Genomic DNA, 72,089 nt, shown 5'->3' with positions numbered 1-72,089 from the left:
TTTCCAAATCATTTGGACTTGTGGTTTATGTTGAAACTTCGAAATTCGGTATTTTGATGTTCTCAGTTTTGCAGAATGGTTACTCTGAGAAGTGGGCGTGGTGAATCCAAAGGGTCGGGAGGTGGTGAAATACCTCGGGAGGTGGTGAAATACCTCATGGAGGTGGTGAGATACCTAATGTTTATCAGGGTACCCATGAGATACCCGGTGCCCCGAATGTTGGAAGCTTCCGTGATATTGCCAATATTATGGGCAATATGATGCAGCAGCAAGCAGCTCAGTTCAACCAGATGTTGGTGGGTTTCATGACTCTGCACAATGAGACTCGAACTGGTGCTAATGTGAATCCTCATGCCGCAGCCCCGAATGCGGGAGGTTTAGCTGGAACTCCTCATACTCGCTTTGATGGAGAGTTTTCTCAAGATGCAAGTACCCACTTTCACCGGAGTTACCAAGGATCCCTTGTTTCCTAACAAGTGGCTTCGTGAGTTGGAGAAGGCTTTCCGACATCCGCAATGCTCGGAAGCTCGAAGATTCTCGTTTGCTGAACAGAAGTTGCAACAAGAAGCTGATGCATGGTGGACCTCCACTCGGCCTGTTTTGGAAGGTTTGCATGCAGGAATTGTAACTTGGGAGTTGTTCAAAGAGGCTTTTTGTATGAATTATTTCCCAGAGGCGGTGAATAATGCGAAGGAAGCTGAGTTTATGGTTCTCACACAAGGATCTTTGTCTGTGTTGGAGTACCAACAGAAGTTTGAGGAGCTTCATTTCTTTGCTCTAGATTCTCTGAAGGTCGATCTCGCCAAAGCGAAGAAGTTCTTCAAAGGACTGCGCCCGCCATTAAAGCTTACCTCACAGTCCGGCCTATAGTGAGCTATGCTCAAGTGGTGCAGAACTCGAAGAAGTTGGAAGAAACAGAGAAGGAGAGTGCACGTGTGCAAAGGCCCTGGCAGCCAAGGAACCTTGGGTTGGTGGATCGTAATGATCGGCGTTTTATGAGTCCTACACCCTACCCCACTCCTACCTTTCGGCCTAAGAGTGTAGGTCAGAACTCGGGTTTTCAGCAGCCCGGCCAGTTTAGGACAAGATATGGCGGAAACCGACCACCAAGTGAGTGCAAGTGCTAGGTCTTTTGTCCGAAGCCCTCTCGTTGCAGCTACCCCGGTTGGACCCAAAGCAATCCTGTTTGCTTTTACCGCAAGCAAGCTGGTCATTTCACTCGTGCTCGGTCCGAAGCGGCTCGTCCAAAGAACTTGCTCCGGTGGTGAAGAGTGCTCCTACTCCTCCCTCTCGGTAGAGTGTTCAATGTTTCCAGTCTTGAGCAGGATCCAAGCCATGAAGTGATTACGGTACATTGTTAGTTGCTTCTATTTCCGCATTTGTCTTATTTGATACGGGTGCATCTCATTCGTTCATGTCATCTCGCATTCATCAAGAAGACTGACCTAATCCCCGAGAAGTTGTCTAGTTGTTTATTGATTAGTACACCTCTGGTCCTCTTGTGAAACTAGATAAGGGGTTATCTAAATGTCCTGTGTTGATTGGTGAGAAGAACTTGGAAGCCAATTTTGTACTTCTTGATATGAAGGACTTCGATGTTATTTTGGGAATTGATTGGTTAACAGCCCACAAAGCTGTGTTTCTTTGTTCCTCAAAGAAGATTCAGTTCCATATTTGTGGAAGTCCGGTCTTAGAATTTCATGGTGAGAAGAGAAGGGTTTGTAAGAAGGTGTCTTTCTCGACCGATGCAAGTCTATGCCCTAGTGGATGATGCTTCATCTGAAGGCAAGGGTAAAGTGGAGAAAAGAGTCGATGAAGTCAAGGTTGTCCGTGACTTTGTTGATGTCTTCCCTGATGATCCATCGAGAGTGCCTCCAGACAGGGATGTCGAGTTTTCTATTGATCTCGTCCCTGGTGCCGCTCCGGTATCTAAAGCTCCGTATAGGATGGCTCCTACTGAGTTGAAAGAGTTGCAAAATCAGTTGAATGAACTCATTGATAGAGGTTTCGTACAACCTAGTGTATCACCTTGGGGAGCTCCGGTCTTGTTTGTCAAGAAGAAAGACGGTAGTATGCGCCTGTGCATCGACTACCGTGAGTTGAATAAGCTGACTATCAAGAATAGATACCCGCTGCCTACAATAGATGATCTCTTCGATCAGTTAAAGGGTGCAGTTGTGTTCTCAAAGATTGACTTAAGATTCGGATATCACCAATTGAAAGTGAAGTCTAGTGATATCTTCAAGACAGCTTTCCGAACACGGTATGGTCACTACGAGTTTAGGGTCATGCCCTTCGGATTGACCAATGCTCCTGCGGTGTTCATGGACCTCATGAACCAAGTATTTCACGATGTGCTTGATAAGTTTGTGATTGTTTTCATCGACGACATCTTGATCTATTCGAAGAGCGAAGAAGAGCATGCAAGCCATTTAAGTTTCACTTTGCAAAGGTTGCGAGAAAAGAAGTTGTACGCTAAGTTTAGCAAGAGTGATTTCTGGCTTAAGAGAGTAGTATTCCTTGGCCATGTGGTTTCAGCCGAAGGTATTCGTGTCGATCCTGAAAAAGTTCAAGCTGTGGCTGATTGGGAAAGATCGAACTCGGTAACGGAAATAAGAAGTTTTCTTGGATTGGCGGGTTACTACAAAAGGTTTATTGAGAACTTTTCTCGGTTGGCTGCTCCTATGACTAAGTTGACCAAGAAAGAAGAAAAGTTTGTTTGGTCTGACGCCTGTGAGAAGAATTTCCAAGAGTTGAAAGATAGATTGACAAGTGCCCCGGTTTTGACTATACCCGATAGTTCCGGTGGTATGACAGTTTATACCGATGCGTCAAAGATTGGATTGGGTTGCATACTGATGCAACATGGCAAGGTCGTAGCCTATGCTTCTCGGAAATTGAAAGATTATGAGCGGAATTACCCCACTCACGATCTAGAACTTGCCGCTGTTGTCTTTGCTTTGAAGATTTGGAGACATTACCTCTACGGTGAGAAGATTGCCATTTTCACGGATCATTAGAGTTTGAAATACTTCTTTACCCAAAAGGAGTTGAACATGAGGCAAAGGAGATGGTTGGAACTAGTCTCTGATTATGATTGTGATATTCAGTATCACCCTGGGAAGGCAAACGTTGTTGCTGATGCTCTTAGTAGGAAGAACCAGAAGAAGACTTTGGATTTGAATGCTTTGAGTTTACCATTGTGGTCTTCTATTGAGAGTTTTGATTTGGAAATTGTCCCTGAGAATTCTGATTTTATTCTTTCTGCCATGACGGCAAGATCTGGCCTTAGAGATAAGATTGTTGCTCTGCAGAGTTCTGACCAAGAACTTTTGATCAAAGTTGAGAAGATTTCTTCGAATCCTGAGTCGGACCCCGACTTTGGTATATCCATGGATGGTGCTTTATTGTTTAGAGGAAGACTGTGCGTGCCTGCAAACGAAGAAATTAAAAAGGAAATATTGAAGGAAGCACACCAGTCAGTCTTTACTATACACCCGGGAAGCACCAAGATGTACAAGGACTTGAAGGAACATTTTTGGTGGATTGGTCTGAAGGCTGATGTTGATGATTTTGTTGCCAAGTGTGAGACTTGCCAACGTGTGAAAGCCGTTCGACAACCCCCATCTGGATTACTTCAACCTCTTCCTATTCCTAGTTGGAAGTGGGAGGATATCTCTATGGACTTTGTGACTAGCTTGCCTCGGACAAGTAAAGGCAATGACACCGTGTGGGTGATTGTTGATAGGTTGACCAAATCAGCCCACTTCATTCCTATGAAGATCACTCATACTCTGGATAAGCTAGCAAGGCTTTACGTGGATAATGTGGTTCGCCTGCATGGTGTGCCATTGAGTATTGTTTCTGATCGTGATCCTAGGTTCACCTCAAGGTTTTGGAATAGTTTGCAAAAGGCCTTGGGAACCCAATTGAACTTGAGTACAGCTCATCATCCACAGTCTGATGGACAATCTGAGCGGACAATTCAGACATTGGAAGACATGCTCAGATCTTGTGTGGTGGATATGGGTGGTAATTGGGATGAACACCTAGCTTTGGTTGAGTTTGCCTATAACAACAGTTATCAAGCAACAATAGGCATGGCTCCATTCAAGGCTTTGTATGGCAGTACTTGTAGGACACCTTTGTACTGGACTAAGACAGGTGAAAGAAAAGTCTTAGGTCCTGAGATGATTGAAGCTACGAGTGCTATGGTAGATATGATAAGAGAAAGGATTAAGTCTACTCAGTCAAGACAGAAATCTTATGCTGATAAGAGAAGGACCGATTTGGAATTTCAAGTTGGAGAGAAAGTTTTCTTGAAGGTTTCACCAATGAAGGGTGTGATGAGATTTAATGTTAAGGGAAAGCTTAGCCCTCGTTTCATTGGACCTTTCGAGATTTTGGAAAAGGTTGGACCTGTTGCGTATCGATTAGCATTACCTCCGCCTCTTGCTGGTGTTCACAATGTGTTTCATATTTCGATGCTCCGGAAATACATAGAGAATCCGGAACACATTTTGCAGCAAGCACCTGAAGGACTTAGTGCTGATTTGACCTACGATGAAGAGCCGGCCGAAATCTTGGATAAGAAGGACAAGCAGCTGCGGAATCGCACCATCCCTTTGGTGAAGATTCGGTGGAAGAACCATACCCCTGAAGAAGCTTCTTGGGAGAAGGAAGAAGACATGAAGGAGAAGTTTCCTTACCTCTTTGGAAGCACAGGTACGCTTTCAATTTCGAGGACGAAATTTCTTTAATGGGGGAAGAATGTAAAACCCAGCCCTAATCTTGACCCGGAAACCTTGTTTATTGTAGGTCCAGTGACCCGAAGTAAAGTAAGAAGTCAGCTTTGGGCCATCCCAGTGGAGGACTTGGTGTCTGGCTTTGAATCCATGAGAGTTGATGATGAGGTTCTATTTATGGAAACTGAATCTTGATGAAGATCGGATTAGTTGATGGACTTGGAGTGCTCTCTATCATGGTTTGAAGGCATTTCTACCTATTAGGTAAGTCACTTGATATGTGTGCAAAACCCCTTTAGGATTGGATTTGATCTGGGTCTTCAATTCCCTGTTTAGGTGTTGCTGTCTGCATTGGTCGACTGATTGGTCGACTGGACCAGTCGACCAATCCACTCGACCAATGGGTGCTGTCTTTGGCAATTAGGTCTTGCTTGCTCTATTTAAGTCCAATCTCGAGTCTACATCGTATTTTCTGCCTCCAAACTCTTTGGAACAAACTAAAGACCTCTGCAAGTCATCTCCCTTGCATCCTTGGTGTTTTTCTTGACGGATCTTCGTCAAAACTCTTCCTTTTGCATCAAAGGTATGTCTACACTCTCTTCTTCTCCTCCATCTCTGTTTTTCTTTCCTTTTTGAGTTGAGACAGTAGAGGAGATGCTGCATTCTCTGTTGCAAACATCTCTGGACTTGTCTCTCATGATCTTCCTAAGGATTAATGGCTAAGGCAATGATCTTAACCATGATCATTGCAAGCTTTTGAAGGAATCATGATCAAACCATGATCTAGTCTTTGTTTATCTTTTGATTTGAATTCTGATCCCCTTAGATCTACTATATTGATCATGTTAGTAGTCAATTGCTGTGTTTTCTTTTCATGATCCATGATCTATCAATCTCTAGTTGTTTCTCTTCTACCATACCATGTTTTCTTCATGAATCATGATAGTTACATATATGGTAGGTTTTGTTTCCTTATTTAGATTTATGCTCTTAGGTCTATTTTCTTGAAGATCTAAGTATGCTTTTCATGATACCTTTACCTGAATCAATGATTCATTCTCCTATTGTTCTTGTCTTTGATTTCTATCTTGAATTCTTAAAGAGCCATGATTGATCTAATTATGGTAACTTTTTGTTTCCTAATTTGTATCTTGATGACTTGATTTGATTAGTGTTTTGAGATCCCCTATATGTTAGGATAATACTAATGTAGTTTACCCCTTGATTAGTACCCTTTTGAACCACCAAATTTGGATTTTATATCTCAAAACTCTGATTTTATAGGCTACTGTCTGCATTGGTCGACTGATTGGTCGACTGGACCAGTCGACCAATCCACTCGAGCAATGAGTACAACAACTCCAGAATTGGTCTGTTTTGGATGTTTTGGTATCTTTTCTGTTAGGGATCTTTCCTAATATGTTGTATACACTTGTTTAGGACCTTCTTCTCAAGTTTGTCAAGATCTTACTTGATTTCTTAGGATTCCTTTGCAAGTTATAAAAGGTAAGGATGGTTACTTCTTTAACAACATAAATTGCATATCTTAGTTTCTATATTTGAATCTTGTTAAGTTATTTCTTTAATTAGATTCTTATAATGTTATACTACTGTGACGTCTTGATATCAGTAGCATTACTTATTTATATTGAATTGACTCATGTATGATTTACTTACCAGTTATATACAAATTGATTGTAATTATTGATTTCTTTCCATATATGAAGTTACCATATATGTGATGTTATGAATTGATGCTTGTGTATGCTTAAGTATGGTTTGGAAAGGAGAGGTGTCCTTTTGACACTTCTGTCCTTGGACTACTACGGGAATATTATGGGATGTTTCCGGAGATGCCCTCTGGACACCTTCCTAAACTGTTGGATGACATATCTAGGACTGTCTAGTAGTGTTTGGCTAGGATGTCCCGTTATGTCAGACCCTAATCAGAGGGGTATTGAGACCGAACGACCCGTGGTAGCAATGGGGATTCATGGGTGCTCAAGACCGGTAACCAACCCGTGAGAGGACAGGAATCACATTGTGGGGACCATTTATTTGTAGGGTTGCATATGGTTAGACTTGGGCTCAAGGTCGGTAACTAACCCGTGAGGGGACGTGAGAGCTTCCCCTTTACCATATGTGGATGACCAATAGGGTTGATGAGTCCGTAGTCAGGGACTATGAGGACTCTAGTGTGAAGGATACCGGAAAGGATCGTCAGGGACAAGGAATGGACGTATCTGGATCTGACTTGATGTAACTAAGTAGAAGACTTGCATTTGGCTAGGCTTTACCCTGACATGCGCCGGTACTTAGACCAATGGTGATGTGAGAGAGTGGTGACCTATACCCCCAGCCATGGAATGTCCCGAGGGATGCCGGACCCATTACCAACTGATGATGAGTGATTGAGACCTTCCTAAAGAAGTACGGTGCTTTGACTTAAAGCATGTCTGCCACTAGAGACCAGCATACATAGAGTTAGATTCATACATTCATTGGTTGTTTCATACCATATTGCATTTATGTTTGTTCTGAAATCCTGCCATTTATGTTATTATGGATTTAACTGCCTTACTGAGTTTCTTTGAAACTCATTCCTTTATTGTACAATGTTTGTTAGACTATTCTATAGGTACTGAATATCATGACGGCCCGTATGAAGAAGCGCAAGGAGAAGAGGCATATCTCCAGGAAGGTGATTGCGGTTACGACAATTGCACTGAAGATCTCGCGAGTGGTTATGCTCCGTACGATGCTTAGTCCGACCATAGAGTGGAAGCGACCTTGTGCCGTTTATGAGATTTATACTTATAGGGATGTTGTCTATAAAGTTGAGAACAATTTAGTTACCTTTTGTACCTGCTATTGGGATTAGATTCTATCTTGCTTATTCTCTTTTAGAACTACTTTTCCGCTGGTTGTAGAGTGGGATTTCGCCTCACTTTACTTATCTGATTTAGACACTCTGACTATATCTAGTACTCTGATTTATATATGATTCATTCTTTCCTTATTTGGATCTATGGTTTATCTTCCGCACTTTTATTATTATTGTTCATGATTATGTTATTATTTATGTGGGAGGTTGATTACACGATACCTGATCTTCGGGCTGTGGATCACACTCTCGGGTATGCCAGATAGGGTACCGGCTGGGAGGATGTGACATATAATGCAATATGATTCTACTCTATGTATGCTAGTCATCTATGGTAGACATGCTTTAAGCCATAGCACCATACTTCTTTAGGTAGTCTCAGTCACTCATCACCAGGGGGAATTGGGTCCTACATCCCTCTCGGACAAATCCATGGTTGGGGGTTTCGGTCACCACTCTCTCACATCACCATTTGGCCTAAGTACTGGTGCATGTCAAGGTAAAACCTAGCCCAATGCAAGTCATCTACTTAGTCTTATCATGTCAGTTCCAGATACGTCCATTCCTCCCCTCTCCGGATCCTTTCCGGTATCCTTCACACTAGAGTCACGGATATTACTCACCGGACTCATCAACCCTATTGGTCATCCACAAATAGTAGACGGGAAGCTCTCACGTCCCCTCACGGATCATTTCACAGGTGTTGAGGGCCCGTGAGCCCAAGTCTAGCCATTTGCAACCCTACCGATAAATGGCCCCTTTCGGGTATCTGCAATGCAATTTATGTCCTCTCACGGGGTGGTTACTGATCTTGAGCGCCCACAAATCCACACTATTACCATGGGTCGTTCGGTCTCAATGCCCTTCCGAGTCGGGTCTGATATGATAGGGACATCCTAGCCAAATACCACTAGACAAGTCCTATGTATGTGTCACATCCTCCCAGCCGGTATCCTAACTGGCATACCCGAGAGTGTGATCCACAGCCTCGAAGATCAAGTATCGAGGAAATCATCCTCCCACATATACAATAACATAATCATAAACAAGAATAATCAAGGTTTAATATTATAAATAAGGTTCAAAACAAGAAGTGAATAAACAATATAATCGAGTGCCAGAAAATGATACCAGATATCCAAAGATATCAAAAGAAGTAGAGAGAGACGGAAACTCACTCCACAAAATACAACGGAACGTAGTATGTAAGTCTAAAAGAAAGAACAACTCAATCAAAGGAACTAAGAAAGATAACTAAACATAAGAGTTTGCTATCCTATAGATGACATCTTCAAAATAGTGGACTTCATCAATCCATTTGAGACGTTCCAATTCCACGTTGCCTTTAATCGTGGTACGCAACTTGATCAACTGAGGGATCATCAGAGTAATCTTGATTGTCGCCAACACCTTGCGTATAATACGCTTCATCGGCTTGCGCTTCAGTGTATGGTTCTTCATAGTAGTCAGTACCTGTAGAATAGTCTAACAAAAAAATGTACTAAAAGGAATGAGTAAGGTAGTTAATCCATAACAACATAAATAACATGTGGCAAAACATAACAAGATGCAATGTAGTATGAAAAAGATAATGTATGTATGCATCTAAACTCTATGTATGCTGGTCTCTATTGGTAGACATGCTTTATGTCACATCCACAAAGCCGGTATCCAATCTGGCATACCCGGGATGTGATCCAAAGCCCGAAGATCCAGATCGAGCGGCCATGCCTCCCACATACACGACAACATAATCATGAACAAAATAATCAATGTATACAGAAACAATAGATGGATCAAAAGAATAAGACAAGATAGATAATCAGAGTGCGAAAACATTTAAATATCAACTTCAAAGTGATAACATCTCAAAGAGAAGAAGTGATCAGAAGTCACTCCTTAACAAATAGCGGAAGCAGTAGTAAATCAAGTTTAGTTACAGACACTATCATAAATAAATCCATAAAAATTGGAGAGAGAAGATCCCAATGATTACAGTCATCCAGGGAAATGGGGCCTACACATAGGTTTCTTCTATCCTAATGAAGACTTCCTCGTAGGTATGGATGAAGTGAACCCAACGTGGCCACTCCCTCACAAGAGTGGGGCTAACCCTGTAACGAACTATAATCTTCCTCGGCACTGCAATCCTGACTCTCATAATAGCCATCACCCACAGGGTAGTATGCGGGATCATAGCTCTGGTCATAGGACGCGCCATCAAGATCGTCAGTACCTGCAGGAAAATCTAACAAATTGCACAAAAAGGAATGAGTTCAAGAGAACTCAGCAAGGCAAGTCGTTTCATAATACACAGTCCATTCGATACACTTCACATACGATGCAATATGATATGAGGCAAAATGAAATATGATTCTATATTAAGTATGCTGGTCTCTAAGGTAGACATGCTTTAAGCCGTAGCACCATACTCCTATGACCACTCCCCCTCAATCATAAGATATCTTGGGTCTGCCCGGGGAAGTTCGGTAAGGTCATCTCATAAACCATGGTTGGGGAATCAGTCACCGCTCTCTCACATCACCGTTTGGTATAAGTACAGGCGAATATCACGGTAAAAACTAGCCCAATGCAAGTCATTTACTCAGTCATATCATGTCATATCCAGATACGTCCATTCCTCGCCCCCGGCGATCCTTTCCGGTATCCTTCACACTAGAGTCAGTGCAATCCTGGATTACGGACTCATCAACCCTATTGGTCATCCACATATAGTAAACGGGAAGCTCTCACGTCCTCTCACGGATTGGTTACCGGTCTTGAGCGCCCGTGAGCACAGGTCTATCCATATGCAACCCTACCAATGAATGGCCCCTTTCGAGTATCCGCAATATAGTTCAAGCCCTCTCACGGAGTGGATACCGGTCTTGAGTACTCTCGCTCATATTCTACCACGGGTCGTTCAGTCTCAATAACCTTCCAATTCAGGTCTGATACGACAAGGAAAATATCCTAACCATACACCTAGACAACCCTATATATGTCACCCAATGACCCGGAAAAGTGTCGATAGGCACCATCGGATAACATCCCATACTATTCCCTCCGATGCCCAAGGACAGAAGTGTCAAAAGGACACCTCCCAATCCCAAGTCATACATAATCAATCACAAGCTCCATCTCATCATATCATACTCGAATCAATAATTCATCATATAAACAATGTATATCATAACATGATTGATCATATTTAAATTCATAAAGCATAATTGAACATGATGTTCTAAATAATATATGACATTGTATTACTGATAAGAAACGTTTAACAGTCATATATGGTAAAGGAAATACTCATATTAACATAATCATTAACTTCCCATAATGTAAGCGTGTTGATGTAATTAACATACTTAAGTTAACGACTGTCCTTACCTTAATCAAGTTGTATTTAAATTCAAGGATCACCAAGAATGGTTCCAAAGTCAGTGTTGACAGCCTAGATAACATACAAGCAACATCAGAGAAGAAAACATTCAAATCGGGGTTCAAACGGATCAATTCGGCTGAAAACAGAGCTTTAACAACTCTTGGTTGACTGTCTGGTCGACTGTCAGTCGACCAAGTAGTCAACTAAGACTTGTTAACTTCTGGGCAGCAAGGGAAATGTGATCAGTAGCTACCCTTCCACTGCTCCGATTGACATGAAATTTGGAGGGCATGTTTATAACAGTAAGAGGGTATTGCACACCAATTTTCATGAAGATCCAACGGTTCAATAAAAAAAATGCTCAATTCGAAATATTAGGTTCTATATGGTAATCCTCAAGAATCAAAATGGAGTTTATAGAAATTGTAAAGGATGGTAGGAATCAATCAAATAAAGGATAAGAATTGAGTTAGAGTCTTAATTTCAATATAGTCTAAGCTTATCATGCAATTACATATCAGATTTGAATCAATTAAGCTAGATTGAATAGAATCAAAGTGATGAAGTGAAATTAATCTTAATTGAATCATAGCATGTCATGAGTGAAGATGTTTAAGGAATTGGAGAGGGGAAACTCATGGTTGAGTGTTTGCAAGATTGCAGCACTTCAGCCATGGTCTCAAGATTATCAATGATAGGGAAATGAATAGATTAGAAGAGGATAGAAAGAATCATACCTTGGATTGATGATTAACACATACACTAATGATTAGAGTCAAGATCTTCCCAAACTTCAAAGAATAGCCCAAGAGAGTGTCCAACCTCGAGCTCTGGAGTGCCAATGATTAGGTTAGGTCCTCATTCACGAGTTCCAAGAAGGTAGGGGCAAAATGGGAAGAGATTTCATGAATATTCGGATTTCATGACTCTTGGTCGACTGTCTGGTCGACTGTCAGTCGACCAGGCACTCAACCAAGCTATGACAACAACTTCAGGAGTGGATTTGGAAGGCTATACAGGGTCAAATCGAGTGGGGTTTTCTCCTACAAGTAAATCAACAAGTCTAGTTTCAGAAAATACCTTCGGATTGATCATGGTATTCCGGGAAGGTCTTCAACTAATTCAATCTTCGTCGATGCGCAGACTCTTACTCAAAACTGACAATGTGCTCAAGTAAGGGGCATCATCTTCAATGTCCATAGGCTCTGCATCTAGCATCGAATCATCAACTAAGAGGGCCCACAGGTCTCTTCTACCACCACTTCGGGTCTTCGGACCTGCAACAGTATAAAATCCTGGCTTGGTCAGGGTTAGGATAAGGCCGGATTTTACATTCTCCCCCCCTTAAAAGAAATTTCATCCTCGAAATTGAAAGCGTACCTGTGCTCCCAAAAAGATGAGGAAACTTTTCTCTCATGTCTTCTTCTTTTTCCCATGAGGCTTCTTCCGGGGTATGGTTCTTCCACCGAATCTTCACCAAAGGGATGGTGAGATTCCGCAGTTGCTTGTCCTTTTTATCAAGAATTTCGGCTGGTCCTTCATCGTAAGAAAGATCGGCACTGAGCCCTTCGGGAGCTTGCTGTAATATATGCTATGTGTAAAACCCAGCCCTAACCTTGACCCAGAAACCTTGTTATTTGTAGGTCCGATGACCCGAGGTAAAGTAAGAAGTCAGCTTTGGGCCATCCCAGTGGAGGACTTGGTGTCTGGCTTTGAATCCATGAAAGTTGATGATGAGGTTCTATTTTTGGAAACTGAATCCTGATGAAGATCTAATTAGTTGATGGACTTGGAGTGCTCTCTATCTTGGTTTGAAGGCATTTCTACCTATTAGGTAAGTCACTTGACTTGTGTGCAAAACCCCTTTAGGATTGGATTTGATCTGGACCTTCAATTCCCTGTTTTGGTCTTGCTGTCAGCATTGGTCGACTGATTGGTCGACTGGGCCAGTCGACCAATCCACTCGACCAATGAGTGCTGTCTTTGGCAATTAGGTTGTTCTTGCTCTATTTAAGTCCAATCTCGAGTCCACTTCGTATTTGCTGCCTCCAAACTCTCTTGAACGAACCAAAGACCTCTGCAAGTCATCTCTCTTGCATCCTTGGTGTTTTCTTGACGGATCTTCGTCGAAACTCTTCTTTTTGCATCAAAAGGTATGTCTACTCTCTCTTCTTCTCCTCCATCTTTGTTTTTCTTTCCTTTTTGAGTTGAGACAGTAGAAGAGATGCTGCATTCTCTGTTGCAAACATCTCTGAACATGTTCTCATGATCATCCTAAGGATTTGAGGCTAGAACAATGATCTTAACCATGATCATTGCAAGCTTTTGAAGGAATCATGATCAAACCATGATCTAATCTTTGTTAAACTTCTAATCTGAATTCTGATCTCTTTGGATCTTCTATGTTGATCATGTTAGTAGTTAATTACTGTGTTTTCCTTCCATAATCCATAATCTATAGATCTCTAGTGTTCTCTTCTACCTTACTATGTGTTCTTCATGATGCATGGTAGTTACATATATGGTAGGTTTTATTTCCTTATTTAGATTTATGCTTCTAAGCCTTGTTCTTTGAGGATCTAAGTATGTTTTCATGATACCTTTACCTGAAGCAATGATCCATCCTCCTATTGTTATTGTCTTTGTTTTCTATTTCAAATTCATCAAGATCCATGGTTGATTTAATTATGGTAACTTTTTGTTTCCTAATTTGGATCTTGATATCTTGATTTGATTGGTGTTTTGAGGTCCCCTATATGTTAGAATACTACTGAGGTAGTCTACCCCTTGATTAGTACCCTTTTGAACCACCAAATTCGGATTTCATATCTTAAAACTCTGATTTTATAGGCTACTGTCTGCATTGGTCGACCGATTGGTCGATCGGCCGATCGACCAATCCACTCGACCAATGAGTACAAAGCAACTCCAGAATTGGTCCGTGTTGGATGTTTTGGTATCTTTTCCGTTAGGGATCTTTCCTAATATGTTGTATATACTTGTTTAGGACCTTCTTCTCAAGTTTGCCAAGATCTTACTTGATTTCTTAGGATTCCTTTGCGAGTTATAAAAGGTAAGGATGGTTATTTCCTTAATTACATAGATAGCATGAATCTAGTTTCTATATTTGAATATCATAGATATGATTCCTAAATTAGATTCTTACAATGATATACTACTGTTGCATAACTTTGATTACAGTAGCATTACTTATTCATATTAAATTGATTCATGTATGATTTACTTACCAATGTTATAAAAGTGATTGTAATTATTGATTTCTTTCCATATATGAGGTTACCATATATGTGATGATATGAATTGATGCATGTGTATGCTTAAGTATGGTTTGGAAAGGAGAGGTGTCCTTTTGACACTTCTGTTCTTGGACTACTACGGGAATATTATGGGATGTTTCCGGAGATGCCCCTCTGGACACCTTCCTAAACTGTTGGATGACATATCTAGGATTGTCTAGTAGTGTTTGGCTAGGATGTCCTGTTATGTCGAGACCCTAATCGGAGGGGTATTGAGACCGAACGACCCGTGGTAGCAATGGGGATTCATGGGCGCTCAAGACCGGTAACCAACCCGTGAGAGGACAGGAATCACATTGTGGGGGCCATTTATTGGTAGGGTTGCATATGGTTAGACTTGGGCTCACGGGCGCTTAAGACCGGTAACCAACCCGTGAGAGGATGTGAGAGCTTCCCGTTTACCATATGTGGATGATCAATAGGGTTGATGAGTCCGTAGTCAGGGACTATGAGGACTCTAGTGTGAAGGATACCGGAAAGGATCGTCGGGGACGAGGAATGGAAGTATCTGGATCCGACTTGATGTAACTAAGTAGAAGACTTGCATTTGGCTAGGTTTTACCCCGACATGCGCCAAGATTTATACCAAATGGTTGTGAGAGAGTGTGTTGACTTAACCCCCTGCCATGGTTTGTCCCGAGGGATGAAGGACCCATTACCAATCGGCTGCTCAAGACCGGTGAAATGATCCGTGAGAGAATCCAAGATATCTTAAATGGTTGAGGATGTGAGTGGACTTTCCTAAAGAAGTACGGTGCTATGACTTAAAGCATGTCTGCCAATAGAGACCAGCATACATAGAGTTAGATTCATTCATTCATTGCTTGTCTCATATCATATTGCATTTATGTTTGTTCGGAATCCTGCCATTTATGTTATTATGGATTTTTAAATGCCTTCTTGAGTTTCTTTGAAACTCATTCCTTTATTGTACAATGTTGTTAGACTATCCCTGCAGTACCGAGTACTATGACGGTCCCTATGAAGAAGCGCAAGGCGAAGAGGCATATCTCCGGGGAAGGTGATTGCGGTTACCACAATTACTCTGAAGATCCCGCGAGTGGTTATGCTCCGTACGATGCTTAGTCCGACCATTGAGTGGAAGCGTCCTTGTGCCATTTATGAGATTTACACTTACAAGGATGTTGTCTATAAAGTGGAGAACAATTTAGTTACCCAATGTACTAGCTATTGGGATTAGATTTTATTTAGTTTATTCTCTTTAGAGCTACTTTTCCACTGGTTGTAAAGTGGGATTTTTGCTTCACTTTACTTATCTGTTTGATACTCTGATTATATCTACTATTCTGATTCATTTATGATTCATTCTTTCTTTATTGGATCTATGATTTATCTTCCGCACTTTTATTATGATTGTTCATGATTATGTTATTGTTTATGTGGGAGGTTGATCCACCCTTGGTTGTAGGTGGGGGGGGGGGGGTCGGGTGGGGGGGGGGGGGGAGGGGGGGGGGGGGGGGGGGGGGGGAGGTGTTATTATTTTTTTTTTTAGAGAAAAAAAAAAAGAAAAAAAATGAAAAATAAGAAAAAAGGGGGGGGGGGGGGGAAAAAAAAAAGAAAAGGGCCAACCTTATTTAGGTTTTAGTAAGGGGCAAAGAAGGGGGGGCTAAGCTTTCCTTTCACGTTGATTCTCCCCCCCCCTTTCATAGGTGACACTTTAAGGAAAACTTTTTCTCCAATTGGAAATTCTAAATCGGTTCTCCTCTTGTCGGCATAAGATTTCTGTTTAGATTGAGCAGACTTGATTCTTTCTCTAATCATGTCGACCATAGCACTTGTAGCTTCGATCATTTCCGGACCTAAGACTCTTCTTTCACCCGTCTCAGTCCAATACAAAGGTGTCCTACAAGTGTTACCGTACAGAGCTTTGAATGGAGCCATGCCTATTGTCGCTTGGTAACTGTTGTTATAGGCAAACTCAACTAAAGCTAAGTGCTCATCCCAATTTCCACCCATGTCCACGACACAGGATCTAAGCATATCTTCCAAGGTCTGGATTGTACGCTCAGATTGTCCATCATATTGTGGATGATGGGCTGTACTAAGATTCAATTGGGTTCCCAAGGCTTTCTGCAAACCATTCCAAAACCTTGAGGTGAACCTAGGATCACGATCGGACACGATACTCACAGGTACTCCGTGTAGACGAACCACGTTGTCCACATAAAGCCTGGCTAGCTTGTCCAAAGTGTAAGTGATCTTCATAGGAATGAAATGAGCTGATTTAGTCAACCTATCGACGATCACCCACACAGTGTCATTTCCTTTACTTGTTCGTGGTAAGCTAGTCACGAAGTCCATGGAGATATCTTCCCACTTCCAGCTAGGAATAGGAAGCGGCTGAAGCAATCCGGATGGAGGCTGACGGACGGCTTTCACACATTGACAAGTCTCACACCTGGCAACAAAATCTTCAACGTCCGCTTTCAAACCATTCCACCAAAAGTGTTCCCTTAAGTCTTTATACATTTTGGTACTTCCAGGGTGTATTGTGAAGATCGACTGGTGTGCTTCTTCCAATATTTCCTTCTTGATTTCATCAATATCAGGCACACAGAGTCTACCTCTAAACAATAAAGTACCATCAACAGATGTACTAAAAGCAGGGTCCATTTCTGAATTCGTGGCAATCTTCTCAATCTTCTCTTTCAACTCAAGATCAGAACTTTGCAATGCAACAATGCGGTCTCTAAGGGTGGATCTTGCCGTCATGGCATAAAGGATACAATCCGAACCCTCAGGAACCACTTCCAAACCAAATCTTTCCATCGACAAAAGTAAAGGCCAATTCAGGGTACACAAGTTCAAATCCTTCCTCTGATCTTTTCTACTAAGAGCATCAGCAACAACATTTGCTTTACCTGGGTGGTACTGGATGTCACAATCATAGTCAGAAACCAACTCCAACCACCTTCTTTGTCTCATATTTAGCTCTTTCAGGGTGAAGAAGTATTTCTAACTCTTGTGATCTGTGAAAATAGCGACCTTCTCACCGTACAGGTAATACCTCCAAATCTTTAAAGCAAAAACAACGGTGGCAAGCTCTAAGTCATGAGTGGGATAGTTCCGCTCATAATCTTTCAATTGCCAAGAGGCATAAGCCACAACCTTGCCGTGTTGCATCAACATGCAACCCAAACCGATCTTGGACGAATCAGTGTAGACTGTCAATCCACCGAAACTATCAAGTATAGTTAACACCGGAGCGCTTGTCAATCAAACTTTCAGCTCTTCAAAACTTTTCTCACACTCATCGGTCCAAACGAACTTCTCTTCTTTCCTAGTTAGCTTAGTCATAGGAGCAGCCAACTTGGAAAAATTTTCAATAAATCTCCGGTAATACCCAGCCAATCCAAGGAAACTTCTTATTTCAGTCATGGTCTTCGGTCTTTCCCATTCGGTAACGGTTTGCACTTTTTCCGGGTCGACACGAATACCTTCGGCTGAAAAAACATGGCCAAGGAATACTACCCTTGAGAGCCAAAAGTCACACTTGCTAAACTTAGCATAGAGTTTCTTTTCTCTCAACCTTTGCAAAGTAAAATTCAAGTGCTTCACATGCTCTTCTTTGTTCTTCGAGTATATCAAGATGTCATCAATGAAAACGATTACGAACTTGTCGAGCACATCGTGAAATACCCGGTTCATGAGGTCCATGAACAAGGCAGGAGCATTGGTTAGACCAAAAGGCATGACTTTGAATTCATAATGTCAATACCTTGTCCTGAACGCAGTCTTACAAATATCACTAGACTTCACTTTCAACTGATGATACCCAGACCTTAAGTCAATCTTTGAGAACACAGCTGCGCCCTTCAACTGATCAAACAGATCATCAATTCGGGGCAGCGGGTATCTATTCTTGATTGTCAACTTGTTCAATTCTCGGTAGTCGATGCACAAGCGCATACTACCATCCTTCTTCTTAACGAACAAGACTGGAGCTCCCCAGGGCGATACACTTGGCTGCACAAAACCTCTATCCAGGAGTTCATTCAACTGAGTTTGCAACTCCTCGAGTTCAGTAGGCGCCATCCTATATGGGGCTTTAGACACCGGAGACGCTCCAGGAATCAAGTCTATGGAGAACTCAACCTCTCTATCAGGGGGTAGTCCTGATAGATCGTCTGGAAACACATCAGCAAAATTACAAACAACACTGACATCTTCAAGTCTCTTTTTCTCTTTAACCTTGCTTCCAGATGAAGCATCTTCCACCAAAGCGTGGACTTGCATTAAAGCGGTCAAGGTCCTCTTGCTCACTCTTCCTTTCTTTCCTCGGAACTCGAAAACTGAATTTCCGTCCAAACGAAACTGGATCTTCTTAGAAGAGCACAAGATCACATCGTTGTAGGATGTCAACCAATCAATTCCCAATATGACGTCGAAGTCCCTCATATCGAACAACACTAGATTTGCCTTCAAGTTCAACCCACAAACAAGAATAGGACATTCCTCTAACACCTTATCTAGTTTAACACCAGACCCAACAGGGGTACAAATTGACAAACAACTAGATAAAAATCTGGGTGTAAGATTAGTCTTCACAACAAAAGTAGATGAAATGAATGAATGAGATGCACCCGTATCAAACAACACAAATGCTGGAAAAGAAGCGACTAACAATGTACCTGTTACAACTTCATGGCAAGGGTCCTGCTCAGTGCCGGAGATCTAAATACTCTGCCAGAAGGAGGGGCAGGGGCAATAACAGGAGCGGGGGCACTTCTCACGGTAGGAGCAGAAACACCAGGCAAAGCAGACTTTTTCGGACACAAGCGAGCAAAATGTCCGGGCTGCTTGCACAGAAAACACACAAAATCTCTTTGTCCAATAGAAGCGGCTGCCAAAGGGGGTCTCTGAAAAGTAGGCCGAGGATGTACTATACCAGGCCGGGAAGACTGCACAAATCCCGTAGGTCGAGCTCCACTAAATTGGCCACGTGGACCCACATGAGTGACACTGGAACTCTGACCCACACTCCTAGGCTGGTAGGCAGGAGTGGGATATGGTGAAGGCCTCACAAATTGACGCTCGGTGCGATCCACTAGACCAGGATGCCTAGGCTGCCACGGCTTCTGAACTCGTGTATTTTCTCTTTCAGCTTCTTCCAACTTCTTTGCATTCTGGACCACCTGGGCATAACTCTCAAGAGGGAGAAGGGTGAGGTACGTCTTTAAAGATGGCCGCAGTCCTTTGAAGAATTTCTTTGCCATCGCATTATCAGGCCTTACCGAATCAGGGGCGAAAAAGAATAACTCTTCAAATTTCTGCTGGTAGTCCAGCACAGACAAGGAACCTTGGCCCAAAGCCATGAACTCAGTCTCTTTGGCATCCTTCACTGCCTCGGGGAAATAGTTCTTACAGAAGGCTTCCTTAAATATGTCCCAAGTGACAACACCACCATGAAGAGTTTCAAGAATAGGTCGAGAAGAAATCCACCATGCATCTGCTTCCTGCTGAAGCTTCTGCTCGGCGAAGAGTACTTTCTGAGCATCCGAACATTGCAAGTTCCGGAAGGCCTTTTCCAATTCCCTTAGCCATCTGTTAGGGAACAGAACATCCTTTGATACACCAGTAAAGGATGGCACCTGCAGTTTCAAGAAACTCTCCATCAGCCGAGTATGCGGGGTCCCTGCGAACCTCTCCACATACGAGGCCGCCAAGCCAGCATTGCCTGACCCACTAGCACGGTTCTCTTCTCTCAGATTTACAAATCCAGTCATCATCTCGGTTGAACTGGGGCTTTGCTGCTGTTGCATCATGTTGGTCATGACGCTTGCAATGTCCTTGAAGCTTCCAATGTCAGGGGCACTGGGGATGCCATTGGTAGTATGGCTGTCCTCCTGGGTCTGTTGGTCAGACCCTCCAGCAGGCGTCTCCACATTTCCGGCACTACCGAAGCCGACAAGACGACTTCTCAAAAGAACCATTCTGCAAAAGAACGTTGATCACAACGAGACATGGAGATTCATCAAAACACACTTGACCACATGAATTAAAATGCTCAAATTATACATAGGTTCATCAATATTATAAGCAAATAATCCAACATTGGTCAAAATCCAAAAATTTCATCCAAAATTCTCATTTTCTCAACTTTTATAGCCTTGGTCGATTGTCTGGTCGACGGTCAGTCGACCAAGCACTCGACCAAGCCCAACAGTAACGAAAAATCAAGCTTTTTAACTTCATTTTTCCTTCATTTCTCATTTCTAACTCGCTTCTCTTGTGGAGGGGCTCTGGAGAACACATTAGAAAATACTTCCAAGTGATTTCCAAGTGATTAGAGGCTTCCACAACATCAAGCATTGTTCATCCAAGTAAGTAAATCACTATTCATCATCTTCTCAAATAGTTTCTTTACTTAGATTTCTCAAAACACCATGCTAAACTTGTTGTTCTAGGATAGAAATAGGTTCATGCATGCTTAGAAACAAAAATCCATAGTTTGCATGCAACAACAACGCTTAAACAACAAGCAAACACGAATTTTCAACTTGATCTTGCGAACGTAGCCGAAAGCTTCCATACTTTAGAAAAAATTTCGATTTCTCCCAAACCGCCAGGAGTTTTAACGTCAAACTTGATGCCACACATCCCAAATGATATGCTTCACATTATCGTGCAATTCGTTTCGACCAATTTCGACAATATCAAAAATCCCCAAATTTGACCTAAGCATTAAAATTCTTCTTTTCTAGCTTGCTGAATTTTTAACTTTAGGACACGATTTCGACCGGTTTTCTTCGAACAAACACCACAATCATGCAATTCTAAGTATTGTGCATATGGCAGTATACTCGAATTGAATTTCCCCCAAATTTGAAAATTTCCAAAAATTACGAAAACACCCTTCATGTCCAATTTGGTTAATTTTCTAACATTGACTTGTTGATCTTTTCTACAGGTATTTATACTCTATGGAGAGACGAGGACGAGGTGGTCGTGCACGAGGTAGGGTAGTAGGGGCCAGGAGAGGTAGAGGTCAGGTGCCTTTACTGCCACGAGCAGAGGTGATCGATCGACACCACTTCGTCACACCATTGGCCGAGTTTCTTTATGATACATACTTTGGGCATTGTAACATCGAGAATGGTCGGCCATTTCGGGTTGGTGAGTTGACTACTTTTCGGATCGGGGAGAGATTCGATACTTTGGGATGGACACACCTACTTACTGAGAATTTTCCGGTGTACCCAGAGTTGATTCGGTTGTTCTACAGTAATTTCACTTCATTTGTGGAGGGGCGAGTTGATCAGATGGAGTTAGTGATAGCGAGTCAGATTAGGCAGACTCAGATCAGATTCACTACTCGCACACTAGCAGAGATTCTTAGAGTTCCTTATTGTCCACATGCATGTGTGTGGATATCGGCAGGGGAGGATTTCAGCAAACATATGCTTCCATACGAGTTGTATGAGATATGCATGACGCTTTGGGATGATGAATGGTGTTTTCAGCCTAGGAACAGCGGTGAGATGATTGCATCGGCTAGAGTTATTGGGCGAATCATAGGGAGGAACATCATACCGAGAGCGGGACATCATAATGTGGTTACGGTGATGGATGCGTTACTCATCTATCGGATTTATATGGGGTTCGAGATCGATTTGTCTTACATTATACAGAATGTCATGATCGAGGTCGTCATGCATTCGGGTATCAGAAATCTTTGCTTTGGGATTCTATTGACACACATCTTTAGTCATTTCGGAATCGATCTGAGCAGGGAAGAGAGAGATGTTGGAGGTACGGGGTATTCCATTGGTACGAGGACCATCGGATTGATGCAGTTGGATCATGTTGACAGGTCTCCCAGTCTAGGTGACGAGTCGGAGTCCGAGGATGATGATGAGGATATTCCAGCAGATGATCATGCTGGCGATGATATCGGTGTACAGGAGGTCGGTCCCGATGATCAGGGGGTTCCCACATCACAGTTTGAGACTAGAGGTCCATCACAGGCTGCACCAGAGGCACCGGATCTGTATGCACAGATGCAGTCTATGACTTCCATGATGGAGAGGATGGGAGTTAGACAGGAGCAGTTGTTCGAGAATTTAGGAGTCCGACAGACTCAGATGTACGAGAGGATCGAGGTGAGGCTAGCACAGATAGAGTCCAGGCAAGATCAAATGCAGTCTCAGCTCACTCAGATCACTGAGGATGTCAGGACATCCAGAGTGCGACGACGATCTCCTAGATAGACAGAATGTACTAGGATTTCAGTTATGCTTTCCTTATGTAACCCATTGTAAAAACTTATTTAAATTAATGAATGTTATTTCGGTTTCATTTATTGTCGTGTATTATTCACTTTCTTTATCGTTTCATTAAGTGTTGATTGTTAAATCATAATTATTGTATGTTATTCAATCATTCACTTATGCTTCAATTTGGTTTCTAGTCCGAGTTTTCTATTATTCACTTCTAAGAGTAGTTGAGTCACCTTAGATCTGTGACTCGGAATGTTCCGTTATCGTTTCTGTGGTTGGGACCTCACTTGATCTTGGGCTCTGATACCACTCTGTCACATCCACCCAGGCGGTATCCTATCTGGCATACTCGGGATGTGATCCACAGCCCGAAGATCCAGATCGAGCAGCCATGCCTCCCACATACACGATAACATAATCATGAACAAAATAATCAATGTATACAGAAACAATAGATGGATCAAAAGAATAAGACAAGATAGATAATTAGAGTGCGGAAACATTTAAATATCAACTTTAAAGTGATAACATCTCAAAGAGAAGAAGTGATCAGAAGTCACTCCTTCACAAATAGCGGAAGCAGTAGTAAATCAAGTTTAGTTACAGACAGTATCATAAATAAACCCATAAAAACTGGAGAGAGAAGATCCCAATGATTACAGTCATCCAGGGAAATGGGGCCTACACATAGGTTTCTTCTATCCTAATGAAGACTTCCTCGTAGGTATGGATGAAGTGAACCCAACGTGGCCGCTCCCTCACAAGAGTGGGGCAAACCCTGTAACGAACTATAATCTTCCTCGGCACCGCAATCCTGACTCTCATAGTAGACATCACCCGTAGGGTAGTATGTGGGATCATAGCTCTGGTCATAGGACGCGCCATCAAGATCGTCAGTACCTGCAAGAAAATCTAACAAATTGCACAAAAAGGAATGAGTTCAAGAGAACTCAGCAAGGCAAGTCGTTTCATAATACACAGTCCATTCGATACACTTCACATACGATGCAATATGATATGAGGCAAAATGAAATATGATTCTATAATAAGTATGCTGGTCTCTAAGGTAAACATGCTTTAAGCCGTAGCACCATACTCCTTTGGGTCGTCAATCACTCCCCCTCAATCATAAGATATCTTGGGTCTGCCCGGGGAAGTTCGGTAAGGTCATCTCATAAACCATGGTTGGGGAATCAGTCACCGCTCTCTCACATCACCGTTTGGTATAAGTACAGGCACATGTCACGGTAAAGACTAGCCCAATGCAAGTCATCTACTCAGTCATATCATGTCATATCCAGACACGTCCATTCCTCGCCCCCGGCGATCCTTTCCGGTATCCTTCACACTAGAGTCAGCGCAATCCTGGATTACGGACTCATCAACCCTATTGGTCATCCACATATAGTAAACGGGAAGCTCTCACGTCCTCTCACGGATTGGTTACCGGTCTTGAGCACCCGTGAGCCCAGGTCTATCCATATGCAACCCTACCAATGAATGGCCCCTTTCGGGTATCCGCAATATAGTTCAAGCCCTCTCACGGAGTGGATACCGGTCTTGAGTACTCTCGCTCATATTCTACCACGGGTCGTTTGGTCTCAATACCCTACCGATTCGGGTCTGATACGACAAGGAAAATATCCTAACCATACACCTAGACAACCCTATATATGTCACCCAATGACCCGGGAAAGTGTCGATAAGCACCATCGGAGAACATCCCATACTATTCCCTCCGATGCCCAAGGACAGAAGTGTCAAAAGGACACCTCCCAATCCCAAGTCATACGTAATCAATCACAAGCTCAATCTCATCATATCATACTCGAATCAATAATTCATCATATAAACAATGTATATCATAACATGATTGATCATATTTAAATTCATAAAGCATAATTGAACATGATGTTCTAAATAATATATGACATTGTATTACTGATAAGAAACGTTTAACAGTCATGTATGGTAAAGGAAATACTCGTATTAACATAATCATTAACTTCCCATAATGTAAGCATGTTGATGTAATTAACATACTTAAGTTAACGACTGTCCATACCTTAATCAAGTTGTATTTAAATTCAAGGATCGCCAAGAATGGTTCCAAAGTCAGTGTTCACAGCCTAGATAACATACAAGCAACATCAGAGAAGAAAACATTCAAATTGGGGTTCAAACGGATCAATTCGGCTGGAAACAGGGCTTTAACAACTCTTGGTTGACTGTCTGGTCGACTGTCAGTCGACCAAGACTTGTTAACTTCTGGGCAGCAAGGGAAATGTGATCAGAAGCTACCCTTCCACTGCTCCGATTGACATGAAATTTGGAGTGCATGTTTATAACAGTAAGAGGGTATTGCACACCAATTTTCATGAAGATCCAACGGTTCAATAAAAAAAATGCTCAATTCGAAATATTAGGTTCTATATGGTAATCCTCAAGAATCAAAATGGAGTTTATAGAAATTGTTAAGGATGGTAGGAATCAATCAAATAAAGGATAAGAATTGAGTTAGAGTCTTAATTTCAATATAGTCTAAGCTTATCACGCAATTACATATCAGATTTGAATCAATTAAGCTAGATTGAATAGAATCAAAGTGATGAAGTGAAATTAATCTTAATTGAATCATAGCATGTCATGAGTGAAGATGTTTAAGGAATTGGAGAGGGGAAACTCATGGTTGAGTGTTTGCAAGAATGCAGCACTTCAGCCATGGTCTCAAGATTATCAATGATAGGGAAATGAATAGATTAGAAGAGGATAGAAAGAATCATACCTTGGATTGAAGATTAACACATACACTAATGATTAGAGTCAAGATCTTCCCAAACTTCAAAGAATAGCCCAAGAGAGTGTCCAACCTCGAGCTCTGGAGTGCCAATGATTAGGTTAGGTCCTCATTCACGAGTTCCAAGAAGGTAGGGGCAAAATGGGAAGAGATTTCATCTGTCACATCCACCCAGCCGGTACCCCATTTGGAATACATGGGATGTGATCCACAGTCCAAGGATCAATGATCTGAGGTCCATGCCTCCCACATACACGGTAACACAATCATGAACAGTAATAATCAATGGTAAAAACAGCTAATACTAAGTATCATGAATAAGATAAGATTAACTAAATCAGAGTGCGGAATATAGATAATAATAAAGTGTGATCAAAATCATAAAGGGTGAGAAGGTGTGGTAGCCACCCTCTCAGAGCAGCGGAAAAGAAGTAAATCAAGTTAGTTACATATCCAAGTGTCACCAGAATAATTCAAAGACAAGTTAATTACAATATCCAAGGTTCCACAGATACACCAGGGGAATGGGGCACTATGCTAGGGTTTCTTCTATACTAATGGTAGTCTCCTCAACAGTACGGATGAAGTAAACCCAACGCTGCCGCTCCCGCACAACTGTGGGGCTAACCCTGGTGGGGATAGTAATCCTCCTCGGCTCCAATATACGGATCCTCACCGATGCCACTACCCGAAGGGTAGTATGTGGAATCATAGTCCGCCTCATAGGAGGTGCCATCGAAATCTTCGGTACCTGGAATGTAATCTAAAACATTTGCACAAAAAGGAATGAGTTTGAAGAACTCAGCAAGGAAGTTATTCCATAATTAGAAATCATACACATTCGGAACATATAATAATGCAATGTGATATGGAACATATGATGCAGATATGAGCCTAACTCTATGAATGCTGGTCTCTATGGTAGACATGCTTTAAGTCATAGCACCGTACTTCTCTGGGTCGTCAGTCACTCTCCCATTTCCATATCTTGGGAATGCCCGGGGAAGATCGGTAAAGTCATCAAAAAGCCGTGGTAAGGGGATCGGTCACCACTCTCTCACATCACCATTTGGTCAAGTACTGGCGCATGTCACAATAAAGCCTAGCCCAATGCAAGTCATCTACTCAGTCGGTCAAGTCAGATTCAGATACGTCCATTCCTCGCCCCTGGCGATCCTTTCCGGTATCCTTCACACTAGAGTCAGCGAAATCCCGGATTTCGGACTCATCAACCCTATTGGTCATCCACATATAGTAAATGGGAAGCTCTCACGGATTGGTTACCGGGCTTGAGCGCCCGTGAGCCCAAGTCTATCAATATGCAACTCTACCAATAAATGGCCCCTTTCAGGTATCCGTAGCATGGTTTATGTCCCCTACCGGATTGGTTACCGGCCTAGAGCGCCCATCCAACCATACACTACCACGAGTTTTTCGGTCTCAATGCCCTTCCGATTCGGGTCTGACACGACAAGTATGAACCTAGCCATACAACTAGACAATCCTATGTATGTCATCCAATAACTCGGGAGAGTGTCGATAGGCACCATCGGAGAACATCCCATACTATTCCCTCCGATGCCCAAGGACAGAAGTGTCAGTAGGACACCCCCCAAATCCCAAGTCATACGTAAGCAATCACACATCCAATCTCATCATTTCTCATGCATCCAATGCATATTCATAATAGTAATCAAATCATGATATTGAAACAAATCATTATAAACATAAGCAAATCAAAATGATAAAGTCACACAACAAAAGTATAAAGATTTAAATGCTACTATTCTAACACATATGTAACAGTCTCATAATGATTTCATTCTTTAAATAAAGCACAGTTCAATATTTGATGACTTATATGTTTATGGATATAACCATCCTTACCTTGGATGAGTTGATGATGAATTGAGAATACCAAGAATAGTCCAATAGAATTGTTAAGGCCCTAAACAAACATCAATAATAAGTTAGAAAAGAAGTCGGGAAGATCGGATGTCATTTGGGTCAAAACTGACCAAGGTTGCTGTCAGCAACAACTTTGGTCGATGGTCTTGGTCGATGGTATCGACCAAAAGGATCGACCAAAATTGTCCTCGGGGCAGAATAGTGGATTTTGGTCCGAAATGAGTCTTCCGGTGTTCGGATCAATCTGAAACTTGGAGGCATACTTAACAACAGTAGTAGGACACTATAAATCAAGGAATTAACCCAATCCAATGGTCTAATTAAAAAGCCCCAATTTGAGCTATCAAGTTCAAGTAATAAACATCATGGCATGAGTTGGAATTGATTGCATTGATGAGGAATAGCATGCAATAGCTAGAGGAACTAATAGAAATCGATTGGAATCATATGGCAATGTTAAACATGAACATAATACACTCTATAGCTCAGTTTGATATCAAATGGTATGATGTTAATAGGTAAATCATGGAATACATATGCTAGGCATGAGATATAAGCATAGCATCAATGAATGGCTACGGGAATCATGGATTAAGCATGAGTAGGCACTTGGAGTGGTGGTTGCAAGGTTGCAGCACCATTCCAAATGTCTCATCAGCAAGATGACAATAGAAAAGAGTAGAAAATGGTAGGGTAGAGAGTGGAATGAGGAGTCATACCTTAGTGTGGAAGATGAAGACAAGAATCAATGATAAACTAAGTGTCTTTGATGAGATACCCTTCACACTAACCAAGAAGCTGCTTTGGGAAGCTCTCCCCACGTTCCCAGGTGAGAAAAATGATTGCAAAAGGCTCAAGGCTCGAGGTCATATTAAATAGAAAAGGAATATTCCATGGAATCATTAACTTGGCAGACTGGGATATTTTGGTCGATGGTATCGACCAAAAGGATCGACCAAAATATTTTCAGCAGAAAACTCAGGTTTAGAACAACAACTTCAAGTAGGGATTTGAAAGGCTATACAAGGTCAAATTGAGTGAGGTTTTCTTCCACAATTCAATCAAGAAGTCTAGTTTCGGGGAATACCTTCGGATTGTGCACAAGAAGTCATTTGGTACATCAACCATATTAATCTTCTCCGATGCGCAGACTTTCCTTAAACACTAACAATGCATTTAAGAAAGGGGTATCATTGTCAATGTCCATGGGCTCGGTCTCCGAATCATGATCATCAATCAGAATGGTCCATAACTCTCTTCTTCCACCGCTTCGGGTCCTCGGACCTGAATACAACAGTGGATCCGGGTCAGGGTCAAGGTTAGAATAGGGCTGGATATTACATCATGAATATTCGGATTTAATGACTCTTGGTGGACTGTCTGGTCGACTGTCAGTCGACCAGGCACTCGACCAAGCTATGATAGGAACTTCAGGAGTGGATTTGGAAGGCTATACAGAGTCAAATCGAGTGGGGTTTTCTCCTACAAGTAAATCAACAAGTCTAGTTTCAGAAAATACCTTCGGATTGATCATGGGATTCCGGGAAGGTCTTCAACTAATTCAATCTTCGTCGATGCGCAGATTCTTACTCAAAACTGACAATGTGCTCAAGTAAGGGGCATCATCGTCAATGTCCATAGGCTCCGCTTCTAGCATCGAATCATCAACTAAGAGGGCCCACAGGTCTCTTCTACCACCACTTCGGGTCTTCGGACCTGCAACAGTATAAAATCCGGGCCGGGTCAGGCTTAGGATAAGGCCGGATTTTACACTTTAAGTCATAGCACCATACTTCTTTGGGTAGGTCACGCATACCGCTCCGTTTTGTAGTGGGTCCGGCATCCCTCTCGGACATTCCATGGCTGGGGGTTAAGTCATCTATCTCACATCACCATTTGGTCTAAGTACTTGTGCATGTCAGGGTAAAAGCGTAGCCCAATGCAAGTCATCTACTCAGTTATATCAACTCAGGTTTAGATACTTCCATTCCTCCCCTCTCGGGATCCTTTCCGGTATCCTTTCCACTAGAGTCAGCATATTCGACTCTCTCAAATACGGACTCATCAACCCTATTGGTTATCCACATATGGTAAATGGGAAGCTCTCATGTCCTCTCACGGATATAACTCACCGGTCTCGAGCGCCCATGAGCCCCAAGTCTAACCATATGCAACCCTCCAATACATGGCCCCCCACAATGTGATTCCCGTCCTCTCACGGGTTGGTTACCGGTCTTGAGCGCCATGAATCCCCATTGCTGCCACGGGTCGTTCGGTCTCAATACCCTTCCGATTTGGGTCTGATATAACGGGGACATCCTAGCCAAACACTGCTAGACAGCCCTAGGTATGATAATCAATAATTCGGGAAAGCGTCGATGGACAACCCTGGAAACATCCCATACTATTTCCGATAATGTCCAAGGACAGAAGTGTCAATAGGACACCTCGCAATCCCAAATCATACCTAATCAGACACAATCTCAGATTAGACATGACATACACAGTCAACAGTTCATCATATACCAAAGAGAATATAAAGTCATGATCTAATCATTAACAACATGATAATAACCAATTCATATAAGTATGAATAATAAAAAAGTTTACCTAAACAAGTGCTACTGTTCTCACAGTAGTAAATCAGAAGTAAAAGTATACAAACAATAATTAAACTCATAGTTTCATAAAGATAGAAACCAGAGAGTATGTGATCTATGTAGTTAAGGAGATAACAGTCCTTACCTTCTAACTCGTAAAGGAACTTAGGGAAATCAAGCAAGACCTTGACTAAACCTGAGAAGAAAGCCCTAAACAAGTGTGTACAACATGTTAGGAAAGATACAAAGAAGGAAAGATCACAAATCTATCAAAACAGACCAAGAATGAGGTTGCTGTACTCATTGGTCGACTGATTGGTCTACTGCCCCAGTCGACCAATGAATCGACCAACAGAGACAGTAGCCTTCAAGAATCAGAATTTTTAGATTAAGAAACCGAATTTGGTGGTTCAAAAGGGTACAAAATAAGAGGGAAACTATAATGGTAGTATCCTAGTATATAGAGGACATCAAACTACCAACCAAATCAAGTTTCCAAGTTACAACCTAGGAACAAAAAGGTTAACCTAATTAGGTTAAATCATGGATCATGAAGAAAATACAGTATGATCAAGGGTAAATAATTAGAGGATGATAGGATACAATTCTTGTAAGGAAAACACATTGATTGGCTATTAACAGAGTCAATTAATCATATATCCAAGAATTAGGGTTTCACCCTTTTTGGCTCCCATGAAAAAGGTTGAGATCACAGGAGGGAGGGAATTAATGATTTGCCAATAACAACAAGAAAAACTAAAGAATATTAAATTTAGATCAACCTAAATATTACCCATGAGGTTTCCCTCACATGGGAGGTTACCAAAGGTTCTCCGGATGATCATACAGGGTTAGGGTTTCAAAAATCTAACTGGTTAAGGTTGAGATCATGACGATGATCATAGATCTCAAGGAATCGAATGAGATCATGGAATAGATGGTTGCAAGAATGCAGCATCATCTTCTTGATCTCAATCAAGAACAGATTAAAGAAAAGAAAATCAGAGATAGAAAAGAAAAGAGATCATAAACATACCTTTGATGCAGGAGGATGAAGATCACTTGAGTTATTGCGAGATATCAACCAAGGATGCAAGGGAATTGATTAGAATGGAGTTCTAACTTGTTCCAGAGGCTTAGGAGGCAGATGAGGTAGAGTATTCCCGAGATTAAACTTAAATAGAGTAGCCACGACCTAATTTTCAAAAACAGAATCAATTGGTTGATGGATTGGTCGACCAATCAGAACAGCAACTTCAAAACAGGGAATTGAAGACTCAGATCAAGTCCAAACATCAAGGGGTTTTGCACACACCTAAAGTGACATACCTAGTAGGTAGAAATGCCTTCGAACCAATACAGAGAGCACTCCAAGTCCATCAGCTAATCCGATCTTCATCAGGGTGCAGTTTCCATGGATGGAACACTGACATCAACACTCATGGATTTCAATTCAGCCATCAAGTCTTCTACTATAATGGCCCAAAGCTAACTTCTTGCCTTACTTCGGGTTGCTGGACCTACAAACAATAGTGTTTCCGGGTCAAGGTTAGGGCTGGTTTTCACAGTATGTCATCCAATAACCGGGGAAAGCGTCGATGGACATCTTCGGAGAACATCCCATACTATTCCCTCCGATGTCCAAGGACAGAAGCACCAGTAGGGTACTCCTCAATCCCAAGTTATACTTAAGCAATCACATGCCCAAGTTCATCATATCAATTCACAAGATACAACATCATAGTAAACGTTTTATTCATAACATTGACATAATTCATCATATATTGAAATTGATAAACATAATAAGGCATTGTAATAAAACAAATGTGAACACAATGCTACTGTTATAAGACATATGCAACAAGTCTAAAATGGTAAGAACATGAGATAGAGACTATGTTCACTATGTTAGGAATATCAAGTCAAAATCACACATCCTAAGTAATTGTAGCGATAACTATCCTTACCTTGAGTTGGGGAAGAAGATGGTCCAAGATCACAAGCAAGTGGCCCAATTTGTCTCAAAACCCTAAACAAACATATATGAAGGATTAGAGAAGAAATTAGAATAATCGAAGATCAAACGAATCAAAACTAGGCAAAAGTTGCTGACAACAACTCTATTGGTTGATACATTGGGTCGATGGTATCGACCAACAAGCATCAACCCAAAGGGTTTCGGACAGCAAGCTGGGTTTTGGCCCAGATTTGGTCTTCCGGGTCTCGGATTGATACGAAACTTGGGGAACAGTCTATACACACTATAGAGACCTCAATTATCAAGGAATTAACATCATCCAATGGTCAAATTAGAAATCCCCAATTTGGGATATTAAGTTCAAGAGTTGGAAATCATGGCATTGGTTATTACTTAATACAAATTGGGGGAAAACATAGTGGATTAGGTAGGGAATAACTTAGGAGCAATATTGAAATCATATGCAAGGCATAGATTAGGCTAATCATAGGCTTCATCTCAGTTTTGGTAAATAAAGTAAGTTGGTAAGCAACAAATCATGGAAATGCATAGTAAATGATCAAGACGTAAGTAAATCATAGTAAGATTGGGGAAAACATCAATGTATGAGGTAAAGAAGACTCATGGCAAGGTGTTTGCAAGGTTGCAGCACCTTGGCCATGGTCCAAATAGTAAAAATGAGAATAAAGATGAGTGAGAAAGAGACTAGGAGAGAGAGTCATACCTTGAAAGTAGAGTAAGAGAGTGGAAGTGAGTGGTTGGCAATGATTAGTGGGGAAGATGCTTCACCATTACCAAGGAGGAGTTCTTGGGAGTCTCATCCACGTTCTCAGGTGCCTCAATGATTAGAATAGGGTTCAAAACACGAGGATGGAATAAATAGAGTAGGGAAGATTCCACAGAATCTTTAATTCGGATTCAGTAACATTGTTGGTCGATACATTGGGTCGATGGTATCGACCAATAGTATCGACCAAGACATGTTTCTTCAGAATTTTTCCAGAATAGTTCAGCAACTTTAGGTGTGGACTTGGAGGGCTATAAAAGGTCAAATTGCATGGGATTTTCTCCTATAGTTCACTCAAGAAGTCTAGTTTCGGGGAATACCTTTGGATTTTGTACATGAGTCTGTTTGATATCTCAATTGTCTCACTCTTCATCAGTGCGCAGGTTCTAACTTAGCACTGATAGTGTGCTCAAGGGAGGAGCAACATCATCAATGTCCATAGAATGGAGTTCTGACACCACGTCATCAACTAGTACGGTCCACAAGTCCCTTCTACCACCACTTCGGGTCTTCGGACCTACAAACACAACAATTTCCGGGTCGGGTCAAGGTTAGGTAAAAGCTGGATTCCTACAGGTAGACTCTGTGTGCCTGCTATTGATGAAATTAAGAAGGAAATATTGAAAGAAGCACACAAGTCCATCTTTATAGTACACCCTGGAAGTACCAAGATGTACAAGGACTTAAGGGAACATTTTTGGTGGAATGGTTTGAAAGCTGACGTTGAAGATTTTGTTGCCTAGTGTGAGACTTGTCAACGTGTGAAAGCCGTTCGTCAACCTCCGTCTGGATTGCTTCAACCCCTTCCTATTCCTAGTTGGAAGTGGGAAGATGTCTCAATGGACTTCATGACTAGCTTGCCTCAAACAAGTAAAGGAAATGACACTGTGTGGGTGATTGTTGATAGGTTGACCAAATTAGCCCATTTTATTCCTATGAAGATCACTTACACTTTGGATAAGCTAGCTAGTCTTTATGTGGACAATGTAGTTCGTCTACACGGAGGGCCTCTGAGTATTGTTTCTGATGGCGATCCCAGGTTCACCTCAAGGTTTTGGAATGGTTTGCAGAAAGCCTTGGGAACCCAATTGAATCTGAGTACAGCTCATCATCCACAGTCTGATGGACAATTTGAGCGGACAATTCATATATTGGAAGACATGCTTAGATCTTGTGTGGTAGACATGGGTGGAAATTGGGATGAACACTTAGCTTTAGTTGAGTTTTCCTATAACAACAGTTATCAAGCAACAATAGGCATGGCTCCATTCAAGGCTTTGTATGGTAATACTTGTAGGACACCCTTGTATTGGACTAAGACCGGTGAAAGGAAAGTCTTAGGCCCGGAGATGATTGAAGATACAAGTGATATGGTTGACATGATTAGAGAAAGGATCAAGTCTGCCCAGTCTAGATAGAAATCTTATGCCGACAAGAGAAGAACCGATATAGAATTTCCAATTGGAGAGAAAGTTTTCCTCAAAGTGTCACCTATGAAAGGGGTGACGAGATTCAATGTGAAAGGAAAGCTTAGCCCTCGCTTCATTGAACCTTTTGAGATTTTGGAGAAGGTTGGACCTGTAGCATACCGCTTGGCCTTGCCCCCATCTCTTGTTGGAGTTCACAATGTGTTTCATGTTTCGATGCTTCAAAAGTACATAGAGAACCCGGAAAACATACTACAGCAAACACCCGAAGGACTTAGTGTCGATCTTTCTTACGATGAAAGACCAGCCGAGATCCTAGACAGAAAGGATATGCAGTTACGGAATCACACCATCCCTTTGGTGAAGATTCGATGGAAGAACCACACCCCAGAAGAAGCTTCTTGGGAGAAGGAAGAAGACATGAAGGAGAAGTTTCCTCATTTTTTTGGAAGCACAGGTACGCTTTCAATTTCGAGGACGTAATTTCTTTTAAGGGGGGGGGGGGAGAATGTAAAATCCAGCCCTATCCTAACCCTGACCCTAACCCGGATCGACTATTGTTTTTAGGTCCGAAGACCCGAAGCTGTGGTAGAAGAGGCTTATGGTCCCTTTTGATTGATAATTGTGAGTTGGAGACTGAGCCCATGGACATTGACGATGATACCCCTTACTTGAGTACATTGTCGGTGTTTAGTGAAAGTCTGCGCATCGGAGAAGAATGATTTAGTTGAAGTACTTAATGAACTCCCGTGCTCAATCCGAAGGTATTCCCCGAAACTAGACTTCTTAATTGAGTTGTAGAAGAAAACCCCATTCAATTTGACCTTGTATAGCCCTCCATATCCCTGTCCGAAGTTGCTGATCAGATCCTGATTTTTCTGTTGAAAGACATTTTGGTCGATCCTCTTTGGTCGATGCCATCGACCAAGGACCATCGACCAAAGTTCCCCAGACAGACAAGTTAATGATTCTTGGAATATTCCCTATTCTATTTATACTAGCCTCGTGTTTTGAGCCCTATTGCAATCATTATCACTCCTGAGAATGTGGGGAGAGCTTCCCAAAGCAACTCCTAGGCATTTGTGAAGAAGATCCCACCAAAACTCATTGTTAATCATTGTTCCTTGTCTCCATCTACAACTACAAGGTATGATTCATCACTTCCTCTCTCTATTCTATTCTTTTCTATCCCTCTCTTGCTGTTGAGACCTTGGAGATGGTGCTACAACCTTGCAACCATCACTCCAAGTGTCCAGTCTTGCTTAACCTATAATCCTCTCACTTGTCTATTGATGCTATGCCCCCATTTCAAGCCTTGCATATACATTCTTTGATTTTCTTCTTAACATCATGCCTTCTTGTACCAAACTGAAGTATATAGTGTGCTATGTACATGTTTATCACTAGCATATGATCCTAATCAAATTCCTATAAGTTCCCTTAGCTAATGCATGCCTTTTCAATGTCAATGCAATCAATTTCAATCCATGCTATGATGCTTGTCTCTTGAACTTAGTAGCTCAAATTGGGGCTTTCTATTTAGACCATTAGATTATGTTAATTCCTTGATTTGTAGTGTCCTCATACTATTATTAAGCATCCCTCCAAGTTCCGGATCGATCCGAACCCCGGAAGAACAATTTCGGACCAAAATCCCCAAAACCCACTATTCTGTCCCGAAAACATTTTGGTCGATCCTCTTTGGTCGATGCCATCGACCAAGGACCATCGACCATACTTATTGTTGACAGCAACCTTAGCCAGTTTTGACCTGTTCGACATCCGATCTTCCCGATTTCTTCTCTAACTTCTTATTTATGTTTGTTTAGGGTCTTAACACTACTTTTGGATCATTCCTTGGTAATTCTTGATTCATCATCCACTCAACCTAAGGTAAGAATGGTTATCTCCATAAACACATAGACTATGAACTTATGTTTTGGTACTTATACTTAGTGAGCATAATCTCTTAATTGTTTTTGATTATTATAGGACTACTATACATGTTTTAGAACAGTAGTATTGCGATTCATATACTCTTGTCATAATGAGTTACAATTCTTGTTACTTGTGTTCATGGTGGATCATTTCAATATTATGACTTAACTTTTATCATGAAGATGTATTGAATGTATGAGAAATGATGGACTTGAATATGTGATTGCCTAAGTATAACTTGGGATTGGGAAGTGTCCTATTGACACTTTTGTCCTTGGGCATCGGAGGGAATAGTATGGGATGTTCTCCGAAGGTGCCTATCGACACTTTCCCGGGTTATTGGATGACATAAATAGGATTGTCTAGTTGTGTGGCTAGGATTGTCCTTGTCGTGTCAGACCCGAATCGGAAGGGCATTGAGACCGAAATCCCCTTGGTAGTGTATGGTTTGATGGGCGCTCAAGACCGGTAACCAACCCGGGAGGGGACATTGTCACATCCTCCCAGCCGGTACCCTATCTGGCATACCCGAGAGTGTGATCCACAGCCCGAAGATCAGGTATCGAGTAATCAACCTCCCACATAAACAATAACATAATCATGAACAATCATAATAAAAGTGCGGAAGATAAACCATAGATCCAATAAGGAAAGAATGAATCATAAATAAATCAGAATACTAGATATAATCAGAGTGTCAAAACAGATAAGTAAAGTGAGGCAAAAATCCCACTCTACAACCAGCGGAAAAGTAGCTCCAAAAGAGAATAAACTAGACAAAGTCTAATCCCAGTAGCAAGTACAATGGGTAACTAAATTGTTCTCCACTTTATAGACAACATCCTTATAAGTGTAAATCTCATAAATGGCACAAGGATGCTTCCACTCAATGGTCGGACTAAGCATCGTACGGAGCATAACCACTCGCGGGATCTTTAGTGTAATTGTGGTAACCGCAATCACCTTCCTGGAGATATGCTTCTTCGCCTTGCGCTTCTTCATTGGGACCGTCATAATATTCGATACTGCGAGAATAGTCTAACAAACATTGTACAATAAAGGAATGAGTTTCAAAGAAACTCGGTAAAGCGATTAAATCCATAATAACATAAATGGCGGGATTTCAGAACAAACATAAATGCAATATGATATGAGACAAGCAATGAATGAATGAATCTAACTCTATGTATGCTGGTCTCTATTGGCAGACATGCTTTAAGTCATAGCACCGTACTTCTTTAGGAAGGTCTCAAACACTCATCATCAGTTGGTAATGGGTCCAGCATCCCTCGGGACATTCCATGGCTGGGGGTTAAGTCACCACTCACTCACATCACCATTGGTCTAAGTACCGGCGCATGTCAGGGTAAAACCTAGCCAAATGCAAGTCTTCTACTTAGTTACATCAAGTCAGATCCAGATATCGTCCATTCCTCGTCCCCGACGATCCTTTCCGGTATCCTTCACACTAGAGTCCTCATAGTCCCTGACTACGGACTCATCAACCCTATTGGTTATCCACATATGGTAAACGGGAAGCTCTCACGTCCTCTCACGGGTTGGTTACCGGGTCTTAAGCGCCCATGAGCCCAAGTCTAACCATATGCAACCCTACCAATAAATGGCCCCCACAATGTGATTCCTGTCCTCTCACGGGTTGGTTACCGGTCTTGAGCGCCCATGAATCCCCATTGCTACCACGGGTCGTTTGGTCTCAATACCCCTCCGATTAGGGTCTGACATAACAGGACATCCTAGCCAAACACTACTAGACAATCCTAGATATGTCATCCAACAGTTTAGGAAGGTGTCCATAGGGCATCTCTGGAAACATCCCATAATATTCCCGTAGTAGTCCAAGGACAGAAGTGTCAAAAGGACACCTCTCCTTTCCAAACCATACTTAAGCATACACATGCATCAATTCAGATCATCACATATATGGTAACTTCATATATGGAAAGAAATCAATAATTACAATCACTTTGTATATAATTGGTAAGTAAATCATACATGAATCAATTTAAGCAATGCTACTGTAATCAAGGTTATGCAACAGTAGTATATCATTGTAAGAATCTAATTAAGGAAACAAATCAATGATATTCAAATATAGAAACTAGATTCATGCTATCTATGTAATTAAGGAAATAACCATCCTTACCTTTTATAACTCGCAAAGGAATCCTAAGAAATCAAGTAAGATCTTGGCAAACTTGAGAAGAAGGTCCTAAACAAGTGTATACAACATATTAGGAAAGATCCCTAACAGAAAAGATACCAAAACATCCAACACGGACCAATTCGGAGTTGCTGTACTCATTGGTCGAGTGGATTGGTCGATCGGTCCATCGACCAATCAATCGACCAATGCGAGACGATAACCTAAAAAAAACAGAGTTTTAAGATATGAAATCCGAATTTGGTGGTTCAAAAGGGTACTAATCAAGGGGTAAACTACATCAGTAGTATTCTAACATATAGGGGACCTCAAAACACTAATCAAATCAAGCCATCAAGATCCAAATTAGGAAACAAAAAGTTACCATAATTAGATCAACCATGGATCTTGATGAATTCAAAATAGAAATCAAAGACAAGAACAATAGGAGAAGGGATCATTGCTTCAGGTAAAGGTATCATGAAAAGCATACTTAGATCTTCAAGGAAATAGGCTTAAAAGCATAAATCTAAATAAGGAAACAAAACCTACCATATATGTAACTATCATGATTCATGAAGAACACATAGTATGGTAGAAGAGAACAACTAGAGATTGATAGATCATGGATCATGAAAAGAAAACACAGCAATTAACTACTAACATGATCAATATAGAAGATCCAAGGAGATCAGAATTCAAATCAGAAGTTTAACAAAGATTAGATCATGGTTTGATCATGATTCCTTCAAAAGCTTGCAATGATCATGGTTAAGATCATTGTTCTAGCCTTTAATCCTTAGGATGATCATGAGAGACAAGTCCAGAGATGTTTGCAACAGAGAATGCAGTATCTCCTCTACTGTCTCAACTCAAAAAGGAAAGAAAATAAGAAATAGAGGAGAAGAGAGTGTAGACATACCTTTTGATGAAAAGGAAGAGTTTTGACAAAGATCCGTCAAGAAAATCACCAAGGATGCAAGGGAGATGACTTGCAGAGGTCTTTGGTTCGTTCCAAAGAGTTTGGAGGCAGCAAATACGAAGTAGACTCGAGATTGGACTTAAATAGAGCAAGCAAAACCTAATTGCCAAAGACAGCACTCATTGGTGTAGTGGATTGGTCGACTGGTCCAGTCGACCAATGCTGACAGCAATTCCAAAACAGGGAATTGAAGACCCAGATCAAATCCAATCCTAAAGGGGTTTTGCACACATGTCAAGTGACTTACCTAATAGGTAGAAATGCCTTCAAACCAAAATAGAGAGCACTCCAAGTCCATCAACTAATCCGATCTTCATCAAGATTCAGTTTCCATAAATAGAACTTCATCATCAACTTTCATGGATTCAAAGCCAGACACCAAGTCCTCCACTGGGATGGCCCAAAGCTGACTTCTTACTTTACTTCGGGTCATCGGACCTACAAATAACAAGGTTTCCGGGTCAAGGTTAGGGCTGGGTTTTACAGACATAAACCATGCTACGGATACCCCAAAGGGGCCATTTATTGGTAGGGTTGCAAATAACTAGACTTGGGCTCACGGGTGCTCGAAGATCTATGAGTCATATCCGTGAGAGGACGTGAGAGCTGCCCGTCTACTATTTGTGGATGACCAATAGGGTTGATGAGTCCGGTGGGTAATATCCGTGACTCTAGTGTGAAGGATACTGGAAAGGATCTCGGGATGGGAGGAATGGAAGTATCCAGGTCTGACTTGATACGACTGAGTAGATGACTTGCATTGGGCTAGGCTTTACTTTGACATGCGCCAGTACTTAGACCAAATGGTGATGTGAGAGAGTGGTGACCGAAACCCCAACCATGGATTTGTCCGAGAGGGATGCAGGACCCAATTCCCCCCGGTATTGAGTGATTGAGACTTACCTAAAGAAGTATGGTGCTATGGCTTAAAGCATGTCTACCATAGAGACTAGCATTCATAGAGTTAGAATCATATATGCATCATATGTCTCATATCACATTGCATTATGTTATGATCTGTATTTGTATGATGTTAAATTATGGAATAACTACCCTGTTAAGTTCTTTGAACTCATTCCTTTTGTGCAAATGTTGTTAGATTATCCTGCAGGTATTGAAGACTCTGATGGCACACTCTACGAGACAGACCTTGATTCCTTATACTACCCTTCGGGTGGTAGCTACGACGAAGATCAAAGTTATGGTGCCAAAGAGGATTACTCTACGTACCAGGGTTAGCCCCACTATTGTGAGGGAGCGGACGTGCTGGGCTTTTTTTGTCCACACCTATGAAGAGACGATCAGTAGGATAGAAGAAACCCTTGTCTAGTGCCCCATTTCCCTAGATTATTGTGGAACATTTTGGATATGTAATTAACTTTCTTTGAGTTACTCTTTAAACATGGGATTGTAACTTAACTTGATTTTTACTACTTTTTCGCTGCCTCAAGAGAGTGACTTTCACTTATTCTCTCATGCTTATGATTACACTTATACATTTGGTATTATCTATTCCCGCACTCTGATTAGTTGATCTTATCTTATTCATGATATCTATTATTTGTTTCTTTTACCTTGATTATTATTGTTCATGATTGTGTTATCGCGTATGTGGGAGGCATGGTCCCTCGATGCTTGATCCTTGGATTGTGGATCACATTCCCTGGTATGCCAGATAGTGTACCGGCTGGGTGGATGTGACAAATTTCTACTCCAATGACCATGTTAGATGCTTAGATCATGTGTGTTAGGTTAAAATTTTCCTAATGCAAGTCATATACTGAGTCAAATCTACTTAGGGTTGAATACTTCCATTCCTCGCTTCCCGCGTCCTTTTCATGTATCTTTCCCCTAAAGTCGCCGTCTCGTTCTGGGCTATGTAGACTCTTAACCCTATTGGTCATCCACATATAATAAACAGGGAGCTCTCGTGTCCCCTCATCCCTCTCTCATTATAGGGCACCCACGAGCCCAAACTTACTATATGCAACCCTACATATGAATGGCCCCCATAATGTGATTTGCGTCCTCTTATGGATTGGTTACCAGTCTTGAGTGCTCAAAAATCCCCATTGCTACCATAGGTCACTTGGCCTCAATACCCCTTCCTATAGGGTCAAATATGATAAGGTTTCACCTAGGCAAACACTGCTGGACATGCCCTAAGTATGTCAACCAGTGATCAGGGAAAGTGCCAAGGGGCACCATAGGAAAATGTCCCATACCACCTCCACTGATGTCCAAATACTAAAACACCAAAAGGGAATTCCCCATTCCCCAATCACAACTTAGGCAATCACATCACATCACATCATGATTCCATAATTATCATAGCATGGTCCAACTCACAATCCCATCATTCACATTCAATACAAGCATGTAATTCACATCATGATGAGCGTACTATAATTAAGAAGTAAAACAATATAGAAAAAGATCTAAGACAATAGCTATCATATACAAACAAGATCTAAAGCTATCATATACAAACAAGATCTAACAACATATAGAATGCAATAATGTCAATTGTGAGTGAATGTACTCACCTTGAATTCGATTCATAAACTCGAGAAAGAGAACAAAGGGCACGTCCAAAATCACCAAAATAACCCTAAACAAACATGTGTAGAACATAAGGAACAAATCCTAACGATTGGAGACAAAATGGAATCAAAACAGAGAAAAGTTGATGTAACTAACATGCTTGGTCGCTTATGGTTGGTTGCTTAAAGCGACCAAGGCACTACTGTACGAACATAAACCCTAATTTTGGTGAAAACTTCATCGAAAGACATCAGAATGCTCCGTAATTAAAAGGTAAGATTGATAACAATAAAAGAAGACTATCTATCATGGTCTAAGCATCTTATATGGTCAATGAAAAATAAATCTAATCGAATCATAAAATAGGCTTTTACCGATATTAGTTCGCGGATTTCACAGAGAGACTAGAGTGAATGGGGATTCATTCTAGAGATAAGAAAAATAGTAGATCATGTTTAGAAAAAAACCTAGGAGTAGATCTAAAAGAGATTAGAAATCAAACAACTCAAATTAGAATAAGATCATGGTCACATGCTAGGTCAAAACACCAAAAATCACACCGTATTGTCTACAGTGAGAATAGAGTGAATGGAAATTCACTCTAAGACTATGAGGATCTGAGATTAGGTCATTACAGTAGTGTAAGACCTTCCTCATAATAAAAACAAAGAGTAGAAACAGAAGAGAAAGTAGATCTAGAGAGAAACAGATAGATTACTAACCTTGTAGAAGAGGATTCGACGGAGAAACTTGTATGGATGCTTTGGGATCTTCCTTGGCTTCAAAGAGGAGACTCTAAGGTTCTTCTCATGTTCTCTAGAGGCTTCAGAACATTATGGGATGGATTAGAACGAAAAACACTTAAATAGGGCTTCAAAAACCTAATTTTTCAAAAAGTGACCAAACTGTCGCTAGGGAGGTTGGTCGCTTGGTAGTTGATCGCTTAAAACGACAAAGGCTAAGTGACCAAGCATCACAGTAAGGTAAAAAATCAGGTTTTTGGTCCCCCACGGCCACAAGCTTCACCTGGGTCCTTCACCAACTTAAGAAAGAGTCTTTCCTGACTTTATAGGACCTTCCAAAGTTTTCAACACTGAATTCTTGGTCCGCCTATCTCGTCAAACTTCATTCTAACCACATCATCTTCCAAACTCACTCGAGGTTTCCATACTGGGATCATTATCATCTACCTCCAAGGGTTCTAGATCAGACCTAATGGGTTCAAATTTGGGTGGCCCACGCTGTCTTCTTCCTTCACTTTAGGTATTCGGATCTACACTATGGATTTTCAGATTAGGGTTAGGTGGGATTTCACAAAACTTGACAAGTCTTCCAGAAAAACATCTACAAATTCATTCACTACCTTGACTTCCTCAAGCTTCTTTTCCTTCTTTACCTCACTTCGAGATGAAGCATTAAGTGATGCACTTTTGACCAATGCATTCACTTGCAACACCTGATCAAAGTCTTGTTTGCTTAACCTTCCTTGATCACCTTAAATTCAAAGACTGAATTTCCATCAACATGAAATTGTACTCTTCTCAAAGAACAAAGGATAACCGCTTTGTGAGCAGTCAACCAGTCCATTCCAAAAATCACATCAAAATCTTTCATATCTAAGAGTACCAAATCAACTTCCAAATTTCTTCCACAAACAAAAACAGGGCAGGCTTCAACTACTTGATCTAAGTGTACTACTGATCTAGTGGGTGTACTAATCATTAATCATCTAGATAAGTTCTTGGTGTCACAGATGTCACATCTACCTAGCCGGTACCCTACCTGGCATACCAGGGTATGTGATCCACAGCCCCACAGCCCCAAAGATCAAGTATTGAGGAAACCAAGCCTCCCACATACACAATAACATAATCATGAACAAAATATAATCAATGTAATGTCCCATAAACAATAAGATCAAGCTAAGAATAAGATGGACAATATAATCAAATTGCGGAAGTAAAAGATACCAATGTATATATAATCAAAATGAAGAGAGTGAGCGGAAATCACTCCCTAAGTCGCAACGGAAAGTAGTTTGAATAACAGTTAAGGGTTTACAAACCAAGTCTCAAAAGAGGGAAGAAAGAGGTAAACATGTAAACTAAAGTTTCCTCCAACTTATACAATGTTTCTTCAAAAACATAAATAATAGAAACAAAACGAGGCCGAATTTGCGCCTGAGAAGATCTAGTCTTGGTAGGCAACATAATCCAACGAGGGATCTTCAACGTAGTCTTCATGGTTGCAAGTACCCTAGGAGTAGTGTGCTTCATCAAAGGACACTTCATAGAATTGGCCATAAGTTTCCTTGGTTCTTGCAGAATAGTCTAACAATACATTTGCACAAAAAGGAGTGAGTTCAAAAGAACTCAGAAAGGCAAGTTATTCCACAATAACATAGATACATGATACAAAACATAACATGATGCAAGATGATATGAAATAGACGATGCATGTATGAATCTAACTCTATGTATGCTAGTCTCTATGGCAGACATGCTTTAAGTCATAGCACCATACTTTCTTGGGTAAGTCCAGTCACTCGGCTCCAGTAGGTAATGGGTCCTGCATCCCTCGAGACAATCCATGGCTGAGGTTTAAGTCACCGCTCTCTTTGTCACATCCACCCTGCCGGTACCCCATTTGGAATACCCGGGAATGTGATCCACAGTCCAAGGATCAAGATTCGTAGGTCCATGCCTCCCACATACACAATGACATAATCATGAACAAAGATAATCAAAGTAAAAACAATTAATACTAAGTATCATGAATAAGATAAGATTAAATAAATCAGAGTGCGGAAGACAGATAACAATAAAGTGTGAACATAATCATAAAGGTGAGAGAATGTATGATAACCACTCTCTTAGAGCAGCGGAAAAGAAGTGTGATAACGTTAATTACATGTCCAAGTATCAAAGATAAATCCAACAAGTTAATTAATTTCAGGTCCAAGTACTCCAAAAATACACCAGGGGAATGGGGCACTAAGCTAGGGTTTCCTCTACTCTAATAATAGTCTCCTCAATGGTACGGATGAAGTAAACCCAGCTTTGCCACTCCCTCACAACTGTGGGGCTAACCCTGGTGCGGATAGTAATCCTCCTCGGCACCAACACTCGGATCTTCATAGATGCCGCTACCCGAAGGGTAGTATGCAAAATCATAGTCCGTCTCGAAGGGGGTGTCATCGTAGTCTTCGGTACCTGTAGGATAATCTAAAAACATTTGTACAAAAGGAATGAGTTCGAATAACTCAGCAAGGTAGTTATTCCATATTGAGAAATCATACACATACAGAACATACATAATGCAATGTGATATGGAACATATTGTCACATCCACCCAGCTGGTACCCTATCTGGCATACCCGGGATGTGATCCACAGCCCCGAAGATCCATAGTTCAAGGACCACATAATCCACATCGACGATAATACAATCATGAACAGATAATAATCATAAACTAACAATGAATGATCATGGAATTCAGAAATAAGGTGTCAGACTTAATCAGAGTGCGGAAATAAATATCAAATCAGATAAATTAAGAAGGCAGTGGGCGGAATCCACTCCTTCACCAAACGGAAGTGAGGTCAAAATTTAGTTAAGTACAAGTCTCAAGTTATAAAGGTAAGTTAAAGTTATTACAATTCTTCTAAGTATACTGTCGCAAAAGAAGGGGTAACTACTCATAAGTCTCCTCCATAATAAATATATCTTCTTCAAAGTTGAGGACCATGGAGACCCAACAGGACTGCTCCCATACAACTCCGGGGCTAACCCTGGTACGCCTGGTAATCTTCTTCGGTATGGTCACCGAAGTCTTCAACATAGCCAGCCTCTGGATGGTAGTATGAGTTATCTGGGTCCGCCTCAGGGAGGGTGCCATCAGAGTAATCACCTGTAGAATAGCCTAACAAAATATTGCAACAGAAAAGGAATGAGTTCAAAAGAACTCAGCAAGGAAGTTATCCCACCACACATAAACCACAAGATAATCATAAAATGATGCAGATGATATGAGGCATATAATGCAATATGACTTCATTCTAAGTATGCTGGTCATCTATGGTAGACATGCTTTAAGTCATAGCACCATACTTCTTTAGGTAGTCTCGGATCACTCATCACAGGGGGAAATTGGGTCCTGCATCCCTCTCGGACAAATCCATGCTTGGGGTTTCGGTCACCGCTCTCTCACATCACCGTTTGGTCTAAGTATTGGCGCATGTCAGGGTATAGCCTAGCCCAATGCAAGTCATCTACTTAATCATATCATGCCAGTTCCAGATACTTCCATTCCTCCCCTCTCGGGATCCTTTCCGGTATCCTTCACACTAGAGTCACGGATATTACTCACCGGACTCATCAACCCTATTGGTCATCCACAAATGGTAAACGGGAAGCTCTCACGTCCCTCTCACGGATCATTTCACCGGTCTTGAGTGCCCATGAGCCCAAGTCTAGCCATTTGTAACCCTACCAATAAATGGCCCCTTTCGGGTAACCGTAATGCAATTTATGTCCTCTCACGGAGTGGATACCGGTCTTGAGCGCCCACAAATCCACACTACTACCACGGGTTGTTCGGTCTCGATGCCCTTCCGAATCGGGTCTGATATGATAGGGACATCCTAGCCATACATCTAGACAAATCCTATGCATGTCATTCAATAACCCGGAAAAGCGTCAATGGACACCTTCGGAGAACATCCCATACCATTCCCTCCGATGTCCAAGGACAGAAGCACCAGTAGGGTACCCCTCAATCCCAAGTTATACTTAAGCAATCACATGCCCAAGTTCATCATATCAGTTCACAAGATACAACGTCATAATAAACATTCAATTCATGACATTGACATAAGTCATCATATATTGAAATTGATAAACATGATAAAACATTGAAGTAATATAATGTAAACACAAAGCTACTGTTAAAAGACATATGTAGCAAGTCTAACACGATAAGAATATGAAATAGAAACTATATTTACTAGGTTAGGAATAACAAGTCAAGATTTCCATATCCTAAGTAATTACATCGATAACTATCCTTACCTTGAATCGGAGAAGAGAATGGTCCAAGATCACAAGCAGTAGCCCAAATAGTCTTAAAGTCCTAAACAAGCATATATGAAAGGTTAGAGAAGAAATCGGAACAATCGGAGATCAAACGAATCGGAATCTGGGCAAAAGTTGTCGACAAGAACTCTATTGGTCGATACATTTGGTCGATAGTATCGACCAATAGTATCGACCAAATCAATTCCGGGACAAAAGCTGGCTTTTCGGATTCTTGCCCGGATTTGGTCTTCCAGGTCTCGGATTGACATGAAACTTGGAGGATAGTCTAAGCACAACATGGGGACACTAATTATCAAGAAACTTTCATAATCCAATGGTCCATTTGGAAATCCCCAAATTGACATATTAAGATTAAGAGTTGTAGATCATGGCATTGGCTATATCTCAATGCACATTAGGGGAAAACATGGGGGATTAGGTAGGGAATCGTTTACAAGTAACATGGAGCACATATGCAAGGTATAGATTAGGTTAGTCATGAGCTTCATCTCAGTTTTGGTAAATAAAGCAAGTTGGTAAGCAATAAATCATGGAAATGTGTAGTCAATGATCATGAGGTGAATCAATCATAGTCATATCGGTGGAAACATCATTGTATGGGGTTTAGAAGGTTCATGGCAAGGTGTATGCAAGGTTGCAGCACCTTGGCCATGGTCCCAACAGTAAAATAGAGAAAAGGTGAGTGAGAAAGTGATTAGGAGAGAGAGTCATACCTTTAAAGTGGAACAAGAAAGTTGGAATAAGTGGTTGGCAATGATTGATGAAGAAGATGCTTCACCACTACCAAGGAGGAGTTCTTGGGAGGCTCTCTCACGTTCCCAGATGTTAAAAACGCGAGAATAGGGCTCCAGTCTCGAGGAGGAATAAATAAATAGAAAAGAATATTCCAAGAATCTTTAAATCTGGCTCAAGTCAGAGACTTGTTGGTCGATACCTTTGGTCGATGGTATCGACCAATAGTATCGACCAAAACAATCTCTCGCAGAAATTTTACTGAGAATAGTTCAGACAACTTTAGGTGCGGACTTGGAGGGCTATACAAGGTCAAATTGCATGGGGTTTTCTCCTACAGTTCACTCAAGAGGTCTAGTTCCAGGGAGTACCTTCGGATTATGCACAGGAGTCCGTTTGCTATTTCAACTGTTTCGCTCTTCATCAGTGCGTAGATTCTAACTTAGCACTGGTAATGTGCTCAAGGAAGGAGCAGCATCATCAATGTCCATAAACTGGAATCCCGACATTACGTCATCAACCAGTAGGGCCCATAAGTCCCTCCTACCACCACTTCGGGTCTTTGAACCTACAAACATAACAATGACCGGGTCGGGTCAAGGTTAGGTAAAAGCTGGATTTTACACATATGATGTAGTATGATTCTAACTCTATGAATGCTAGTCTCTAGGGTAGACATGCTTTAAGTCATAGCACCATACTTCTTTGGGTGATCAGTCACTCCCCCTCAATCATACAAGATATCTTGGGTCTGCCAGGGAAGTTCGATAAAGTCATCTCAAAAACCATGGTAAGGGAATAGGTCACCACTCTCTCACATCACCATTTGGTATAAGTACTGGCGCATGTCACAGTAAAGCCTAGCCCAATGCAAGTCATCTACTCAGTTCGTCAAGTCAGATCCAGATACGTCCATTCCTCGCCCCCCGCGATCCTTTCCGGTATCCTTCACACTAGAGTCAGCGAAATCCCGGATTTCGGACTCATCAACCCTATTGGTCATCCACAAATAGTAAACGGGAATCTCTCACATCCTCTCACGGGTTGGTTACCGGTCTTGAGCGCCCATGAGCCCAAGTCTAGCTATTTGTAACCCTACCAATAAATGGCCCCTTTCGGGTATCCGTAGCACGATTTATGTCCCCTACCGAATTGGTTACCGGCCTAGAGCGCCCATCCAACCATACACTACCACGGGTTGTTCGGTCTCAATGCCCTTCCGATTCGGGTCTGACACGACAAGGATAAACCTAGCCAACCAACTAGACAGTCCTATGTATGTCATCCAATAACCCGGGAAAGTGTCTATAGGCACCATCGGAGAACATCCCATACTATTCCCTCTGATGCCTAAGGACAGAAGTGTCAATAGAACACTCCCCAATCCCAAGTCATACGTAAGCAATCACATATTCAAGTTCATCATCTTTAATGCATCCAATGCATCTTATCATAAAATTTAAATCACGATATTGAAATGAATCATCATAAACATAAGTAAAACAAGAATAGTAAGGTAACATGACAAAAGTATGAAGATGTCAATACTACTATTCTAACACATATATAACAGTCTTATAAAGATTTAAAAGTAATCAAAAGGTTCTATTCATAGACAATAACATAAATCATAAGTTGGTGATTTATATGTTTATGGAGATAACCATCCTTACCTTGGGTTGAATTGATGATGAATTGAGAGTACCAAGAAATAGTCCAAAATAATTGTTAAGGCCCTAAACAAACATCAATAATAAGTTAGAGAAGAAATTAGGAAGATTGGATATTAATTGGATCAAAACTGGCCAAGGTTGCTATCAGCAACGACTTTGGTCGATGGTTTTGGTCGATGGTATCGACCAAAAGGATCGACCAAAATTTCCTTCGGGACAGAATGATGGATTTTGGGGGTTTTCATCCAAAATTGGTTTTCCGGTGTTCGGATCAATCAGAAACTTGGTGGAACACTTAACAACAGTAGTAGGACACTATGAGTAAAGAAATTTACCCAATCCAATGGTCCAAACAAAAAGCCCCAAATTGAGCTAACAAGTTCAAGTGACAAACATCATGGCATGAGTTGGGATTGATTGCATTGTCATGGAAATGGCATGTAATAGCTAGGGGAACTAATAGAATTTCGATTGGAATCATATAGAAGTGATAAACATGAACATAGCATGCCCTACAACTCAGTTTGGTACAAAATGATATGATGTTAATAGAAAAATAGAGGAATACATATGCTAGGCATGAGGTGGAGGCATAGCATCAATGGATGGCTAAGAAACTCATAGGTTAATCATGTGTAGACACTTGGAGTGGTGGTTACAAGGTTGCAGCACCATTTCCAATGTCTCACCAGCAATAAAGGAATAGAAAAGAATAGAAAATGGTAGGATAGAGAGTGGAATGGTGATTCATACCTTAGTGTGGAAGATGTAGACAAGAATCAATAGTAAACAATGAGTTTTGATGAGGTGCCCTTCACATTAGCCAAGGAGATGCCTTGGGAAGCTCTCCCCACGATTTCAGGTGAGAAAATGATTGCACAAGGGCTCAAGGCTCGAGGTCATAATAAATAGAATAGGAATATTCCATGGAATCTTTAACTTGATAGACTGGGAAACATTGCTCGATGGTTTTGGTCGATGGCATTGACCAAAAGGATCGACCAAAATGTTTCTCAGCAGAAAAACAGGTTTAGTTCAGCAACTTCATGTAGGGATTTGAAAGGCTATACAAGGTCAATTTGAGTGAGGTTTTCTTCCACAATTCAATCAAGAAGTCTAGTTTCGGGGAATACCTTCGGATTGTGCACAGGAGGTCATTAGGTACATCAACTAGATTAATCTTCTCCGATGCGCAGACATTCCTTAAACACTGATAATGCATTTAAGCAAGGGGTATCATCATCAATGTCCATAGGCTCGGTCTCTGAATCATGATCATCAATCAGAATGGTCCATAGGTCTCTTCTACCACCGCTTCGGGTCTTCAGACCTGAATACAACAGTGGATCCGGGTTAGGGTCAGGGTTAGAATAGGGCTGGATATTACACTCTCACATCACCATTTGGTATAAGTATTGGTGCGTGTCACGGTAAAGCCTAGCCCAATGCAAGTCATCTACTCAGTCGTATCAAGTCAAATCCAGATACTTCCCCTATGGCTACAACCAACTTGGTTCCGTATCCTTCACACTAGAGTCAGCGTATCCTATGGCTACAACCAACTTGGACTATGGACTCATCAACCCTATTGGTCATCCAAAAATAATAGACATGAAGCTCTCATGTCCTCTCACGGATCATTTCACCGGTCTCGAGCGTCCACGAGCCCAAGTCTAGCTATTTGCAACCCTACCAATAAATGGCCTCTCACGAGTATCCACAATGTGATTTATGTGCTCTCACGGATATGACTCACCGGTCTTGAGTGCCCACAAATCCACATTACTACCATGGGTCGTTCGGTCTCAATGCCCTTCCAATTCGGGTCTGATACAACAAGGACATCCTAGCCAACACCTCTAGACAAGTCCTATGTATGACATCCAATAATCTTGGAAAGCATTAATGGCACCATCATAAACATCCCATACTATTCCCTATGATGTCCAAAGACATAAATGTCAAAAGGACATTCCCCATTCCCAAATTATACCTATTCAATCACAATCTCGATTCCATCATATCATACACAAATGATATTTCATCATATAGAAGATATTTAATAAAACATGATCAATCGCATATGTAATTTAACAAGAATGAATATTCATGATAACAAAAGAATATGTAAACATAGCACTACTGTACTTGAAGTACTTACAACAGCCATATAGTGTAAGAAATACAATAAAGAAGGTGAATCTACTAAGTTTCCAACATAGAAGTAAGATTCACATATTCTATGTAATTATGGTAACAACCGTCCTTACCTTAATCTGAATCGAAGATAATTCAAAGATCAATTAGAATGGTCCCAAAGTCAGTACTTGCACCCTAGACAATCATATGTGTAATATCAGAAGAAGAATCAAGCACATTGGAGGTCAAACGGATCAAATCGGACAAATACAGCAAAGTTGTAATCAGCTGGTCGACTTGCTAGTTGACTGACTCGGTCGACCAGGTGAACAGTAACGGGGCTGAAATGAGATTTTTTTTTTTTCCGATCTAGCTTTTGGGACTCGGATCCCTCCGAAATTTGGAGGCAATGTTAGGAACAGTAAATGAAGACTATCCAGCAAGGGTTTAACATCAATCAATGATTAAATTAAGAATCCCCAATTTGAAACCCTAGCTTCTAAATGCTAAACATCATGCTCTTCAATGAAATCAATTGCAAAGGTAAGGGAAAACAAAGAATCAATTAAAGGAATGATGAACAATAGATTAGAATCAATTACTAACAAGAAATCAGATTTAGCATACTATAGAAATCAGTTTAGGAGATGAAATCATGTTGCTATGAAGAAAATCATGAGAATGCAAGGTTAAGAATCAATATGGGGTGCATAGCATTGATAGAATGCAATGGGGGTTTAGGCAAATCAAAAGAGATGATAGAAGAGGTGGTTGCAAGGTTGCAGCACCATCTTCATAGTCTCAACAGCAAGAAAGAGAAGACGTGAGAGTAGATTAGAGAGGGAAAGAGGGATTACATACCTTGTAGAAGAAATTTGAGAGAAGAGACAATGATTTTTGGTAGAAGACCTTCACCAATGCCAAGGAATGGCCTAAGAGGAGTCTCTCCACGTTCTTAGGAGGTTCTAGCAATAGAATAGGGTTCTAACTACGAGGTTCACTTAAGTAGGGCATAAAATAATCCAAAAATCAGAATTTTCGTAATTAATAACCAGCTGGTCGACTGGCCCACTCGACCAAGCAAGACAACAATTTTAGACAGGGAAATGAAAGGCCAGATCAACTCAAACACTTGGGCTTTCTCCTACAACTCAATCAACAAGTCTTGGTCAGAGAATTACCTTCGAGTCATGTCTGAAAAATCATTAGGTATGTCAACTAATCTCCCCCTCTTTAAGGAGCAGTTTCTTATCAAACACTGACAATGCATCCAAGTAAGGGGCACCATCATCAATGTCCATGGGTTTGGAATCAAACACAATGTCTTCTACTGAGAGGGCCCACAAATCTCTCCTTCCTCCACTTCGGGTCTTCGGACATACAAACATCAAGGATTCCAGGTTAGAGTTAGGGTTAGGCTAGGGCTAGGTTTCACAACAGAAGTATCTATTACAAATGTAGATGATATGAATGAATGGGATGCACCAATATCAAATAGTACGAAAATAGGTACTAAAGCAACAAGTAGCGTACCTGTCGCAACTTCATGACTCATGTCTTGCTCAATTCCAACAATACTGAACAGTTTTCCTATAGGAGGGGCTGGTGTAGTCTTAGCCACAGTTAATGCCAGCTAAGCATTTCTTCGAGGGCAAGTGGGGCAATATATCCAATCTGCTTGTAGAAGAAACATATAGGATCTCCAGGTGTAGTAGTAGTAGTCAGTGCCATCGGTGGTCAAACCTAGAATTAGTATAGATTGGTGGCCTAGAGACTTGAACATTCCTAGCTGACATGTTGCCATTGTTTTGATTATGCTGTCCAATCCGAGTATGCCCAAAACTTTGCCCCACATTCCTAGACTGAAATGTCTAGGTAGAATATGGTGTAGGTCTAGCAAACTTCCTATCAGTCCTTTCCACATAGCTAGGATTCCTACTCTGTAGGGATCTCTGGAGATGAAAATGCTCCTTCTTAGACTTTTCCACCTTTGCATTCTAAACAATTTGTGCATAACTCTCAATCTGCAGAATAGTGAGGTAAGTCTTGATTGAGGGTCTAAGTCCTTTGAAGAACTTCTTCGCCTTTGCTCAATCTGCTTTCAAAGACTCGGGAAGAAAAACAGTTCCTCAAACTTCTGCTGATACTCCAGCACAAAAAGTGGTCTTTGTGCAAGAGCCATAAACTAAAACTCTTTTGCATCCTTCACAGACTCAGGGAAATAATTCTTACAAAATACATGTTTGAAAATTTTTGAAGTTATACCATCAGTATGCAAAGCTTGTAGGATAGGACAGGTCACATTCCACCATGCATCTGCTTCATGCTAAAGCTTTTGCTCGATGAACAAAATCTTTTGTGCCTCAGTACACTGCAAATTCCTAAAATCCTTCTCTAATTCCCTCAGCCACTTATTAGGGAATATAGTATCCTTCGACACACCGGTAAAATTCAACACTTAAAGCTTCTGAAAATTCTCCATCAACTTGGAATGAGGAGTACCCGCATTCATTTCAACATTAGGCATAACAACAGGGTTAAGGTTCACTTAGGTAGCATCATGAGTCTCATTATGCATAACCATGATTCCTGTCATCATCTGGTTGAACTGTATGCTCTATTGTTGCATGATGTTCCCCATGATGTTTGCAATATCTTGCACGCTTGAGATCGGGGGAGCACCAGGTGGATTTGCAATTGTTTAACCATTTAGGGGTACTAGGTCATCAGCACCATCAGTGGATGCACCACTGTTAGGGTCAGTCCTATTTCCATTCCAACTTCTAGAGGCGCCATAATTCCTTGTGTTAACCATCCTATTAATCCAACAAGAAATCAAAAAGTCCCAAAAATGATCAAAACTCAAACTCATGCTCCAAACGTGCAAAACACACTTATGTTAGTAGTATAGGCCATTTAGGCCATTAAAAATCCAAACATATATAAATCAAAATAAAATTCACTCAAAATGGCCAAAATCCAAAAATCATATCCAAGCGACCAAAGGTCTTTTGCGTGAAAACTCTATTTAAATGGACCCACTTGGCTCATTCTATCTCATTTCCAACTCTTCTCATTTTGAGTTAGGGCTCTGGAGAAAAGATTCTTAGGGTCTTTCAAGGGTTTCTAGGCTCTCAAGAGGCTTCAACAACATGATCTTTCAACACTTTGATCATCAACCCAAGGTATGTATTGTTAAAACTCTCAAATAGCATCTCCCCTTTTTTGATTTTTCTCAAATCCATGAAATACTTGCTGTCCTAGGTTAGAAACATGTCTAAGAGTTCCCTTCTTTGTATTTCATGTGTTAGAAACTCAATGCCATGCACCAACAACAACTTCTCACACACACCACTTGCATATTCACTATTCATCACATAACATGTCCACTTTTGAAATTTTCTTCTCGTTTTCAAATGAAAAAGAATATTTGTAAGTCAAACCACCTCCCACACACCTGATTCAATATGGTTGAGGTGCCCACACACTTCATTCAACCAAATTCTGAAAATTCAAAAATCTCAAAACTTCACCCGAAAGTGGGTTTTTCACCTTTTTCCCCCTTGCTGAATTTTTTTTCAAAATCCAAGGGTTTTGAGGGATTTCTCGACAAAAAACCTTCTTAGAATGCTAAACCAACTACTATACACAGCATGTCTAAATCGCAGTTTTCGCCCAAATCGAATTTTTCCAAAAATTACAAAAATGCCCTTCTTCATTGAAAATAAGCCTATTGTACTAACTCATTGCAAACTTTGCCTTGTCTTAATAGATTCACTAGCCTAACGAGGTAGACATGCAGACAAAGGTTGGGGACACGTTCCTCGCCCAGTGCTCATCAAAGACGACCTGTTCAACACACCGAGGCAGAGTTCCTCTACGAGTACTATTTCTGGGATCTTCCCATTGAGTACAGGCAGCTGGTCATCACGAGAGACCTACGCACATTCTAGATCAAGAAGAGGTTGGAGGCGAAGTATCCAAGTACAAGAAAAGTCCCTTCCTAGATGAGGGCAAGTAAGCAAAGGAGTGGTACTTAACTTTACTTTAAGCTGCTCAAAATCTTTCTGACATTCCTCCATCCAGATGAGCCCTCTTGTGGCATTGACAGACTTCAGGGCTATTGTCACATCCACCTAGCCGGTACCCTATCTGGCCTACCCGGGAATGTGATCCACAGTCCAAGGATCAAGAATCGAGGGACCATGCCTCCAACATACACGATAACACAATCATGAACAATAATAATCAAGGTAAAAGCAACTAATAATAGATATCATGAATAAGATAAGATTCAATAAATCGAGTGCCAGAAAATAGATAATGTCAATATGTAAGTGTGATCATAAATATGAGAGAGTAAGTGAAAATCACTCTCTCGAAGCAGCGGAAATGAAGTATAATCAAGTTAGTTACAATCCCATGTTTCAAAAGATAATTCAAAGGAAGTTAATTACATAACCAATTGTTCCATAAGTCTCGAAGAAGGCCCATCAGAATCTTCGGTACCTGTAGGATAATCTAAAAACATTGTACAAAAGGAATGAGTTCGAAGAACTCAGCAAGGTAGTTATTCCATAATTTAAAATCATACATATACAAAACATAACATAAATGCAATGTGATATGAAACATATGATGCAAATATGATTCTAACTCTATGAATGCCAGTCTCTATGGTAGACATGCTTTAAGTCATAGCACCATACTTCTTTGGGTTGTCAGTCACTCTCCCTAAACCTATTCCGTATCTTGGGAATGCCGTGGTAATTGGGTAAAGTCCTCTCAAACCATGGTAGGGGAATTGGTCACCGCTCTCTCAAATCACCATTTGGTATAAGTACTGGCGCATGTCACAGTAAAGCCTAGCCCAATGCAAGTCATCTACTCAGCCGTATCAAGTCAGATCCAGATACGTCCATTCCTCGCCCCTGGCGATCCTTTCGGTATCCTTCACACTAAAGTCAGCGTAATCCTAGATTACGGACTCATCAACCCTATTGGTCATCAACAAATAGTAAACGGGAAGCTCTCACGTCCTCTCACAGATTGGTTACCAATCTTGAGCGCCCGTGAGCCCAAGTCTAGATATTTGCAACCCTACCAATAAATGGTCCCTTTCGGGTATCCCTAGCATGGTTTATGTCCCCTACCAGACTGGTTAGCGGTCTAGAGCGCCCATCAAACCATACACTATACCACGGGTCGTTTGGTCTCAATGCCCTTCCGATTCGGGTCTGACACGACAAGGACAATCCTAGCCACACAACTAGACAATCCTATGTATGTCATCCAATAACCCGGGAAAGTGTCGATAGGCACCTTCGGAGTACATCCCATACTATTCCCTCCGATGCCCAAGGACAGAAGTGTCAATAGGACACTCCCCAATCCCAAGTTATACGTAGGCAATCACATATTCAAGTTCATCATTTCTCATGCATTCAATACATCTTCATAATAAAACTTAAAACACAATATTGAAATGATTCATCATAGACACAAGTAATCAAGAATCATAAATTAATGTGACAAGAGTATATGAATCGAAATACTATTGTCCTAACACATGTATAACAGTCTTATAAGAATTAAAAGAAGTCAAGAGACCATGTTCTCTAAGTAAAAGCACAATTCATAAGTTTATGGCTTATATGCTTATGGAGATAACCATCCTTACCTTAGATTGAGTTGATGATGAACTGAGAATTACCAAGAAATGGTCCAAAAGAAATGTTAAAACCCTAAACAAACATCAATAATAAGTTAGAGAAGAAATAGGGAAGATCGGATGTTAAACGGGTCAAAACTGGCTAAGGTTGCTCTCAGCAACAACTTTGGTCAATGGTCTTTGGTCGATGGCATCGACCAAAGAGGATCGACCAAAACTTCTTCGGGACAGAATAGTGGATTTTGGGGGTTTTTAATCCGAAATTGGTTTTCCGGGGTTCGGATCAATCCTAAACTTGGAGGAATGCTTAATAACAGTATGAGGACACTACAAATCAAGAAATTAACATAATCCAATGGTCTAAATAGGAAGCCCCAAATTGAACTATCAAGTTCAAGAGACAAGTATCATAGCATGAATTGGGATTGATTGCATTGGCATTGAAAAGGCATGCATTAGCTAGGGGAACTTATAGAAATTCGATTAGAATCATATGCTAGTGAGAAACATATACATAGCATACCATACAACTCAATTTTGTACCAAATGGCATGATGTTAAGCGGAAAATCAAGGAATACATATGCTAGGCTTGAGATGGGGGCATAGCATCAATAGATAGCTAAGAGGATCATAGGTTAAGCAAGGGTGGACACTTGGAGTGATGGTTGCAAGGTTGTAGCACCCTCTCCAAGGTCTCAATAGCAAAAGTGGGAAAGAAAAGAATAGAAAAAGGTAGAATAGAGAGTGGAATGATGAATCATACCTTGTAGTTGTAGATGGAGACAAGAAACAATGATTAACAATGAGTTTTGGTGGAGTATCCTTCACATATGCCTAGGAGTTGCTTTGGGAAGCTCCCCCGAGGTTCTCAGGAGTGAAAATGATTGCAATAGGGCTGAAAACACGACGCTAGTATAAATAGATTAGGGAATATTCCAAAGAATCATTAACTTGGCTGACTAGGAAACTTTGGTCGACGGTCCTTGGTCAATGGCATCAACCAAAGAGGATCGACCAAAATATTTCTAAGCAGAAAAAACAGGTATAGTTCAGCAACTTCAAGTAGGGATTTGGAGGGCTATACAAGGTCAAATTGAATGGGGTTTTCTTCTACGATTCCATCAGGAAGTCTAGTTTCGAGGAATACCTACGGATTGTGCACGGGAGGCCATTAGGTACTTCAAATAAATCAATCTTCTCCGATGCGCAAACTTTCCATAAACACCGACAATGTACTCAAGCAAGGGGTATCATCGTTGATGTCCATGGGCTCTGTCTCTGACTCATAGTTATCAATCAAAAGGGTCCATAAGTCTCTTCTACCACCGCTTCAGGTCTTCAGACCTAAATACAACAGGGGATCCGGGTTAGGGTCAGGGTTAGAATAGGGCTGGATATTACATTCCCCCCCCCCCTTAAAAGAAATTTCGTCCTCGAAATTGAAAGCGTACCTATGCTTCCAAAAAGATGAGGAAACTTTTCCTTCATGTCTTCTTCCTTCTCCCATGAAGCTTCTTCAATGGTATGGTTCTTCCATCGAATCTTCACCAAAGGGATGGTGCGATTCTCCAATTGCTTGTCCTTTCTGTCTAGGGTCTCAGCTGGTCCTTCATCGTAGGAAAGATCGGTACTAAGTCCTTCGGGTGCTTGTTGTAGTATGTGTTCCGGGTTCTCTATGTACATTCGAAGCATCGAAACATGGAACACATTGTGAACTTCAGCAAGAGATGGGGGCAAGGCCAAGCGGTATGCTACAGGTCCAACCTTCTCCAAAATCTCAAAAGGTCCAATGAAGCAAGGGCTAAGCTTTCCTTTCACATTGAATCTCGTCACCCCTTTCATAGGTGACACTTTGAAGAAAACTTTCTCTCCAACTACAAATTCTAAGTTGGTTCTTCTCTTCTCAGCATAAGATTTCTGTCTAGATTGGGCAGACTTGATCCTTTCTCTAATCATGTCAACTATATCACATGTAGCTTCAATCATCTCTGGACCCAAGACTTCCCTTTCACCAATCTCAGTCCAATACAAAGGCGTCCTACAAGTGTTACCATACAAAGCTTTAAACGGTGCCATGCCTATTGTCGCTTGATAACTGTTGTTATAGGCAAACTCCACTAAAGCTAAGTGTTCATCTCAATTTCCACCCATGTCTACCCACAAGATCTAAGCTTGTCTTCCAATATATGAATCGTCCGCTCAGATTGTCCATCAGACTATGGATGATGAGCTGTGCTTAGATTTAATTGGGTTCCCAAGGCTTCCTGCAAACCATTCCAAAACCTTGAGGTGAACCTAGGATCACGGTCAGAAACAATACTCACAGGCACTCCGTGTAGACAAACTACATTGTCCACATAAAGCCTAGCTAGCTTATCCAAGGTGTAAGTGATCTTCATAGGAATAAAATGGGCTGATTTGGTCAACCTATCAACAATCACCCACGCAATGTCATTTCCCTTACTTGTCCAAGGCAAGCCAGTCACGAAGTCTATTGAGATATCTTCCCACTTCCATTAGGAATAGGAAGGGGCTGAAGTAATCCAGATGGTGGTTGATGAACGGCTTTCACACGTTGGCAAGTCTCACACTTGGCAACAAAATCTTCAACATCTGCTTTCAAACCATTCCACCAAAAATGTTCCCTTAAGTCCTCGTACATTTTGGTACTTCCAGGGTGTACAGTAAAGATGGACTGGTGTGCTTCTTTCAATATTTGCTTCTTGATTTCATCAATAGCAGACACACAGAGTCTACTTCTAAACAATAAGGTACCATCCATAGATGTACTAAAAGCAAGGTCCATTTCTGAATTAAAGGCAATTTTCTCAATCTTCTCTTTCAACTGTAGATCAGAACTTTGCAAAGCAACAATCTTATCTCTAAGGGAGGATCTTGCAGTCATGGCATAAAGAATGCAATCCGAACCCTTAGGGACCACTTCTAAACCAAACCTTTCTATCGAGGACAACAAAGGCCGACTCAAAGCATTTAAATCCAATTCTCTTCTTTGACTTTTCCTACTAAGAGCATCTGCAGCTACATTTGCTTTACCCGGGTGATACTGGATGTCACAATCATAGTCAGAGACCAATTCCAACCATCTTCTTTGTCTCATGTTCAGCTCCTTCTGGGTGAAGAAGTATTTGAAACTCTTATGATCCGTAAAGATGGTGATCTTCTCACCGTATAGGTAATGTCTCCAAATCTTCAAAGCAAAGACAACGACAGCAAGCTCTAAGTCATGAGTGGGGTAGTTCCGCTCATAATCCTTCAATTGTCGAGAGGCATAAGCCACTACCTTACCGTGTTGCATCAACACGCAACCCAAACCGATTTTGGAAGCATCAGTGTAGACTGTCAATCCACCGGAACTATCAGGTATAGTCAAAACCGGGGCGCTTGTCAATCTAACTTTCAACTCTTCAAAATTCTTCTCGCAAGCATCGGTCCAAACAAACTTCTCTTCTTTTCTAGTTAGCTTAGTCATAGGGGCAGCCAACCTAGAAAAGTTCTCGATAAATCTCTGGTAGTATCCTGCCAATCCAAGGAAACTTCTTATCTCAGTCACGGTCTTCGGTCTTTCCCAATCAGCAACTGTTTGCACTTTCTCAGGATCCACACGAATACCTTCGGCTGAAACAACATGGCCAAGAAATACTACCCTTGAGAGCCAAAAGTCACACTTACTAAACTTAGCATAGAGTTTCTTTTCTCTCAACCTTTGCAATGTGAAGTTCAGGTGCTCCACATGCTCTTCTTCATTCTTTGAGTAAATCAAAATGTCATCAATGAAAACGGTTACAAACTTATCGAGCACATCATGAAATACTCGGTTCATGAGGTCCATGAACACGGCAGGGGCATTAGTTAAGCCGAAAGGCATCACTCTAAATTCATAATGTCCATACCTTGTTCTAAATGCCGTCTTAAAGATGTCACTTGACTTCACTTTCAACTGATGATATCCTGATCTCAAATCAATCTTGGAGAAAACAGCCGCGCCCTTCAACTGATCAAAAAGATCATCAATCCGGGGCAGCGGGAATCTATTCTTGATCGCCAGCTTGTTCAATTCCCGGTAGTCAATGCACAGGCGCATACTACCATCCTTCTTCTTTACAAACAAGACTGGAGTTCCCCAAGGCGATACACTTGGCTGCACGAAACCTCTCTCTAAGAGTTTATTCAATTCTGTTTGCAACTCTTCGAGTTCGGTAGGTGCCATTATGTAAGGGGCCTTAGATACAGGAGCCGCTCCAGGAATTAAGTCTATGGAGAACTCAACTTCCCTATCAGGAGGCAATCCTGACAAGTCATCCGGGAAAACATCAGCAAACTCACCAGCAACTCTGACTTCTTCAAGTCTCTTCCTTTCTTTGACCTTGCTTCCAGGCGAAGAACTTTCCACTAAAGCATGGACTTGCATTAAAGCGGTCAAGGTCTTCTTACTAATTCTTCCCTTCTCTGCTTGAAACTCGAAGACTGAATTCTCTTCCACACGAAACTGGATCTTCTTCAAAGAGCATAAGATCACGGCATTTAGAAGGTCAAAATGCTTCTTTAAACTTCTCCCAGGAGACAACACCAGCATTCAAAGTCTCGAGGATAGGCCTAGTGGAAGCCCACCATGTATCAGCTTCATGCATCAGCTTCTGCTTGGCAAACAACACTTTCTGAGCATCAGAACATTGTAAATGTCTGAAGGCTTTCTCCAGCTCTCGAAGCCACTTGTTTGGAAAGAGAGTGTCCTTTGTTACTCCAGTAAAAGAAGGTACTTGTAACTTTAGGATCTTTCCATCAAATGGGTGTGGGATGTCCCGATGAATCTTTCCACAAGAGGGGCTGCGGCATTTGAAGTTCCAACTCCGGCACAGTTCTCATTGCGAAGGGTAGCAAAACCAGCCATCATCTGGTTAAATTGGGCAGCCTGTTGTTGCATCATGTTGGTCATGACGCTGGCAATATCTCTAAAACTTCTGATATCAGGGGCACCAAGAATGCCATTCGTGGTGTGGTTATCTTCCTATGTCTGCTGGTCGAGCCCCCAACAGGGGGTTTCCTCGTTTCCGGCGCTACCGGATCCAACGAAATGGTTTCTAAGCAGAACCATTCTGCAAGAATCAAAAATAAGGACACCAAAATTCAAATCTGTCGAAGGCAACTTGATCAAAGGATAAGATATTCAAATCATGGTTAGAATTATCAATATAGCGATCAAATAAGTCAACATGGGTCAAAATTCCAAGTAATAAATTCAAAAATCAAAAATTTCCAAAAAACAGCCAAAGGCAGCGAAATGACCAACTTTGGTCGATGCTTCTTGGTCGATGGCATCGACCAAAGAGGAATGACCAAAATAGTTCTGCGCGAAAATCAGATTTAAAGGGCCCACTTCTCATTTCATTTTCATTTCTCACTCAACCATTTTGAGTTTGGCTCTAGGAAAGCGATTTTCTAGGGTTCTTAAAGGTTCTAGGACTTCATTCAAGGCTTCAACCACACTTGCAAGTCTCTCTTGATCATCAACACAAGTAGGTTCTCTTTCTTTCTCTCTTTTCTTGAAAACTTCATTTACCATTGATGTGTTTTTCATTAAAACTGAATAATGCTTGTTGCTAATGGTTAGAATCATGCATGTAGGTGTTTAGAAACATGTTCCCATAAATTTTCAAGTAAGATAAAGCTTCAAACACAATATTGCACTCACTTTGTTTACCAAATCACTATTCATTTCACAAAAATCCAACTTTACAAAAAACTAGTCTCATTTTCAAACCAAAATGAATTTTAGCATGAAATAAATTTCTACAATACTGATTTACTATAGGGGAGGTGTTCCCACTCTCTGTTCGAACAAATTCCAATTTTTCAAAAATCACAAACACAAGCCAAAAGAGGGATTTTCTCTCTCCTACTTGCTGAATTTTCACCTTGAAGATGTCAAAAAGATGAATTTTCACCAAACGAAGTATTCCAGCATGTTTGTACAGGTCTTATGCACATGTTAGAATAATGAAAACAAATTTTTACCAATATCAAAATTTTCCAGAATTTTACGAAAATGCCCTTCATCTAACAATTACACACTGGGGCTAATCCAAATGAATTTCTTTCTTTGTTTCAACAGATTCACCATGCCTAGAGGAGGGCTACGGGTGAATAGAGGTCGAGGACATGTTCCCCGGTCAGAGGTTACGGACGAGGAGCATTTCACTACTCCTATGGCTGAGTTTCTACATGAGTACTACTTTCATGACATACCGATCGAGCATGGACGGTTGGTTGTTGTGGATGATTTAGAGACATTTCACATTCGGGAGAGATTGGAGTCTATGGATTGGCTTCATTTGTACACCACAACATATCCAGTCTACCGAGATCTCGTCAGGTACATCTATAGTAATCTGACCTACCGTATCGAGGATGATCCACGGGATGGTTCTAGGATTGTCATGGACTCTATGGTTGGGGGCAAGGAGATCAGTTTCACTACTAGGACACTGGCTCGCATCTTAGATGTCTCGATTGTACGAGATTCTCGTTGGTGGATTCCTGCCGGTACGGACATCACTGAAGCTCTTCTTCCATACGAGGCATACGAGGTATGCATGACTCTATGGGATGACATTGACTGCTATATGCCCCGGTGTGGTACCGTGATGCGTCCTTCAGCTAGGGTTATCGCTTGCATTGTCGGGCAAAACATCTTTCCGAAGGCAGGGCACCATAGCAAGGTGTCAGCGATGGAGGCATTGGTTATCTATAGCATGTACACTGGAGTGCAGATTGACGTAGCATACATCATGCAGAATGTCATGATTGATCAGATTAAGTTTCCCAGGGATAGGAACTTGGCTTTCGGTCGACTCTTGTAACATCCAGCCCAAACCTAGCCCGGGGCACCCTATTTGTTTTGGGTGAAGAAAGACTTGTTTGATATTAGACCTTAAAGTTGGACCTTGATTTCAGTGTTATTATCTTTGAAAGCCTTAATAAGTCATGCCAGACCTTTCCTTTAGGGTAGACCTGTAATATTTGGCCTTATCCTAACCTTGGCTCGGTCCGGAATCTATTATGTTTATAGGTCTGAAGACCCAAAGTGGGGGAAAAGAGACTTGTGGACCCTTTTGGTTGATGATTGGTGTCGAAACCCAAGCCCTTGGACATTGACGATGATGCCCCTCACTTGAGGGCATTGTTAGCGTTAGTTTTGAATCTGCGCACCGAAGAGGGGTGAATTAGTTGAAATACAAAATGAACTCCTGTGCTCAATCAGAATATATTTCCTGAAACTAGACTTCTTGATGGACTTTTAGGAGAAAACCCCACTCCATTTGACCCCATATAGCCCTCCAAATCCCTGTCCGAAGTTGCTGAACTGTGTCTGGCAAATCCTGCTTGCGCATCGAAGAAGGTGAGCTTATTTGGTGGACCTAATGACCTCCCATGCTTGATCCAAAAGTATTTCTGAAAAATATACTTCTTGATTGACTTGTAGGAGAAAACCTCACTCAATTTGACCCCGTATAGCCCTCCGAATCCCTGTTCGAAGTTGTTGAACTATTTCTGGATTTTCTGCTGAAACCTGTTACCTGTTTTGGTCGATGCACTTTGGTCGATGCCATCAACCAAGGACCATCGACCAAAGTTACCCAGAATCGAGAAAAAGATGCTTTTTGGATATTCCTTCATCTATTTAAGTGAAACCTCGAACCTAGAATGATATTTTACTCATTTCAACACCTGAGAACGTGGGAAAGCTCCTCTTAGGCTCCTCCTTGGCTTGGGTGATGACCTTCTACAAAAATCATTGTCTCTCTTCTCTAATCTCTTCTCCAAGGTATGTAATCTCTCACTCTCTCTCTAATCTACTTCTACCTCATCTTGTTCTTGCTACTGAGTTTGTGAAGAAGGTGCTGCAACCTTGCAACCACCTCTTCTACAAGCTCTTTTGCTTTAATTAAACCTCTCTTCACCTTTCCATGCTATGATTCTCATACATGATGTTCTTGCTTTCTTATTTTGATTTTTCTCTTCTTTACAACATGAATTCATCTCTTAATCTGATTTTCTCTTTAAATTAGGTCTGATTATATGTTAGTATGTATCTCTTATCTACTGCCCATCATTCCCTTAATTGAATTCCTAAGTTCTTTTGCAATTGCAATCGATTTCATTGATGAACATGATTCTTGCAAGTTTGAACCTAAGGCTTCAAATTGGGGGTTTTCAATTTGACCATTGGATCATGTTGATTCTTGCTACATAGTCTCCTGCTACTGTTCCTAACCTATTCCCCAACTAATTCTCTAGCTTCCCTTTCAATTTCATCAATTTCTCATGAATGCTAGGATTCTTGTCTTTAGAACATAGGACCTCAATTTGGGGGTTTTCATTTGGACCATTGGATTGTGCTAATACTTTCTAAGTAGTGTTTTTACATTGTAATTAATCATCCCTCCAAGTTTCAGATCGATCCGAGCCCCGGACGACCCATTTCGTACCAAAATCCCCAAAATCAACTATTCTGTTCCAAAGACAATTTTGGTCGATACCATCGACCAAACTTGTTGCTGACAGCAACCTTGCTCCATTTTGATCCGTTCGACCTCCGATTTTCCCGATTTATTTTCTAACCTTTCATTTATGTTTGTCTAGGGTCTTATTACCATCTTTGGATCATTCTTTTGAGATTGTTGGATTATCATCATCGTGACTTAAGGTAAGGACGGTTATTGCCATATAACATAGACTGTATGACTTTTACACTGTTGTTGGTAACTTAGTAGACATAACTTATTAGTTGATTTCAGACATCATATGACTACTGTAGTTACCTTATGACAGTAGCACCATGCTTAATTACTTGGTTTATCATGTTTACTTATTCTTGTCATTTATTTATACATTGTATTATGAGATGTTATGACATGTTTTCAATATAATAATGTATTGTTGATATGTAATGGATGGAAATAAGCATGTGATTGCTTAGGTATGATTTGGGATTGGGGAGTGCCCTACTGGAACTTCTGTCCTTGGACATCGGAGGGAATAATATGGGATGTTCTCCGTAGTTGCCCATCGAAGCTTTCCTGGATCATTGGATGACATACATAGGACTTGTCTAGATGTATGGCTAGGATATCCCTGTCGTATCAGACCCGAATCGGAAGGGCATTGAGACCGAACGACCTGTGGTAGTGTATGGTTTGATGGGCGCTCTAGGACGGTAACCAATTCGGTAGGGGACATAAACCATGCTACGGATACCCGAAAGGGGCCATTTATTGGTAGGGTTGCAAATGGCTAGACTTGGGCTCACGGGCGCTCAAGACCGGTAACCAACCCGTGAGAGGACGTGAGAGCTTCTTGTTTACTATTTGTGGATGACCAATAGGGTTGATGAGTCCGTAATCCGGGATTACGCTGACTCTAGTGTGAAGGTTACCGGAAAGGATCGTTGGGGGCGAGGAATGGACGTATCTGGAACCGATTTGATACGACTGAGTAGATGACTTGCATTGGGCTAGGCTTTTCTGTGACATGCGCTAGTACTTATACCAAACGGTGATGTGAGAGAGCGGTGACCGATTCCCCTACCATGGTTCTTTTTTTTGAGATGACTTTACCGAACTTCCCCTGGCAGACCCAAGATATCTTGTATGATTGAGGGGGAGTGACTGACAACCCAAAGAAGTATGGTGCTATGACTTAAAGCGTGTCTACCAATAGAGACTAGCATACATAGAGTTAGAATCATAATTGCATCATGTGTTTCATATCATATTGCATCATGCTATGTTTTGTATCATGTATCTATGTTATTGTGGAATAATCTACCTTGCTGAGTTCTTTTGAACTCACTCCTTTTGCAACATTTTTGTTAGACTCTACTGTAGGTACTACTACTGTTGACTATGATGGTCAACACTCTGAAGACCAACTTGATGACCTGTACCCTACTGGTCACGGTGAACAAGGTTGGTGAAGACTAGCAGTCCAAGATTGGGACTTATCTGGAGCAGTTCGGCCCTTGCACTTGTGTGCTAGTATTGGGATATCGTCCCATTTTCTTTTAACATTTTATTTGATTCGTTGAGACTGTAGTTTAGTTTGTTCCCTTGTCATTTTGGGAACCGGTTGTAACCCTTAATTTTAGTCGTTTCATCTTCCGCTAATATTATATGATGGGTTTCCTCCCTCCTTTTCATACTTGATTGTTTACCCTATTTGAATCATTTCTGCACTCTGATGTTCTTTGTGATCCTTCTGTGATCATTTCTTAACCTTTATTATTAGATTACTTGAATACTATTTATTGTTCTTGCTTTTGATTATATTATTGTGATAAGTGGATATGATCGTTCCTAAACTGGATCTGTTGGGATGTGGATCACTCTCGAGTAACCCAGATCGGGTACCCCCTGAGTGGATTCTGGGCGGGATGTGACAACTCTTGACTCGTATTTTTGAGTAATTTGATGTTGACTTGGAGGGTACACCAATGATTCAGGGTCGGGACATAGGTAAGGACATCGGTTCATGGTTGATCAGGAAGATGGGGCTCCACGATGCCGTCAGATCAGAGGATGAGGATGACATCGATGATGCATCAGGGGATGATGACTCAGAGGATGAGGGTACTAATGATGATGATGGTGATGATAGTGGTGATGGGGACGACGATGAGCATGGGGAGGATGATGATCAGGGAGATGAGGATCAGGGTCATGATGAGGCTCCGAGACATGAGGAGATTCCCACTCCACGATTCTCTGAGATCGGAGGTCCATCTCACACTACTTCTGAGGCTCCAGGTGTGGCTTCTCATCAGTCATCGATTCGTTCCATACTTGAGAGGATCGAGGCTCGTCAGGAGGCTATAGGGGCTAGACAGAGGAGGATGGAGTTACACATGTGCACCCTAGGTGAAAGGTTTGCACGACTGGAGGAGGAGTTCAGATCTAGGAGGAATCAGACAGATCGTCGGAGTCGATCATCTATATAGATAGTACTAGGTATTTTCTTTTATGCTCTCTTGGATGTATTTCCTTTCAGACTCGTAAAACTCTCTTATGTGATTAATGAAGTTCAGTTATTTCGTTTATATTATTGTGTCTTATTCATGAATCAATTTGTGCTTCACTAATTTGGTTTCTAATCCAGGTTATCTATTATTCACCTCTAAGAGCACTTGAGTCACTTTTTGATCTGTGACTCGGAATGTTCCGTCATCGTTTCTGTGGTCGGGGTTCCACTTGATCTTGGGCTCTGATACCAACCTGTCACATCCACCCAGCCGGTACCCTATCTGGCATACCCGGGAATGTGATCCACAGTCCAAAGATCAAGAATCCAGGGACCATGCCTCCAACATACGCGATAACACAATCATGAACAATAATAATCAAGGTAAAAGCAACTAATAATAGATATCATGAATAAGATAAGATTTAATAAATCGAGTGCCAGAAAATAGATAATGTCAATATGTAAGTGTGATCATAAATATGAGAGAGTAAGTGAAAATCACTCTCTCGAAGCAGCGGAAATGAAGTATAATCAAGTTAGTTACAATCCCATGTTTCAAAAGATAATTCAAAGGAAGTTAATTACATAACCAATTGTTCCATAATAAACCAGGGAAATGGGGCACTAGAATAGGGTTTCTTCTTTCCTAATGATCGTCTCCTCATAGGTGTGGATGAAGAAAGCCTAGCTCTGCCACTCCCGCACTATCGTGGGGCTAACCCTGGTACAAAGAGTAATCCTCTTCGGCACCAAAACTCTGATCTTCACTGAAACTACCACCCGGAGGGTAGTATGCGGGATCAAAGTCCGTCTCGAAGAAGGCGCCATCAGAATCTTCGGTACCTGTAGGATAATCTAAAAACATTGTACAAAAGGAATGAGTTCGAAGAACTCAGCAAGGTAGTTATTCCATAATTTAAAATCATACATATACAAAACTAACATAAATGCAATGTGAGATGAAACATATGATGCAAATATGATTCTAACTCTATGAATGCCAGTCTCTATGGTAGACATGCTTTAAGTCATAGCACCATACTTCTTTGGGTTGTCAGTCACTCTCCCTCAACCTATTATGTATCTTGGGAATGCCGTGATAATTGGGTAAAGTCCTCTCAAACCATGGTAGGGGAATCGGTCACCGCTCTCTCACATCACCATTTGGTATAAGTACTGGCGCATGTCACAGTAAAGCCTAGCCCAATGCAAGTCATCTACTCAGTCGTATCAAGTCAGATCCAAATACGTCCATTCCTCACCCCTAGCAATCCTTTCCTGTATCCGTCACACTAGAGTCAGCGTAATCCCAGATTACGGACTCATCAACCCTATTGGTCATCAACAAATAGTAAACGGGAAGCTCTCACGTCCTCTCATGGATTGGTTACCGGTCTTGAGCGCCCGTGAGCCCAAGTCTAGCTATTTGCAACCCTACCAATAAATGGCCCCTTTCGGGTATCCGTAGCATGGTTTATGTCCCCTACCGGATTGGTTACCGGCCTAGAGCGCCCATCAAACGATACACTACCACGGGTCATTTGGTCTTAATGCCCTTCCGATTCGGGTCTGACACAACAAGGACAATCCTTGCCACACAACTAGACAATCCTATGTATGTCATCCAATAATCCGGGAAAGTGTCGATAGGCACCTTCGGAGAACATCCCATACTATTCCCTCCGATGCCCAAGGACAGAAGTGTCAATAGGACACTCCCCAATCCCAAGTTATATGTAGGCAATCACATATTCAAGTTCATCATTTCTCATGCATTCAATACATCTTCATAATAAAAGTTAAAACACAATATTGAAATGATTCATCATAGACACAAGTAATCAAGAATCATAAATTAATGTGACAAGAGTATATGAATCGAAATACTATTGTCCTAACACATGTATAACAGTCTTATAATAATTAGAAGAAATCAAGAGACCATGTTCTTTAAGTATAAGCACAATTCATAAGTTTATGGCCTATATGTTTATGGAGATAACCATCTTTACATTAGGTTGAGTTGATGATGAATTGAGAATTACCAAGAAATGGTCCAAAAGAAATGTTAAGACCCTAAACAAACATTAATAATAAGTTAGAGAAGAAATCGGGAAGATCGGATGTTAAACGGGTCAAAACTGGTTAAAGTTGCTGTCAGCAACAACTTTGGTCGATGGCACTGACCAAAGAGGATCGACCAAAACTTCCTCGGGACAGAATAGTGGATTTTTGGGGTTTTGATCCGAAATTGGTTTTTCGGGGTTCGGGTCAATCCGGAACTTGGAGGAATGCTTAATAACAATATGAGGACACTACAAATCAAGAAATTAACATAATCCAATGGTCTAAATAGAAAGCCCCAAATTGAGCTATCAAGTTCAAGAGACAAGTATCATAGCATGAATTGGGATTGATTGCATTGGCATTGAAAAGGCATGCATTAGCTAGGGGAACTTATAGAAATTCAATTAGAATCATATGCTAGTGAGAAACATATACATAGCATACCATACAACTCAATTTTGTACCAAATGGCATGATGTTAAGAGGAAAATCAAGGAATACATATGCTAGGCTTGAGATGGGGGCATAGCATCAATAGATAGCTAAGAGGATCATAGGTTAAGCAAGGGTGGACACTTGGAGTGATGGTTGCAAGGTTGCAGCATCATCTCCAAGGTCTTAACAGCAAAAGAAGGAAAGATAAGAATAGAAAAAGGTAGAATAGAAAGTGGAATGATGAATCATACCTTGTAGTTGTAGATGGAGACAAGAAACAATGATTAACAATGAGTTTTGGTGGAGTATCCTTCACATATGCCTAGGAGTTGCTTTGGGAAGCTCCCCCCATGTTCGCAGTAGTGAAAATGATTGCAATAGGGCTCAAAACACGATGCTAGTATAAATAGATTAGGGAATATTCCAAAGAATCATTAACTTGGTTGACTGGAAAACTTTGGTCGATGGTCCTTGGTCAATGGCATCGATCAAAGAGGATCAACCAAAATCTTTCTAAGCAGAAAAACAAGTATAGTTCAGCAACTTCAAGTAGGGATTTGGAGGGCTATACAAGGTCAAATCGAATGGGGTTTTCTTCTACAATTCCATCAGGAAGTCTAGTTTCGGGGAATACCTATGGATTATGCACGGGAAGCCATTAGGTACTTCAACTACATCAATCTTCTCCGATGCGCAGAGTTTCCTTAAACCCCGACAATGTACTCAAGCAAGGGGTATCATCGTCAATGTCCATGGGCTTGGTCTCCGACTCATAGTTATCAATCAAAAGGGTCCATAAGTCTCTTCTACCACCGCTTTGGGTCTTCAGACCTAAATACAACAGTGGATCTGGGTTAGGGTCAAGGTTAGAATAGGGCTATATATTACATCTATGAAGAAGGGAAATCTTTTATCCCCAAAGCCTGCGATGAAGTTGCTAAGGGCTACTATTCTCCCAGTTAAGCATTGTATCACCTTGGTAGTCTTTGGTGGTTTCATTTCCAAAATGGCTCTAATCTTTTTCGGGTTGGCCTTAATGCCTCGTTCAAAGTCCGTGAAGCCCAAGAATTTTCCATAAGAGACTCCAAAAGCACACTTCTCATGGTTGAGATGTGTCACATCCCTCCAGCCGATACCTATCTGGAATACCCGGAGGTATGATCCACAGCCCTGAAGATCAAGTTTAGGAACGATCATATCCACTTAGCACAATAATATAATCAAAAGCAAGAATAAATCATTGTATTCAAGTATTTTACTAATAAAAGTCAATAAGGATATCAAAAGGATCACCAAGGAATATCAGAGTGTAGAAAATAACGAGATACCAATCTAAGACACTGTAGAGTATAGTGGAAATATACCACCACAGACATACACGGATGGTAGATCAATATTTAGAGCAAAGTCTAAGCTAATACAAATAAAAGGAAAAGTCTAGAAGAAACAAGAGAATCTAATCCACATCTTCTATCAGCTCTTCTTCTTCTTTGATCTTCATCTTCTTCACCTTTGGGTTGTGCTTTTGTAGCTTTAGGTCA

Source organism: Hakea prostrata, chromosome 7, assembly GCF_041222555.1.
Source record: "Hakea prostrata isolate BN-2017 chromosome 7, UWA_Hpros_2, whole genome shotgun sequence".
Taxonomy (NCBI): Eukaryota; Viridiplantae; Streptophyta; class Magnoliopsida; order Proteales; family Proteaceae; genus Hakea; species Hakea prostrata.
The sequence above is the reverse complement of the archived record's forward strand: the minus strand, read 5'-3'. Positions refer to the sequence as shown.